Genomic DNA, 60,948 nt, shown 5'->3' on the forward strand with positions numbered 1-60,948 from the left:
CCTACCTGGTTAAATAAAGGTGTTCTCAACTAGCCTACCTGGTTAAATAAAGGTGTTCTCAACTAGCCTACCTGGTTAAATAAAGGTGTTCTCAACTAGCCTACCTGGTTAAATAAAGGTGTTCTCAACTAGCCTACCTGGTTAAATAAAGGTGTTCTCAACTAGCCTACCTGGTTAAATAAAGGTGTTCTCAACTAGCCTACCTGGTTAAATAAAGGTGTTCTCAACTAGCCTACCTGGTTAAATAAAGGTAAAATAAATAAAATAAATAAATAAAACTACATTTCCAAAAGACTGCAACTACATTACCAACAGACTGCAACTACAGTGCCCCCTTGAACTTTGCGACCTTTTGCCACATTTCAGGCTTCAAACATAAAGATATAAAACTGTATTTTTTTGTGAAGAATCAACAACAAGTGGGACACAATCATGAAGTGGAACGACATTTATTGGATATTTCAAACTTTTTTAACAAATCAAAAACTGAAAAATTTGGCGTGCAAAATTATTCAGCCCCCTTAAGTTAATACTTTGTTGCGCCACCTTTTGCTGCGATTACAGCTGTAAGTCGCTTGGGGTATGTCTCTATCAGTTTTGCACATCGAGAGACTAAATTTTTTTCCCATTCCTCCTTGCAAAACAGCTCGAGCTCAGTGAGGTTGGATGGAGAGCATTTGTGAACAGCAGTTTTCAGTTCTTTCCACAGATTCTCGATTGGATTCAGGTCTACTTGGCCATTCTAACACCTGGATATGTTTATTTTTGAACCATTCCATTGTAGATTTTGCTTTATGTTTTGGATCATTGTCTTGTTGGAAGACAAATCTCCGTCCCAGTCTCAGGTCTTTTGCAGACTCCATCAGGTTTTCTTCCAGAATGGTCCTGTATTTGGCTCCATCCATCTTCCCATCAATTTGAACCATCTTCCCTGTCCCTGCTGAAGAAAAGCAGGCCCAAACCATGATGCTGCCACCACCATGTTTGACAGTGGGGATGGTGTGTTCAGGGTGATGGGCTGTGTTGCTTCTACGCCAAACATAACGTTTTGCATTGTTGCCAAAAAGTTCAATTTTGGTTTCATCTGACCAGAGAACCATCTTCCACATGTTTAGTGTGTCTCCCAGGTGGCTTGTGGCAAACTTTAAATGAAACTTTTTATGGATATCTTTAAGAAATGGCTTTCTTCTTGCCACTCTTCCATAAAGGCCAGATTTGTGCAATATACGACTGATTGTTGTCCTATGGACAGAGTCTCCCACCTCAGCTGTAGATCTCTGCAGTTCATCCAGAGTGATCATGGGCCTCTTGGCTGCATCTCTGATCAGTCTTCTCCTTGTATGAGCTGAAAGTTTAGAGGGATGGCCAGGTCTTGGTAGATTTGCAGTGGTCTGATACTCCTTCCATTTCAATATTATCGCTTGCACAGTGCTCCTTGGGATGTTTAAAGCTTGGGAAATCTTTTTGTATCCAAATCCGGCTTTAAACTTCTTCACTTCTTCACACTCCTTCTTCAAACTCCTGCCCTGCCTATCTAAGGTCTTCGAAAGCCAAGTCAACAAACAGGTCACTGACCATCTCGAATCCCACCGCACCTTCTCCGCTGTGCAATCTGGTTTCCGAGCCGGTCATGGGTGCACCTCAGCCACACTCAAGGTACTCAACGATATCATAACCGCCATCGATAAAAGACAGTACTGTGCAGCCGTCTTCATCGACCTTGCCAAGGCTTTCGACTCTGTCAATCACCATATTCTTATCGGCAGACTCAGGAGCCTCGGTTTTTCGGATGACTGCCTTGCCTGGTTCACCAATTACTTTGCAGACAGAGTTCAGTGCGTAAAATCGGAGGGCATGCTGTCTGGTCCTCTGGGAGTCTCTATGGGGGTGCCACAGGGTTCAATTCTCGGGCCGACTCTTTTCTCTGTGTATATCAATGATGTTGCTCTTGCTGCGGGCGATTCCCTGATCCACCTCTACGCAGACGACACCATTCTATATACCTTCGGCCCGTCTTTGGACACTGTGCTATCTAACCTCCAAACAAGCTTCAATGCCATACAACACTCCTTCCGTGGCCTCCAACTGCTCTTAAACGCTAGTAAAACCAAATGCATGCTTTTCAACCGGTCGCTGCCTGCACCCGCATGCCCGACTAGCATCACCACCCTGGATGGTTCCGACCTAGAATATGTGGACGTCTATAAGTACCTAGGTGTCTGGCTAGACTGCAAACTCTCCTTCCAGACTCATATCAAACATCTCCAATCGAAAATCAAATCAAGAGTCGGCTTTCTATTCCGCAACAAAGCCTCCTTCACTCACGCCGCCAAGCTTACCCTAGTAAAACTGACTATCCTACCGATCCTCGACTTCGGCGATGTCATCTACAAAATGGCTTCCAACACTCTACTCAGCAAACTGGATGCAGTCTATCACAGTGCCATCCGTTTCGTCACTAAAGCACCTTATACCACCCACCACTGCGACTTGTATGCTCTAGTCGGCTGGCCCTCGCTACATATTCATCGCCAGACCCACTGGCTCCAGGTCATCTACAAGTCCATGCTAGGTAAAGCTCCGCCTTATCTCAGCTCACTGGTCACGATGGCAACACCCATCCGTAGCACGCGCTCCAGCAGGTGTATCTCACTGATCATCCCTAAAGCCAACACCTCATTTGGCCGCCTTTCGTTCCAGTACTCTGCTGCCTGTGACTGGAACGAATTGCAAAAATCGCTGAAGTTGGAGACTTTTATCTCCCTCACCAACTTCAAACATCAGCTATCTGAGCAGCTAACCGATCGCTGCAGCTGTACATAGTCTATTGGTAAATAGCCCACCCTTTTTCACCTACCTCATCCCCATACTGTTTTTATTTATTTACTTTTCTGCTCTTTTGCACACCAATATCTCTACCTGTACATGACCATCTGATCATTCATCACTCCAGTGTTAATCTGCAAAATTTTAATTATTTGCCTACCTCCTCATGCCTTTTGCACACATTGTATATAGACTCCCCCTTTGGTTTCTACTGTGTTATTGACTTGTTAATTGTTTACTCCATGTGTAACTCTTTGTTGTCTGCTCACACTGCTATGCTTTATCTTGGCCAGGTCGCAGTTGCAAATGAGAACTTGTTCTCAACTAGCCTACCTGGTTAAATAAAGGTGTTCTCAACTAGCCTACCTGGTTAAATAAAGGTGTTCTCAACTAGCCTACCTGGTTAAATAAAGGTGTTCTCAACTAGCCTACCTGGTTAAATAAAGGTGTTCTCAACTAGCCTACCTGGTTAAATAAAGGTGTTCTCAACTAGCCTACCTGGTTAAATAAAGGTGTTCTCAACTAGCCTACCTGGTTAAATAAAGGTGTTCTCAACTGGCCTACCTGGTTAAATAAAGGTGTTCTCAACTAGCCTACCTGGTTAAATAAAGGTGTTCTCAACTAGCCTACCTGGTTAAATAAAGGTGTTCTCAACTAGCCTACCTGGTTAAATAAAGGTGTTCTCAACTAGCCTACCTGGTTAAATAAAGGTGTTCTCAACTAGCCTACCTGGTTAAATAAAGGTGTTCTCAACTAGCCTACCTGGTTAAATAAAGGTGTTCTCAACTAGCCTACCTGGTTAAATAAAGGTGTTCTCAACTAGCCTACCTGGTTAAATAAAGGTGTTCTCAACTAGCCTACCTGGTTAAATAAAGGTGTTCTCAACTAGCCTACCTGGTTAAATAAAGGTGAAATAAAAAAAATAAAAAAATAAAACATCAGTATCTCAGACCTGCCTGTTCCTTGTTCTTCATGATGCTTTTAATGGACCTCTGAGACTATCACAGTGCAGGTGCATTTTATACGGAGACTTGATTACACACAGGTGGATTGTATTTATCATCATTAGTCATTTAGGTCAACATTGGATCATTCAGAGATCCTCAATGAACTTCTGGAGAGAGTTTGCTGCACTGAAAGTAAAGGGGCTGAATAATTTTGCACGCCCAATTTTTCAGTTTTTGATTTGTTAAAAAAGTTTGAAATATCCAATAAATGTCGTTCCACTTCATGATTGTGTCCCACTTGTTGTTGATTCTTCACAAAAAAATACGGTTTTATATCTTTATGTTTGAAGCCTGAAATGTGGCAAAAGGTCGCAAAGTTCAAGGGGGCCGAATACTTTCGCAAGGCACTGTACATTACCAACCAAAACATTAAGGTACAGTTACCAACAGACTACAACTACGTTACCAACAGACTAAACAACTACAGGTAGTGAGTGGAGTTACTAACAGACTATACAACTACAAGTAGTGAGTGGAGTTACTAACAGACTATACAACTACAAGTAGTGAGTGGAGTTACTAACAGACTATACAACTACAGGTAGTGAGTGGAGTTACAGACTATACAACTACAGGTAGTGAGTGGAGTTACAGACTATACAACTGTGTGTGCGATGTTCTGTACGCCTACCACCAGACGAAATGGATATCAGGTTCCTAACCTCTATAGACCAGCTCCCCAGAACATCGATCTATTCCTTCCGCTCACAAAAATAATTGAATATAATTGCCCAGCACAGGGCATGAACTCATGATGCTCTGAGCCATAGTGCACTGCTTAGATTACAGCAGTACTACAATTCACTACGCTGTAGGAAGGCTTTACTCAATGATAGTTGATGGAAATAGCACGTTGTTTTTAAATTATTTCATTTTAAGCCTTCACCAAAATCATAGCCTTGACCTTAACCAATCGGAATGGATGCCTAAACTGTCGACCCTGTGGGTTGTTTCTGTTGGAACAACGCAGAATTAATGCATCAAGAGATAGAGACAGAGAGACAGAGAGAGACAGAGAGACAGAGAGAGAGAGAGAGAGAGAGAGAGAGAGAGAGAGACAGAGAGACAGAGAGAGAGAGAGAGAGACAGAGAGAGAGAGAGAGAGAGAGAGAGAGAGATTGCAGAGTCGAAAACTGCAGGTCCGGGACAGGTAGCACATCCTGTGAACAGGTTTGGGTTCCATAGCCGCAGGCAGAACAGCAGAAACTGGATCAGCAGCACCACCAGGTGTCCTAGAACTCAGGTCCTAGAACTCGGTCCTAGAACTCAGGTCCTCCGGGAGGGAGGGAGGGAGGGAGGGAGGGAGGGAGGGAAGGAGGGAGGGAAGGAAGGAAGGAGGGAGGGGGAGAGAGAGAGAGATGGGAGAATTAGAGGAAACATACTTAAGATCACACAGGACACCAGATAAGACAGGATAATTACACCAGATAAGACAGACTGACCCTAGACTGACACATAGACTATTGCAGCATAGATTCTGGAGACTGAGACAGGGGTGGGTAGGGAGACAGTGTTGCCCCTCCAACGATACCCCTGGAAAAGTCCAACGAGGCAGGATATAACCCCACCCACTTTGCCGAAGCACAGCCCCCACACCACCAGAGGGATATCAACAGACCCCCAACTTAATACCCTGAGGCAAGGCGGAGTATAGCCCACAAAGATCTCCTCCACATGATTCTGAGGGGGTGCAAAACCGGACAGGAAGATCACGTCATTGACTCAACCCACTCAAGTCGAGTATAATGAAAAAAGCCTGGCAATACGTGATTCACCCTTCCTAGGAACAGCATCGGAGAGTATTAGTAAACCGGTGACTCAGCCCCCGTAATAGGGTCAGAGCCAGGGATTCCCAGGCAGAGAGAGAACTTTGGATTTGAAATTATACAATGAATATGAGGTTAACGTGTAGACTGTCCGATTTAATTTGAGGGTATTTTCGTTCATATCGGGTGAACCGTTTAGCAATTACAGAGCTTTTTGGACCGAAAGTATTGAGACACATTCACCTATGTGTATTAAAGTAGTCAAAAGTTGAGTATTTGTTCCCCTATTTACGCAATGATTACATCGAGCTTGTTGGATTCATTTGCTGATTGTTTTGGTTGTGTTTCAGATTATTTTGTTCCCAATGCATATTAATAGTAAATAATGTATTGTGTCATTTTGGAGTTATTTTTATTGTAAATAAGAATAGAATATGTTTCTAAACACTACATTAATGCCAAGAGTGTGCAAAGCTGTCATCAAGGTAAAGGGTGGCTACTTTGAAGAATCTCAAATATAAGATATATTTTTTATTTGTTGAACACTTTTGTTGCTACCAAATTTTGAGCCGACTGTTAATGTTGTTTAGGAACATTTTGGTTTTATGCAAAGTGTTTCTATTTTGTTATTGAAATTGTATTTATAAATTTTTTATTTAATTAGGTAAGTCAGGTAAGAACCAATTCTTATTTACAATGACAGCCTACTGGGGAACAGGGGGTTAACTGCTTTGTTCAGGGGCACAACGAATGATTTCTACCTTGTCAGTTCAGGGATTTGATCCAACAACCTTTTGGTTACTGGCCCAATGCTTTAACTACTAGGCTACCTGCCATAATTCCTCCATAAACTTCTTCCCTTTCGACCTATATATTTTCTATACCGTACATTCACTTTGTTCTAATTTCATACACATATTAGACTCGAAGGTGTCAGTCTCCCTCTGTTAGGCCGCAGCCAAAATGATCAGAGGAAAACAAACGCCATTTGACAATGGATTCATTTCGGTTCGTGGTTCTGTGTCCTCCCTTCTAATTGGCTACCGTTTCCCGTCAGCCCGTCAAAAATTCAACACATTTGCATTCTTTTTTTTTTTTTACATCTGTGAAAATAGATTTTCTGTGAGAGGACGTATCACCTCCACTGCCTGGCAACGTACGACTCCAATTGAGATCATTGGAAATCACAGACATGGATAAAATCAATGTGCCACTTTGGCCATGCAGTTCGACTCTGGGGTGGTGACAATATAGTCTCGCTTATCCCTCTGAAACCACTGTGTCCCGTCCAATCAGACACTGACTAGACTGTGTTCCATCCAATCAGACACTGACCAGACAGTGTCCGTCCAATCAGACACTGACCAGACTGTGTCCCGTCCAATCAGACACTGACCAGAAATTGTCCCGTCCAATCAGACACTGACCAGAAATTGTCCCGTCCAATCAGACACTGACTAGACTGTGTCCCGTCCAATCAGACACTGACCAGACTGTGTCCCGTCCAATCAGACACTGACCAGACAGTGTCCCGTCCAATCAGACACTGACCAGACAGTGTCCCGTCCAATCAGACACTGACCGAACTGTGTCCCGTCCAATCAGACACTGACCAGAAATGGTCCCGTCCAATCAGACACTGACTAGACTGTGTCCCGTCCAATCAGACACTGACCAGACTGTGTCCCGTCCAATCAGACACTGACCAGAAATTTTCCCGTCCAATCAGACACTGACTAGACTGTGTCCCGTCCAATCAGACACTGACCAGACTGTGTCCCGTCCAATCAGACACTGACTAGACTGTGTCCCGTCCAATCAGACACTGACCAGAAATTGTCCCGTCCAATCAGACAATGACCAGACAGTGTCCCGTCCAATCAGACACTGGCCAGACAGTGTCCCGTCCAATCAGACACTGACCAGACAGTGTCCCATCCAATCAGACACTGACCAGACAGTGTCCCGTCCAATCAGACACTGACCAGACAGTGTCCCATCCAATCAGACACGGACGAGACTGTGTCCCCTCCAATCAGACACACTAGGGACCCTGAACCACATGAGTGGAACAACAGAACAACAGAAGCAGCTGTGGAACAGAGAGCAGGGGTTCTGGAACACAAAGACAAGGGGATCTTCTCTTCAGTAGAGACCAGGGGTTCTAAAACACAAAGACCAGGGTATCTTCTGTTTACTAGAGACCAGGGGTTCTAGAACACAAAGACCAGGGTATCTTCTGTTTACTAGAGACCAGGGGTTCTAGAACACAAAGACCAGGGGATCTTCTGTTCACTAAAGACCAGGAGTTCTAGAACACAAAGACCAAGGGATCTTCTGTACACAAGAGACCAGGGGTTCTAGAACACAAAGACCAAGGTTTCTAGAACACAAAGACCATGGGTTCATCTGTCACCAAGGGACAGGGATTCTAGAACACAAATACCATGGATTCTGGAACATAAAGGGAAACCTGTTCTCTGAAGGAAATAACCTTCAATGCATAGGCAATCTCCAGACCAGGGAGACCAACGTATCTGCTGTTTTTTAAAGTTCTCTTTTAACCAGAGTCTAGTTGTTCTAACTATGGCCAATCAATGACATTAATCACTCAATTAAATAGTAGAACAGGGAATTGTAAACTGGCAGGATTGTAAACATCACGTAGGTACTGGCACTCTTACCTCATTGCTGTCATATTCAGAGTTGAACAATTTATATAAATATTTATATAAATCTAAATTATGAATCTTTGCATACTAGATATTTCTGGCATAATTGGTTGTTCGATTTCATTAACTTGAAACAGCCTTTCAAGTCAAGAATAGCATTCTGGGATTAAGTGTCACTCCAACCAGTTGTTGTCATGGCACCCAAGACAACCAAAGCAACAGAACATTCCAAATAAATGTGTTCTTTCTGGCACAGCCTGACAACACAATTACTAAGGCTGGGCATCGCTTCCTAGTTTTCCACACAAACTATGACACAAACTCTCCAATGATAAAATAATGAATATGCAATGTTTCAAAACCAACCATGATTTATGGAACAAATGTATTGTCTTTAAATGAATCAAAAACAACAATGTCCTCATTCACTTCACATGTATGTTCCAAATGTAGTGTCTGTGCTTATATGCAACACCCCATCTATCTACATGAAACCTATATTAGATCATTGCAATATGGGCATAGTTATACTCCCTTTACCATCATGTTACATTTCAGATGATGGCTGTCGTTCTCCACTAACGATCTGTGTGATTCATTAACCACAGTCTGATACACATACTGTTTATGTCATCCATCTGATTAAAAAAGAACAACAAAGTTTAGAGATTCAAACCGGGCCCCACTATTGTACATGTCGCTATACAGCAGAAGATGCAGAATCCCCCCCGCCCCCAATGTTTGCAGAGATAACATTTATGGTAACAGCTCAGCATTCAACACCATAGTGGCCCTCAAAGCTCATCACTAAGCTAAGGACCCTGGGACTAAACACCTCCCTTTGCAACTGGATCCTGGACTTCCTGACAGGCCGCCTCAAGGTTGTAAGGGTAGGTAACAACACATCTGCCACGCTGATCCTCAATATGGGTGAACCTCAGGGGTGCGTGCTCAGTCCCCTCCTGTATTCCCTGTTCACTCATGACTGCACGGCCAAGCATGACTCCAACACCATCATTAAGTTTGCTGATCACAAAACAGTTGTAGGCCTGATCACCGATAACGATGAGACAGCCTATAGGGAGGAGGTCAGAGACCTGACCGTGTGGTGACAGGACAACAACCTCTGCCTCAACGATGAGACAGCCTATAGGGAGGAGGTCAGAGAGCTGGCAGTGTGGTGCCAGGACAACAACCTCTCCCTCAACGATGAGACAGCCTATAGGGAGGAGGTCAGAGACCTGACCGTGTGGTGGCAGGACAACAACCTCTGCCTCAACGATGAGACAGCCTATAGGGAGGAGGTCAGAGAGCTGGCAGTGTGGTGCCAGGACAACAACCTCTCCCTCAACGATGAGACAGCCTATAGGGAGGAGGTCAGAGACCTGACCGTGTGGTGCCAGGACAACAACCTCTCCCTCAACGATGAGACAGCCTATAGGGAGGAGGTCAGAGACCTGACCGTGTGGTGCCAGGACAACAACCTCTGCCTCAACGATGAGACAGCCTATAGGGAGGAGGTCAGAGACCTGACCGTGTGGTGACAGGACAACAACCTCTGCCTCAACGATGAGACAGCCTATAGGGAGGAGGTCAGAGACCTGACCGTGTGGTGACAGGACAACAACCTCTGCCTCAACGTGACCAAGACAAAGGAGATGATTGTGGACTACAGGAAAAGGAGGACCGAGCATGCCCGCATTCACATAAACAGGGCTGTAGTGGAACAGATTGAGAGTTTCAAGTTCCTTGGTGTCCACATCACCAACAAACTATCATGGTCGAAGCACACCAAGACAGTCGTGAAGAGGGCACGACAAAACCTATTCCCCCTCAGAAGACTGAAGAGATTTGGCATGGGTCCTTGGATCCTCAAAAGGTTTTACAGCTGCACCATCGAGAGCATCCTGACGGGTTGAATCACTGCCTGGGTTGGCAACTGCTCGGCCTCCGACTGCAAGTATTGAGTATCCGGCCCAGTACACCACCGGGGCCAAGTTTCCTGCCATCCAGGACCTCTATACCAGGTGGTGTCAGAGGAAGGCCCTAGGAATTGTCAAGGACTCCAGCCTCCCTGGTCGTGGACTGTTCTCTCTGCTACCTCACGACAAGCGGTACCGGAGTGCCAAGTCTTGATCCAGGAGGCTTCTGGACAGCTTCCAACCCCCCCAAACCATAAAGCTAATCAAATGGCAACCCGGACTATTTGTATTGGCCCCCTTAACACAGCGTTTTCATAAAAGGCTGTGTTAGTGTTTAACCCCTCAGGGTAGAAAAGGTTCATATTTACAAAAGGGAATACAAAATTCATCATGTGATGATATGTATGTGACCCGACCCCTTAACCCTTGACCTTTTAATGTGAGTTTGACATCTCTGACTCCAATCCATTCCAGACACAACAGGAAACAGGAAACAGAGGGACGTGATAAAAAAAGATGGGCAGAGTTACAACTGTGGTGCTCATGAAATGGTTATTGTCATGCAAAAGACTGCCATTCTCACGGTAATTTACAATTCATTAAAATTAACAAGTTTAGCATCTCCAGTTCTCCACGAATAAAAACAGCATACAAACCGCTGATGCCTTTTGGAACATCTTCATTTAAAACGTCTAATAAATCAATTTAATATTATCTTTACTGTTACGTTCCTCGGTTTCTGTGTTGTTGTGGGTTTGTGTGTGTGTGTGTGTGTGTGTGTGTGTATTTAGGATGGCTTCCTGGATTTCATGCATCTGATTGGTCGGCCCCATTGCGGATTGGAGCTCTGACCCCGCCCTCTCGTCAGGGGAAACAGCTGGCTCATCAATTACCGACTCCTTCTGCAGCTTGAAAAGCCAGTGTTCCTTCGTTAGGAGAGAGCTTCTTTGTGTGTCCTGTGTTGGTCAGAAAGTGTTGTTGTAAAGTAGTGTGTAGCCGCTCCGGCAGGGTTATGTGTACACTGTAGGACTTAGTGTTTTTTGGTTTATTTAAATTGTTCACTAAGTTTGGTCAATTATTCTGTTTCATTTATTCTAAGGGACCTTGGGAGTGTTTAGGCAAGAGGCCTGTGGGTATACATAACCTGCAGTATTTACTGTCTATGCAGGCTAGGTAAGACCTGGGCGGACCACCCTCTGTATTTTGGTTAGCGCGCCAGGTGGTGCTGAGATTGGGTTAGGAGAGGGGGCTCTAACTCTTAGTGGGTAGGAGAGGGGGCTCTAACTCTTAGTGGGTAGGAGAGGGGGCAATAACTCTTAGTGGGTAGGAGAGGAGGCTCTAACTCTTAGTGGGTAGGAGAGGGGGCAATAACTCTTAGTGGGTAGGAGAGGGGGCTCTAACTCTTAGTGGGTAGGAGAGGGGGCTCTAACTCTTAGTGGGTAGGAGAGGGGGCTCTAACTCTTAGTGGGTAGGAGAGGGGGCTCTAACTCTTAGTGGGTAGGAGAGGGGGCTCTAACTCTTAGTGGGTAGGAGAGGGGGCTCTAACTCTTAGTGGGTAGGAGAGGGGGCTCTAAGAGTTACTCTGTATGCCATGGGCTCTCCAACCCTGTTCTTGTACTCTGTATGCCATGGGCTCTCCAACCCTGTTCCTGCAGCCACCCAGTACTCTGTATACCATGGGCTCTCATACCCTGTTCCTGCAGCCACCCAGTGCTCTGTATACCATGGGCTCTCATACCCTGTTCCTGCAGCTACCCAGTACTCTGTATACCATGGGCTCTCATACCCTGTTCCTGCAGCCACCCAGTGCTCTGTATACCATGGGCTCTCATACCCTGTTCCTGCAGCTACCCAGTACTCTGTATACCATGGGCTCTCATACCCTGTTCCTGCAGCGACCCAGTACTCTGTATACCATGGGCTCTCATACCCTGTTCCTGCAGCTACCCAGTACTCTGTATACCATGGGCTCTCATACCCTGTTCCTGCAGCCACCCAGTGCTCTGTATACCATGGGCTCTCATACCCTGTTCCTGCAGCTACCCAGTACTCTGTATACCATGGGCTCTCATACCCTGTTCCTGCAGCTACCCAGTACTCTGTATACCATGGGCTCTCATACCCTGTTCCTGCAGCTACCCAGTACTCTGTATACCATGGGCTCTCATACCCTGTTCCTGCAGCTACCCAGTGCTATATTTGAAAAATGTTTTTGGGCAAACAAAACATAATTCATTAAACTGTTGACAAGCCTCTCTGGGCACTCAAGAAAAGAATAAAGGAGAGTAATAAACGTCTTACCCAAGTCACTATGAAAATATAAACACAATCAGAATACTACGTCACTTCCTGACTCCCGGCGATTTACGTTACAGAATACTACCTCACTTCCTGACTCTTGATCCAAGATGGCGTAGCAGTAAGTCGTCCTGTCGTGTCGTGTCCCTGTATATTTTGTTTATATTTTGTTTATTTTTCGTTTTTTACATATTTTTCGTTTTTTACATAGCTATCCCTTTAAAAACATTTTGCTAAACCTAAGCTTCCAAATAAGCTGGATCTTCACAACTAGCTATCTAGCTAAACCGCAACCCCGGATGATTACCCCTGGCTAGCGTTTCCACCCACTTAGCTTGAAGCTAGCCCGGCCTGCGCTACCACCGTAGCATACTCCTGAGCTACAATACCCGGGCCCACGACCGGTCTATCGATGTCACCGCATGAAGAGGAATAAACAGACTCACCCCATCGCGACGTCCCCCAAAGGCTAACTCTCTAGCCCTCGCTATCTCCCTGCTTGCTAATTCGGCCTGCTAACTGCTAGCTTGTCCAGCTCCGGTCCGCTAACTGCTACCTTGTCTAGCCCGGGCCTACAAACTGTTAGCTTGTTAGCACAGGCCTGCTAACCGCCTGAATCGCCGCGTCCCAAACGCCCACCGGACCCATATTTACTTTCTATCTCTTTTGACTTTTAATTTGTTTATACCTTCCGGAAACCTGCCTCACCCAATGTGATACGGAATCGCTATTATTTTTTATTTATTTTTAGAACGCACTCAAGAACCTCCAGAAGCTAACCAGCTAACTAGCTACAAGCTATTTAGTCATTGTTCGTTTTTTTTAACCTGGATAACACTCGCCAGTCCAGCTTCCCTTCCCCATCCACCGCTGCCCCCTGGACACTGATCTCTTGGCTACATAGCTGATGCACGCTGGACTGTCCATAAATCACGGTACTCCATTCTGCTTGTTTGTTTTATCTGTTGGCCCCGTTGCCTAGTCTACGCCATTTTACCTGCTGTTGTGCTAGCTGATTAGCTGTTGTCTCACCTACTGTTTTAGCTAGCTTTCCCAATTCAACACCTGTGATTAGTGTATGCCTCGCTGTATGTCTCTCTCAAATGTCAATATGCCTTGTATACTGTTGTTCAGGTTAGTTATCATTGTTTTAGTTCACAATGGAGCCCCTAGTTCCACTCTTCATACCCCTGATAACTCCTTTGTCCCACCTCCCACACATGCGGTGACCTCACCCATTACTACCAGCATGTCCAGAGATACAACCTCTCTCATCATCACCCAGTGCCTGGGCTTACCTCCGCTGTACCCGCACCCCACCATACCCCTGTCTGCGCATTATGCCCTGAATATATTCTACCATGCCCAGAAACCTGCTCCTCTTATTCTCTGTCCCCAACGCTCTAGGCGACCAGTTTTGATAGCCTTTAGCCGCACCCTCATACTACTCCTTCTCTGTTCCGCGGGTGATGTGGAGGTAAACCCAGGCCCTGCATGTCCCCAGGCACCCTCATTTGTTGACTTCTGTGTTCGAAAAAGCCTTGGTTTCATGCATGTCAACATCAGAAGCCTCCTCCCTAAGTTTGTCTTACTCACTGCTTTAGCACACTCTGCTAACCCTGATGTCCTTGCTGTGTCTGAATCCTGGCTCAGGAAGGCCACCAAAAATTCAGAGATTTCCATACCCAACTATAACATCTTCCGTCAAGATAGAACTGCCAAAGGGGGAGGAGTTGCAGTTTACTGCAGAGATAGCCTGCAAAGTAATGTCATACTTTCCAGGTCCATACCCAAACAGTTCGAACTACTAATTTTGAAAATTACTCTCTCCAGAAACAAGTCTCTCACGGTTGCCGCCTGCTACCGACCCCCCTCAGCTCCCAGCTGTGCCCTGGACACCATTTGTGAATTGATCGCCCCCCATCTAGCTTCAGAGTTTGTTCTGTTAGGTGACCTAAACTGGGATATGCTTAACACCCCGCCAGTCCTACAATCTAAGCTAGATGCCCTCAATCTCACACAAATCATCAAGGAACCCACCAGGTACAACCCTAACTCTGTAAACAAGGGCACCCTCATAGACGTCATCCTGACCAACTGGCCCTCCAAATACACCTCCGCTGTCTTCAACCAGGATCTCAGCGATCACTGCCTCATTGCCTGTATCCGCTACGGAGCCGCAGTCAAACGACCACCCCTCATCACTGTCAAACGCTCCCTAAAACACTTCTGTGAGCAGGCCTTTCTAATCGACCTGGCCCGGGTATCCTGGAAGGACATTGACCTCATCCCGTCAGTTGAGGATGCCTGGTCATTCTTTAAAAGTAACTTCCTCACCATTTTAGATAAGCATGCTCCGTTCAAAAAATGCAGAACTAAGAACAGATACAGCCCTTGGTTCACCCCAGACCTGACTGCCCTCGACCAGCACAAAAATATCCTGTGGCGGACTGCAATAGCATCGAATAGTCCCCGTGATATGCAACTGTTCAGGGAAGTCCGGAACCAATACACGCAGTCAGTCAGGAAAGCTAAGGCCAGCTTCTTCAGGCAGAAGTTTGCATCCTGTAGCTCCAACTCCAAAAAGTTCTGGGACACTGTGAAGTCCATGGAGAACAAGAGCACCTCCTCCCAGCTGCCCACTGCACTGAGGCTAGGTAACACGGTCACCACTGATAAATCCATGATTATCGAAAACTTCAATAAGCATTTCTCAACGGCTGGCCATGCCTTCCGCCTGGCTACTTCAACCTCGGCCAACAGCTCCGCCCCCCCCGCAGCTCCTCGCCCAAGCCTCTCCAGGTTCTCCTTTACCCAAATCCAGATAGCAGATGTTCTGAAAGAGCTGCAAAACCTGGACCCGTACAAATCAGCTGGGCTTGACAATCTGGACCCTCTATTTCTGAAACTATCTGCCACCATTGTCGCAACCCCTATTACCAGCCTGTTCAACCTCTCTTTCATCTCGTCTGAGATCCCCAAGGATTGGAAAGCTGCCGCAGTCATCCCCCTCTTCAAAGGGGGAGACACCCTGGACCCAAACTGCTACAGACCTATATCCATCCTGCCCTGCCTATCTAAGGTCTTCGAAAGCCAAGTCAACAAACAGGTCACTGACCATCTCGAATCCCACCGTACCTTCTCCGCTGTGCAATCTGGTTTCCGAGCCGGTCATGGGTGCACCTCAGCCACACTCAAGGTACTAAACGACATCATAACCGCCATCGATAAAAGACAGTACTGTGCAGCCGTCTTCATCGACCTTGCCAAGGCTTTCGACTCTGTCAATCACCATATTCTTATCGGCAGACTCAGTAGCCTCGGTTTTTCGGATGACTGCCTTGCCTGGTTCACCAATTACTTTGCAGACAGAGTTCAGAGTGTCAAATCGGAGGGCATGCTGTCCGGTCCTCTGGCAGTCTCTATGGGGGTGCCACAGGGTTCAATTCTCGGGCCGACTCTTTTCTCTGTGTATATCAATGATGTTGCTCTTGCTGCGGGCGATTCCCTGATCCACCTCTACGCAGACGACACCATTCTATATACTTTCGGCCCGTCTTTGGACACTGTGCTATCTAACCTCCAAACAAGCTTCAATGCCATACAACACTCCTTCCGTGGCCTCCAACTGCTCTTAAACGCTAGTAAAACCAAATGCATGCTTTTCAACCGGTCGCTGCCTGCACCTGCATGCCCGACTAGCATCACCACCCTGGATGGTTCCGACCTAGAATATGTGGACGTCTATAAGTACCTAGGTGTCTGGCTAGACTGCAAACTCTCCTTCCAGACTCATATCAAACATCTCCAATCGAAAATCAAATCAAGAGTCGGCTTTCTATTCCGCAACAAAGCCTCCTTCACTCAAGCCGCCAAGCTTACCCTAGTAAAACTGACTATCCTACCGATCCTCGACTTCGGCGATGTCATCTACAAAATGGCTTCCAACACTCTACTCAGCAAACTGGATGCAGTCTATCACAGTGCCATCCGTTTTGTCACTAAAGCACCTTATACCACCCACCACTGCGACTTGTATGCTCTAGTCGGCTGGCCCTCGCTACATATTCGTCGCCAGACCCACTGGCTCCAGGTCATCTACAAGTCTATGCTAGGTAAAGCTCCGCCTTATCTCAGCTCACTGGTCACGATGGCAACACCCATCCGTAGCACGCGCTCCAGCAGGTGTATCTCACTGATCATCCCTAAAGCCAACACCTCATTTGGCCGCGTTTCGTTCCAGTACTCTGCTGCCTGTGACTGGAACGAATTGCAAAAATCGCTGAAGTTCGAGACTTTTATCTCCCTCACCAACTTCAAACATCAGCTATCTGAGCAGCTAACCGATCGCTGCAGCTGTACATAGTCTATTGGTAAATAGCCCACCCTTTTCACCTACCTCATCCCCATACTGTTTTTATTTATTTACTTTTCTGCTCTTCTGCACACCAATATCTCTACCTGTACATGACCATCTGTTCTTTTATCACTCCAGTGTTAATCTGCAAAATTGTAATTATTTGCCTACCTCCTCATGCCTTTTGCACACATTGTATATAGACCCCCCCCTTTGTTTTCTACTGTGTTATTGACTTGTTAATTGTTTACTCCATGTGTAACTCTTTGTTGTATGCTCACACTGCTATGCTTTATCTTGGCCAGGTCGCAGTTGCAAATGAGAACTTGTTCTCAACTAGCCTACCTGGTTAAATAAAGGTGTTCTCAACTAGCCTCCCTGGTTAAATAAAGGTGTTCTCAACTAGCCTACCTGGTTAAATAAAGGTGTTCTCAACTAGCCTACCTGGTTAAATAAAGGTGAAATAAAAAATTTAATTTAAAAAAAAAAAAAACTCCCGGCGAATTACGTTACAGAATACTACCTCACTTCCTGACTCCCGGCGAATTACGTTACAGAATACTACCTCACTTCCTGACTCCCGGCGAATTACGTTACAGTATACTACCTCACTTCCTGACTCCAGGAATATTACGTTACAGAATACTACCTCACTTCCTGACTCCCGGAATATTACGATACAGAATACTACCTCACTTCCTGACTCCCGGAATATTACGTTACAGTATACTACCTCACTTCCTGACTCCCGGCGTATTAAGTTACAGAATACTACCTCACTTCCTGACTCCCGGCGAATTACGTTACAGAATACTACCTCACTTCCTGACTCCTGGCGTATTACGTTACAGAATACTACGTCACTTCCTGACTCCCGGAATATTACGTTACAGAATACTACCTCACTTGCTGACTCCCGGGACATTACATTACAGAATACTACGTCACTTCCTGACTCCCGGCAAATTACGTTACAGAATACTACCTCACTTCCTGACTCCCGGCGAATTGCGTTACAGAATGCTACCTCACTTCCTGACTCCTGGAATATTACGTTCCAGTATACTACCTCACTTCCTGACTCCCGGAATATTACGTTACAGAATACTACCTCACTTCCTGACTCCCGGCGTATTACGTTACAGTATACTACCTCACTTCCTGACTCCCGGAATATTACGTTACAGAATACTACCTCACTTCCTGACTCCCGGCGAATTACGTTACAGTATACTACCTCACTTCCTGACTCCCGGAATATTACGTTACAGAATACTACCTCACTTCCTGACTCCCGGAATATTACGTTACAGAATACTACCTCACTTCCTGACTCCTGGCGAATTACGTTAGAGAATATATGGAAGCAGCCGAGGATAAAACCATCTTCCAGACGGTCTACTCCACCAACACCACAACCAGCTGACACATCTAGCTATGGCCATGGAGGAGCCCCTCCACGTTCTCCGCCAGCAAGGCTCTCCATATCCCTATCAGAGGGCCTCCTACCACGGGTCGTCACAGTGAGCCAGTCCCCCAGCCAACCCAGCCATCGATGCCCGACTGTCCCTTCCGGAGAAGTATGATGATTCTCCATCGAAATGACCCGTCTGCTGCAGTGGCGTCACCCAAGTTGTTGGAGCTACATGGCTAATGACTAATGGCTAATGACTAATGGCTAATGGCTAATGGCTCATGGCTAATGGCTAATGACTAATGGCTAATGGCTAATGGCTACATCTACTAAGTCAAGTGACGATTGGGAGAGGCAGGCAGGATGTCACGGATGGTGAGATGCATTGGTTGACGCTCCGGACCTGTCCGTGTTTGGCTGACAGATGTGCGGCTGACTGACCGGGAATTAGCCATCTGCAACAGCAATCCTCCCCCTTCGCTCAGAGACTAACTATGCTCCTTCCACTCCAGTCCCAAACTGCTTCCTTTCCTTTGTGTCTGTACACTGTAATTCAGCTTTCAGCTGAGAACGTATATAGCTGAGGTAAACACATAAAGGTTATGTTTCCTTCACTACAGTAACACTATGTTGTCATCCTGAGTTCCATGGTTGCCATGGCGATGTGAGGTTGCCTAGACAGAGAACTCTTGTAAAATTGTAAATATTTTATTGATCAAATTACCTTTTTTGTTGTTGTTAGCTTAGTAAGTACTGATTATTTCAATTGAACAAAAACTATAAACGCAACATGAAACAATATCAATGATTTTACTGAGTTACATTTCATATAAGGAAATCAGTCAATTGAAATAAATAAATTATGCCCTAATTTATGGACTTCACATGATTGGGAATACAGATGTGCATTTGTTGGTCACAGATACCTTCAAAAAACGGTAGGGGCGAGAAAACCAGTCAGTATCTGGTGTTGCCACCATTTGCCTCATGCAGCACGACACATCTCCTTCACATAGAGTTGATCAGACTGTTGATTGTAGTCTGTGGAATGTTGTCCCCCTCCTCTTCAATGGCTGTGTGAAGTTGCTGGATATTGGGAGGGAACTGGAACACGCTGTCGTACACGTCGCTCCAGAGCATCCCAAACATGCTCAATGGGTGACATGGCTGGTGAGTATACAGGCCATGGAAGAACTGGGACATTCTTTGGCCTCCAGGAATAGTGTTCAGATCCTTGCGACATGGGGCCGTGCATTATCATTCTGAAACATGAGGTGATGGCGGTGGATGAGGACACGACAATGGGCCTCAGAATCTCGTCACGATATCACGTTATTCAAATTGTCATTATGTTCATTGTCCGTAGCTTATGTCATATCCTATGTCTTATCGCATGCCATAACCCCACCACCACCATGGGGCACTCTGTTCACAACTTTGACATCAGCAAACTGTTCACCCACACTCACGCCATACACACTTTCTGCCATCTGCCCAGTAGTTAAAACCGCGATTCATCAATGAAGGGCTCACTTCTCCAGAGTGCCAGTGGGCCATCGAAGGTGTCCCACTGTCGGTTGCCGAACTGCAGTCAGGTCATGACCCTGGTGAAGACAACGAGCAAATTAGCTTCCCTGAGATGGTTTCTGACAATTTGTGCAGAAATTATTCGGTTGTTTAAACCCACAGTTTCATAAACTGTCAGGGAGGCTGGTCTCAGACGATCCCGCAGGTGAAGATGGTAGATTTAGAGGTCCTGGTCTGGCGTAGTTACACCTGGTCTGTGGTTGTGAAGCCGGTTGGTCGTACTGCCAAATTCTGTAAAACGACGTTGGATGTGGCTTATGGTAGAGAAATTAACATTGAATTCTCTGGCAACAGCTCCGGTGGACATTCCTGCAGTCAGCATGCCAATGGCACACTCAAAAATGGCATTGTGTTGTGTGACAAAAACGGCACATTTTAGAATAGCTTTTTATTGTCCCCAGCACAAGGTGCACCTGTGTAATGATCATGCTGTTTAATCAGCTTTTTGATATGCCACCTGTCGGGTGGATGGATTATCTTGGCAAAGGAGAAATACTCACGAACAGGGACGTAAACACATGTGTGAGAAATAACATTTGAGAGAAATACGCATTTTGTGCGTATGGAACATTTCTGATCTTTTATTTCAGCTCATGAAACATGGGACCAACACTTTGCATTTTGTGTTTATATTTTTTGTTCAGGATATACACTACACGACCAAAAGTATGTGGACACCTGCTCATCGAACATCTCATTCCAAAATCATGGGCATTAATATGGAGTTGTTCCCCCCTTTGCTGCTATAACAGCCTCCACTCTTCTGGGAAAGCTTTCCACTAGATGTTGGAACATTGCTGAGAGGACTTGCTTCCATTCAGCCATAAGAGCATTAGTGAGGTCGGGCACCAATGTTGAGCGAGTAGGCCTGGCTCGCAGTCAGTGTTCCAATGCATCCCAAAGGTGTGCGATGGGGTTGAGGTCAGGACTCTGTGCCATTCAAGTTCTTCCACAACGATAACAACAAACCATTTCTGTATAGCCCTCGCTTTGTGCACGGGGGCATTGTCATGCTGAAACAGGAAAGGGCCCTGCCCGAACTATTGCCACAAACATGGAAGCACAGAATCGTCTAGAATGTCATTGTATGCTGTAGCATTAAGATTTCCCTTCACTGGAACGAAGTGGCCTAGCCTGAACCATGAAAAACAGTCCCAGACAATTATTCCTCCTCCACCAAACTTCACAGTTGGCACTATGCATTGGGCTAGGTAGCGTTCTCCTGGCATCTGCCAAACCCAGATTCAGCCGTCGGACTGCCAGATAGTGAAGTGTGATTCATCACTCCAGAGAATACGTTTCCACTGCTCCAGAGTCCAATGGCAGCGAGCTTTACACCACTCCAGCCGATGCTTGGCATTGAGAATGGTGATCTTAGGCTGTTCCCTTTCCTGCACATTCACCTAGGGCAAGGGAGAGGCTCTTTTAATCTCCCCCCTTTAACTCCCTCCTGTCTCTCGCTCTCATCTTTTCTATGTGAGGTTTTACCAACATTGTTTTGCATCAGCTTCTGTAAAAACACATTTCGATGGGGGGGGGAAATCTGATGACTTTGTGCCAATATCAGTACAACCCTGAGAGTGTTTCCATCACAGTCGCTCGCTAGGAGAGAGAAAGCGATGGAAAGAGAGGGAATTATTTCTGAAGGAGAGACAGAGATAACATTATGCCTGAAGGAGAGACAGAGATAACATTACGCCTGAAGGAGAGACAGAGATAACATTACGCCTGAAGGAGAGACAGAGATAACATTACGCCTGAAGGAGAGACCGACATAACATTACGCCTGAAGGAGAGACAGAGATAACATTACGCCTGAAGGAGAGACAGAGATAACATTATGCCTGAAGGAGAGACAGAGATAACATTATGCCTGAAGGAGAGACAGAGATAACATTACGCCTGAAGGAGAGACCGAGATAACATTATGCCTGAAGGAGAGACAGAGATAACATTACGCCTGAAGGAGAGACAGAGATAACATTATGCCTGAAGGAGAGACAGAGATAACATTACGCCTGAAGGAGAGACAGAGATAACATTATGCCTGAAGGAGAGACAGAGATAACATTACGCCTGAAGGAGAGACCGACATAACATTACGCCTGAAGGAGAGACAGAGATAACATTACGCCTGAAGGAGAGACCGAGATAACATTATGCCTGAAGGAGAGACAGAGATAACATTACGCCTGAAGGAGAGACAGAGATAACATTATGCCTGAAGGAGAGACAGAGATAACATTATGCCTGAAGGAGAGACAGAGATAACATTATGCCTGAAGGAGAATTTAAAGAGCCTTGCACTAGGAAGAGGAAAGGGAGTATCCTTCCATTGTTTCTTTTATCCAACACATTATCTGCTCCTGAGTGTTTGTTTTTTCTTTCAACAGCCCTTTCATGTCAGCTGAAGGAGGGAGAGAGACAGGGGGGGGCCCTTTCATGTCAGCTGAAGGAGGGAGAGAGACAGGGGGGGGCCCTTTCATGTCAGCTGAAGGAGGGAGAGAGACAGGGGGGGGCCCTTTCATGTCAGCTGAAGGAGGGAGAGAGACAGGGGGGGGCCCTTTCATGTCAGCTGAAGGAGGGAGAGAGACAGGGGGGGGGCCCTTTCATGTCAGCTGAAGGAGGGAGAGAGACAGGGGGGGGGGGGGGGGGGTAGTAGTTGAGAACACTGTTGAATTTACATCCTGTACGAACCTGCTCACAGAAAGATACTGTCATCATACTGATCACACACACACACATAAAATGTGCAATGAGTAACGATAACTTGCCAATATACAAATGGTACCAGTACAGAGTCAATGGGTACGAGGCAGATATGTACAAATACACTATATATATATAAAAAAGTATGTGGACACCCCTTCAAGTGAGTGGATTCGGTAATTATTATTGTATTGAATCGAGCACACAGCCACACACACTCCATAGACAAACCATTTTTTGGGGCCTTCCATGGACACCGCCTAGTATAAACGTCCTGGATGGCAAGAAGCTTGGCCCCAGGTCGGATGCCGAGCAGTTGCCGTACCAGGCGGTGATGCAACCAGTCAGGATGCTCTCGATGGTGCAGCTGTAGAATCTTTTGAGGATCTGAGGACCCATGCCAAATCTTTTCAGTCTCCTTGGGGGGGTTTTGTCGTGCTTGGTGTTTTCAAATTATTTTTAGTTCACCTTTATTTAACCAGGTAGGCCAGTTGAGAACACCTTTATTTAACCAGGTAGGCTAGTTGAGAACACCTTTATTTAACCAGGGAGGCCAGTTAAGAACACCTTTATTTAACCAGGTAGGCTAGTTGAGAACACCTTTATTTAACCAGGGAGGCTAGTTGAGAACACCTTTATTTAACCAGGGAGGCCAGTTGAGAACAAGTTCTCATTTTCAACTGGAACCTGGCCAAGATAAAGCATAGCAGTGCGATGGAAACAACAACACATGGAATATAATATATATATAATAAACATTCAATAACACAATTGAAAAATCTATACAGTCATGGCCAAAAGTTTTGAGAATGACACAAACATAACATTTCCACAAAGTTTGCTGCTTCAGTGTCTTTAGATATTTTTGTCAGATGTTACTATGGAATACTGATGTATAATTACAAGCATTTCATAAGTGTCAAAGGCTTTTATTGACAATTACATGAAGTTGATGCAAAGGGTCAACATTTGCAGTGTTGACCCTTCTTTTTCAAGACCTCTGCAATCTGACCTGGCATGCTGTCAATTAACTTCTGGGCCACATGATGGCAGCCCATTCTTGCATAATCAATGCTGGAGTTTGTCAGAATTTGTGGGTCTGTTTGTCCACCCGCCTCTTGAGGATTGACCACAAGTTCTCAATGGGATTAAGGTCTCGGGAGTTTCCTGGCCATGGACCCAAAATATCAATGTTTTGGTCCCCGAGCCACTTAGTTATCACTTTGCCTTATGGCGAGGTGCTCCATCATGCTGGAAAAGGCATTGTTCGTCACCAAACTGTTCCTGGATGGTTGGGAGAAGTTGCTCTCGGAGGATGTGTTGGTACCATTCTTTATTCATGGCTGTGTTCTTAGGCAAAATTGTGAGTGAGCCCACTCCCTTGGCTGAGAAGCAACCCCACACATGAATGGTCTCAGGATGCTTTACTGTTGGCATGACACAGGACTGATGGTAGCGCTCACCTTGTCTTCTCCGGACAAGCTTTTTTCCAGATGCCCCAAACAATCGGAAAGGGGATTCATCAGATGGCCTGCTGCCATTTCTGAGCAAGCTCTGTACTGGTGGTGCCCCGATCCTGCAGCTCAATCAACTTTAGGAGACGATCCCGGCACTTGCTGGAATTTCTTGGGTGCCCTGAAGCCTTCTTCACAACAATTGAACCGCTCTCCTTGAAGTTGTTAATGATCCGATAAATGGTTGATTTAGGTGCAATCTTACTGTCAGCAATATCCTTGCCTGTGAAGCCTTTTTTTGTGCAAAGCAATGATAACTGCACGTGTTTCCTTGCAGGTAACCATGGATGACAGAGGAAGAACAATGATTCCAAGCATCCTCCTTTTGAAGCTTCCAGTTATTCTAACTTAATCAGCATGACAGAGTGATCTCCAGCCTTGTCCTTGTCAACACTCACACCTGTGTTAGCGAGGGAATCACTGACATATGATGTCAGCTGGTCCTTTTGTGGCAGGGCTGAAATGCAGTGGAAATGTTTTTTGGGGATTCAGTTAATTTGCATGGCAAATCACTCTTCATAGCATTCTGGACTATATGCACATGTCCATCATACAAACTGAGTCAGTAGACTTTGTGAAAATTAATATTTGTGTCATTCTCAAAACTTTTGTGCATGACTGTATAGTGTGTGAAAATGTAGTAAGATAAGGGAGGTAAGGCAATAAATAGGCTATAGTGGTGAAAAGAAATGACATTTTGGCAATTAAACACTGGAGTGATAGATGTGCAGAAGATGAATGTGCAAGTAGAGATACTGGGGTGTAAAGGAGCAAAATAATAAATAAATAACAATATGGGGAGGGATGAGGTAGTTGGGTGGGCTATTTACAGATCGGCTGTGTACAGGTGCAATGATCGGTAAGCTGCTCTGACAGCTGATACTTAAAGTTAGTGAGGGAGATATGTCTCCAGCTTCAGTGATTTTTGCAATTCGTTCCAGTCATCGGCAGCAGAGAACTGGAAGGAAAGGTGGCTAAAGGAGGAGTTGGCTTTGGGGATGGCCAGTGAAAAATTCCTGCTGGAGCGCGTGCTACGGGTGGGTGCTGCTATGGTGACCAGTGAGCTGAGATAAGGTGGGGCTTCACCTAGCAAAGACTTCTTGATGACCTGTAGCCAGTGGGTTTGGCGACCAAAATTAAACGAGGGCCAGCAAAAGAGAGCATACAGGTCGCAGTGGTGGGTAGTATATTGGCCTTGGTGACAAAAAGGATGGCGAGGGTTTAGCAGCATGAGTGAAGGATGCTTTGTTTAGAAATAGGAAGCAGATTCTAAAATTTATTTTGGATTAGAGTTGCTTAATGTGAGTCTGGAAGGAGAGTTTACAGTCTGATCAGACACCTAGGTATTTGTAGTTGTCCACATACTGAAAGTCAGAGCCGTCCAGAGTAGTGATTCTAGGCGGGCGGGCGGTGGGCGGGTGCTGGAACCGATCGGTTGAAGAGCATGCATTTAGTTTTATTTGCATTTAAGAGCAGTTGGAGGCCACGGAAGGAGAGTTGTATGGCATTGAAGCTCGTCTGGAGGTTAGTTAACACAGTGTCCAAAGAAGAGCCAGAAATATACAGAATGGTGTCGTCTGCGTAGAGGTGGATCAGAGAATCACCAGCAGCAAGAGCAACAGAATTGATGTATTCAGAGAAAAGAGTTGGCCCGGGAATTGAACCCTGTGGCACCCCCATAGAGACTGCCAGAGGTCCGGACAACAGGCCCTCCGATTTGACACACTGAACTCCTGAGAAATAGTTGGTAAACTAGGCGAGGCAATCATTTGAGAAACCAAGGCTGTTGAGTCTGCCAATAAGAATGTGGTGATTGACAGAGTAGAAAGCCTTGGCAAGAAGAGAGAAGGTACGGTAAGATTCGAAATGGTCGGTAATCTGTTTGTAAACTTGGCTTTTGAAGAACTTAGAAAGACAGGGTAGGATAGATATAGGTCTGTAGCAGTTTGGGTCAAGAGTGTCCCCCCCTTTGAAGAGGGGGATGTCCGCGGCAGCTTTCCAATCTTTGGGAGTCTCAGACGATACAAAAGAGAGGTTGAACAGGCTAGTTATAGGGGTTGCAACAATTTTGGCGGATAATTTTAGAAAGAGAGGGTCCAGATTGTCTAGCCCAGCTGATTTGTAGGTTTCCAGATTTTGCAGCTCTTTCAGAACATCATCTATCTGGATTTGGGTGAAGGAGAAATCGGGGAGGCTTTGGCGGATTGCGGGGTAGCCAGGAGGTGGTGACAGTGTTTCCTAGCCTCAGAGCAGTGGGCAGCTGCGAGGAGATGCTCTTATTCTCCATGGACTTTACAGTGTCCCAGAACGTTTTTGAGTTGGTTCTACAGGATGCACATTTCTGTTTGAAAAAGCTAGCCTTAGCTTTCCTAACTGCCTGTGTATATTTGTTCCTAACTTCCCTGAAAAATTGCATATCACGGGGGCTATTCGATGCTAATGCAGAACGCCACAGGATGTTTTTGTGCTGGTCAAGGGCAGACAGGTCTGGAGTGAACCAAGGACTATATATATATATTCCTGGTTCAATTTTTTTTTTATGGGGCATGCTTATTTAAGATGGTGAGGAAGGCACTTTTAAAGAATAGCCAGGCATCATCTACTGACGGGATGAGGTCAATGTCATTCTAGGATACCTCGGCCAGGTCAATTAGAAAGGCCTGCTCGCAGAAGTGTTTTAGGGTGCGTTTGACAGTGATGAGTGGAGGCCGTTTGAACGCTGACCCATTACGGATGCAGGCAATGAGGCAGTGATCGCTGAGATCTTGATTGAAAACAGCAGAGGTGTATTTGAAGGGCGGGTTAGTTAGGGTGATGACGGTGCCTGTGTTTACGGATTTGGAGTTGTACCTAGTAGGTTCATTGATAATTTCTGTGAGATTGAGTGCATCAAGCTTGGATTGTAGGATGGCCGGGGTGTTAAGCATGTCCCAGTTTAGGTCACCTAGTAGCACGAGCTCAGAAGATAGATGGGGGGGGGGGGGGGGCAATCAATTCACATATGGTATTGAGGGCACAGCTGGGGGCAGAGGGAGGTCTATAGCAAGCGGCAACAGTGAGAGACTTGTTTCTGGAAAGGTGCATTTTTAGAAGTAGAAGCTTGAATTGTTTGGGTACAGACTTGGATAGTAATACAGAACTCTGCAGGCTATCTTCGCAGTAGATTGCAACACAGCCCCCTTTGACAGTTCTATCTTGACGGAAAATGTTATAGTTAGCGATGGAGATTAAGGTTTTTGGTGGTTTTCCTAAGCCAGGATTCAGACATCTGGGTTGGCAGAGTGTGCTAAAGCAGTGAGTAAAACAAACTTAGGGAGTAGGCTTCTAATGTTAACATGCATGAAACCAAGGCTATTACGGTTACAGAAGTCAACAAATGAGAGCACCTGGGGAATGGGAGTGATGCTGTGGACTACAAGGCCTGGGTTACCCTCTACATCACCAGAGGAACAGAGGAAGAGTAGGATAAGGGTATGGCTAAATACTATACGAACTGGCCGTCTAGCACGTTCGGAACAGAGAGTAAAAGGAGCAGGTTTCTGGGCACGATAGCATAGATTCAAGGCATAGTGTACAGACAAAGGTAAGGTAGGATGTGAGGTAAACCTACGCATTGAGTAATGAAGAGAGAGATATAGTCTCTAGAGACTTTAAACCAGGTGATGTCATCGCATATGTAGGTGGTGGAACAACATGGTTGGTTAAGGCATATTGAGCAGGGCTAGAGGCTCTACAGTGAAATAAGACATTAATCACTAACTAGGACAGTAATGGACAAGGCATATTGATTGATATTAGAGAGAGGCATGCATAGCCAAGTGAACATATGGGTCCAGTGAGTGGTTGGGCTGACTGGGAACACGGCGATTCAGACAGTTAGCAGGCAGATGCTAACACGCTAACAGTTAGTAGGCCGGGGATAAACCAGCTAGCAGTTAGCAGACCAGGTTAGCAAGCAAGTAGTTAGCAGGGGCTAGCAGTTAGCAGACCGGGGCAGGCGAGCTAGCAGTTAGTAGACCCGGGGCTAGCAAGTTAGCCTTTGGGGGACGTCGCGATGGGGGTAAGTTTGTTTTTACCTCTTCGTGCGGTGACGTCGATAGACCAGTCGTGGAATTAGTAGAGTTCCAAGTAGCTCTAGGTAGCTAGCAGGCCTAGCAGGTTAGCAGAATGGGCCTTCAGCGGGCGTCGCGCCTGAGGGGCCTGTTGGAATCCTCGGGTAGATGTTGTAGGTATTCCAGTCGTAGAGGATCGGCAGGGGTGCCCCGAACCGGCAATAGAAGGGGTCCGGATATTGTAGCCCAGGAGTGAGCCGGGAGATGGTTCTAGCATGGGCTAGCCCCAGGCTAGTTGGTGCTAGCTCCGGGACAGAAACGTTAGCCAGGAGAAGTTAATCCGGGTTGCGGTTAGCTAGCTGTGATGATCCAGATGAAAAGGTTCAGAGTTTGTGGTAGGAATTCGGGGATATGGAGAGAAAAATAGGTCCGGTATGCTCTGGTTTGAAAGGCGTTGTACAAACTGGCGAGAGCTTTCCGAGCTAAAGGTTAGCTGATGACCGCTAGCAGTGGTTAGCTGACTGATAGCTAGTAAGCTAGCTAGCTTCGGTTTAGGTATTCCAGTTTGTAGTTAAACAGAAATATTTAGGGAAATAACAAAAACAAATCCAAAATAAAAATAAACTGAGCCACACCACATTGGGTGAGGCGGGTTGCAGGAGAGTATTTTGAAGTTGAGGTTTAGGACAAATATTAAAAAGAATGCAAAGAAAAGGGTATATACACATGGGACGAGACAAGACAAGGACAAATACGTCTGACTGCTACGCCATCTTGGATTCATCTCCATCCATCTCATACACCATCCAAAGTGTAATTAATAACTTCACCAAGCTCAAATTGATATTCAATGTCTTATTTATTTTTAACCATCTACCAATAGGTGCCCTTCTTTGCAAGGCATTGGAAAATCTCTCTGGTCTTTGTGGTTGAATCTGTGTTTGAAATTCACTGCTCGACTGAGGGACATAACAGATAATTGTATGTGTGGGGTACAGAGATAAGGTAGTCATAAAAAAATCATGTGAGTGAGTCCATTCAACTTATGTGACTTGGTTAAGCACGTTTTTACTCATTAACATATTTAGGCTTGCCATAACAAAGTGGTTGAAAAATTATTGACTAAAGACATGTCAGCTTACATTTTTTTTTAAATCAATTTTAAATTCAGGTTGTAACACATCAACATGTTGAACAAGTCAAGGGATATGAATACTTTCTGAAGGCACTGTGGGTGTAAGGAGAACTACATTAAGGAAAATGGTAGAACTGTCCCGTACGCAATATATCTAGCTTTAAGCAGGTCTGCCCTGAGAACAGTCTTGGTTTGCATTATGCGATTCTACAACTGGTGTCAGTGTTGTTTGGTTTTGTTCCTGTTCTTCCGGCAGGTTCTCCAGAGGATCCTGATCAGGAGTCCAGTAAAGAGCAAGACTCCTCCCCCAGCAGCCAGCAGCAGTAGCAGCACGTCCACAGAGTAGTAAGAGTACCAGGGCATCCTGTTGGCCGACGTACGGAGGTGAGACGCCCCCTTGTGTCGCATCACAAACTCCAACCAGAAGAGGGCCTTGTCCATGGGCTTGATGGGCTGGTCCATGTGCAGGCGGGACAGCCTCTGCATGTTCTCCCTGTAGGGGGCGTGGGTGAGCACCTGGTTCAGAGCCTGCTGGAAACTGGGTCCGTTGAACATGGCCAGCTCCAGGATCTTGGCAGCGCCTCTCTCCTGCAGACGCAGAAGATTGTCATACTGGTCAAAGAACAGGGGTATCCCCAGCACTGGGGTGCCGTGGTAGATGGCCTCCTGGACCCCGTTGGTTCCTCCGTGGGCCACAAAGGCTCTGGTCTGGGGGTGACCCAGGAGGTCTTTCTGGGGCATCCAGTCCACCAGAAGAGTGTTGTTGCCCAGAGTGGAGGGCCTCTTGCCCCGGTGCCTCCAGATCACCTTAGATAGAAGATGAAGAAGATATTAATTTCTCTTTAAATAACTTCTCGTTTACATCACTTGCATTGCAGAGAGCTTTACATATAAAAGCTAATAATGAAAAACAATCAGGATACCTTCTGAGGCAGCTTGGCGAACACGCTGGCGATCTGGTCTGTGATATCAACAGGAAGTGCATTGACAAGAGTCCCCAGAGACATGATGATCACCCCATGCTCCCCGGCACTCTGGACAAACTCCTCCAGGTCTTGAGGCAGGGGCTGGGCCGGCTTGCACTGGAATCCCCCCATGTAGACGACGTTGGGCATGGTGGGACGGGGGAAGTCAAACACAAAGTCAGACCTCATCAGCCAGATGTCAGCTTCCTGGATCAAGGAGATGATGTCACAGCCCCCTTCGAAGTACTTGGCGCAAATTGCGTCATAAATCGGCCCAACTACGAACCTCTGCTGATACACGATGATGCTGTAGTGCAGCATGTTTTGGACCCGTTGGACGAAGGTCATCTTGTCAGTGAATCCAGACCCTGTGATCGGGATGTAGGACAGGGGAGAGGGGGCGATGGCAGAATGGCCCTCCCCGCTGGTGATCCAACGGGCGTTGAGCACCACAGGCAGTTTGAGGTAGTGGGCCATCAGCAGCCCTCCAGCGAGGTTAGGGTCGGTGAGCATCATGTCATACTGAGCGTCCTGGAGACTCTTCATCAGCTCCTTGTCGTCGAATATGCGAGCCAGCATCTCGCAGCCCAGGATGTGGGCTTCTTCTATCATACTGAGGAACTCCTTGGTTAGTTGGAAGAACTTCAGCAAAGATATCCCCTCTCTCTGAGCCTGAATTAAGACATTAAACAGAGATTGAATGCCTGTTTGACAAAATAAATGGATGTCTAGCTGGATGGTTGATTGGCTGGTTTGCTGGCTGGATAGATGGATCAACCAATCAACCAGTCATAAAGACACATCAAACCTTCATGTGCTTCTGAAGGCACGTTATGAAGACATACCTTCAGGTTCTTCTGTAGGCACGTTATGAAGACATACCTTCAGGTTCTTCTGAAGGCACGTTATGAAGACATACCTTCAGGTTCTTCTGTAGGCACGTTATGAAGACATACCTTCAGGTTCTTCTGTAGGCACACTATGAAGACATACCTTCAGTTGATTCTGTAGGAAGGTTTCGATGTAGCTGTATAAGTTATCTTTCTCCTTGATGGTGATAGAGGTGTATAGAGGTGACTTCTCTGTGATGTACCAGCTGGTGGAGGGTCTGACCACTGTGATGGTGTGGCCTCTGGCATGGAGCTCCTCGATCAGTACCTACACATTGGTGACGTTAGTAAGATCACAAAGAGACATTGTCAACATTGCCGTTTTAAAAGGTATTAATCCTTTGGAGATATCATGAGCTGATCTCAATCCACTGCATCTGCCTAGGTCAGCATTCCACATCTGCAGTAGAAGTTGGCCGAGCTACAGCAGTGTTTGTCAGACCATGAGAGACATCCCGAAATCGGTCTTCTCACGAAAACGTCTCAACGGTTTAACCTAGAAATTAATATGAAAGACTGAACAGACTGTGGAAATCTGTGTTCTCTGTTTTGTTCTACAACCCCCACAAGTGTCACGGGACTCGTCTGAAGCTAACCAGCTAACAAGCGAATGGAAGTATGAAGGTAATTTCTATCAAAAATAAAAAGAATGGATTAAATATTTGTCAAAAAAACCTAAAATAAGATATAAGACTTCAAAACCTCTTATTTTTTGCTGTCATTTTGCCAAAGATATTCAATGCTATAGGCTATAGTAGTAAGTAGTAAAGTAGTAAGGCCAAATTCAATATTTTATCAAATCTTTTTTCAATATATATTTTTTAATACCTAAAGGGGTCCTATAATTCAACATCATTTAGCTAAATTATCCACAGTATGACCGTCTTAAAACAACTCCATATGTTAGCACAGTATACACAGTAGTCTCATTGAGATGCAGGGTTCTTCAATTCCAGTCCTGGAGGGCCATAACCCACTTTGGTGGTTGTGGTGAGGTGTGGCCTGATTAACATGGTTGAAATCATTCATTTGAAATCACAAAACTTGTGCAGAACACCATAACGGTAAATGACCAATGGCAGAGGTTTCTATAGTACTGAAAATCCGTATTTAAGTAAAAGTACTGCTACTTAGGTTGTAGTTTACTCAAGTAAAAGTAAAAAAGTATCCGGTCAGAAAACTACTTCAGTACTATTTACACATTTAGTTAGGATTTTTTTTTTACACCTTATGATATACTGTGTGCAAATAAAAATGGATTGATTTGACTCACAAAGTATTTTGACAGAAAAACATTAAACTATTCATAACTTGATATTTGTAGCAAGATGCAAGGTAACATAGTAACCAAAAAAGTGTTAAACAAATCCAAATATATTTCATATGCCAATAGCTTTTATGAGGGCAAAGTGTGGCTACTTTGAAAAATCTCAAATCTATTTTGATTTATTTAACACTTTTTTGGTTACTACATGATTCCATATGTGTTATTTCATAGTTTTGATGTTTTTTATTCTGTAATGTAGCAAATAGTAAAACAATGAAGAATGACCCTTGAATGGTGTGTCCAATCTTTTGACTGGTACTGTATGTGTGTGTATATATATATATAATTATTTTCATTTTTTCCAAGCAGGCCACTGACGTAGATGACTGACTGCCCATAGAGTTTCCATGAATAACCTCCCCCGGCCAGCGGGCAGTCCTGTATGTCGAGCCCTGCGACATGATAGATAATAATATAAACCTATGTAACTGGAGGGATTTGGTCAAATGTAACTAAGTTAACAGTAAGTTGCAGTTCTTGACACACTGAAACATGTGCACCTGGCACCTACTACCATACCCTGTTCAAGGGCACTTAAATATTTTGTATTACACTTTCACCCTCTGAATGGCACACAGACACAATCCATGTCTCAAGGCTTAAAATCCCATTTTTAACAGAACGCTAGACACATCATTGAGCACCTTCATGTTGATCCAGTGGCTTCCATCGACAGGAAAGACCAGGACTTTTCCTCCATGGCAGGACGGTGCAGGAAGGAGAAGGAGAAATGACACCAGACTTAGAAACGAGAGGTGTCCCCAAGGAGAGAGGGAATACATTGTGTCTACACAGAGGAAAAAGAAGACAAAAGTCACTTGTTTTTCCAACTCGTCACCTCTAGATGTAAAATGCTTTATTGACCTGAAAGCCTATCAAGTCTTGCACTCGTGCAACATATAGTTAAATAACAGTTCATTAAGCTTCACCATGATGGTATATACTTGTGTCAATAAGTTAGTATTGTCTGCACAGCTTTATTACACTATTACAAAACAACAAACTACTTGAGTGTAGGTGAATAAGAATATGCATTACGAGTTGGCTTACCGGTGCTATAGAGTCCATGCAACACTAACAACGCTCTGCAGGGGACTGCAAACTGCAACATATAGGCAATACTTTGAACGTTTCCGGGTTCAAAGTCCACCTGATAGTATAGACGTCCTGCTATAGCCCAGGTAGATGATTTACAAACAGATAGTGGTGCCTCCCAAATTGCACTAGTTTTGCCCAGGGTCCTCGGGGCTCTGGTCGACATAGTAGACTATTGTAGGGAATAGGATGCCATTTGGGATTCACCCACTACATGGGCAATAACACTAGTGAGTTCTGGTAAAACACACCTGTCACATAACTGACCTCTTACCCAATTTAAATGCCTACTTATCATTGATCCAATCCATATGTGATTGTGTCCATCTCTAGTCTGACTCCAGGTTGTAGTCAGACTGTATTCACCTGAACCGTTAAAACATTGTGTTGTGTTACAGTCTGAATTTAACATGGATTAAATTGAGATGTTTGTGTCTCTGGTTTAATACCCCATAATGTCAAAGTGGAATTCTGGTTTTTAGATGTTTTTTTTATTTTTATGAAAAGCTGAAATGTCCTGAGTCAAAAAGTATTCAACCCCTTTGTTATGACTAAGTCAACTAAACAAGTTCAGGACTACCAATGTGCTAAATATATTTTTTTTATTCGGGTCGGAAAAACACTCCAAGCTGTCAACCCGACCGCTCGGAGGTGTCTGCGTGGTCCTAAAGCACACCGTCTCCAAGATTTGTATTACATTCCAATGATAAAACATGAGAAAACGCACATATATACAATTATCTGGTCAACTATCTGTAAGGTCCCTCATTCAAACACAGATTCAACCACAAACACCAGGGAGATTTTCCAATAACTCGCAGAGAAGGGCACCTATTGGTAGATGAGTGAAAATCAAAAAAGCAGACATTGAATATCCCTTTGAGTATGATGAAGTTATTCATTACAAATTGGATGGTGTACCAATACACCCAGTCACGACAAAGATACAAGCGTCCTTCCTAACTCAGTTGCCAGAGAGGAAGGAAATCAATCAGGGATTTCACCATGAGGCCAATGATGACTCTAAAACAGTTGCAGAGTTCAATGGCTGTGATAGGAGAAAACTGAGGATGGATCAACAACATTGTAGTTACTGCAATTACTAACCTAAATGACAGAGTGAGAAGTGAAACTGCAAAAGAAATGTAACAAAATAAATGAATGTCCTGAATATAAAGTGTGGACCAAATCCAACACAAGCATGGTGACATTATATTTTGCAGGCCTAGGACTAGGATAAAAAGAAAAGGGATTGGAGCTAGGCAAAATGGTTCAGTCTGCTTTCCACCAGACACTGAGATGAATACAAGACTTGAGGATGGATCTAGCAATGATCAACAACCCATTTGATAGAGCTTGAAGGATTTTCAAAAGAATAATGTGCAAAGCTCTTAGAGACATACTGAGAAAGAATCCCAGCTGTAATCGTTGTGAGATGATTCTAACGTGTATTGACTCAGGGTGTTGAATACTTACTGTATCTAATCAAGATAAATTGGTGTTTTACTTTTCATTACTTTTTTTTATACAAATGTTAGAATTTTTCTTCCACTTTGAAATGACACAGCATTGTGTCGATCGTTGACAAAACTGACTAAACTAAACCCATTTTAATCCCACTTTGTAACACAACAAAATGTGGAAAATATAAAGGCATTTGAATACTTTCTGAATAACTTGTCTTCGTAATGTGCCAACAGAAGCAGATGAAGGTTTGTCTTCATAATGTGCCAACAGAAGCAGATGAAGGTTTGTCTTCATAATGTGCCAACAGAAGCAGATGAAGGTTTGTCTTCGTAATGTGCCAACAGAAGCAGATGAAGGTTTGTCTTCGTAATGTGCCAACAGAAGCAGATGAAGGTTTGTCTTCATAATGTGCCAACAGAAGCAGATGAAGGTTTGTCTTCATAATGTGCCAACAGAAGCAGATGAAGGTTTGTCTTCATAATGTGCCAACAGAAGCAGATGAAGGTTTGTCTTCATAATGTGCCAACAGAAGCAGATGAAGGTTTGTCTTCATAATGTGCCAACAGAAGCAGATGAAGGTTTGTCTTCATAACGTGCCAACAGAAGCAGATGAAGGTTTGTCTTCATAATGTGCCAACAGAAGCAGATGAAGGTTTGTCTTCATAATGTGCCAACAGAAGCAGATGAAGGTTTGTCTTCATAATGTGCCAACAGAAGCAGATGAAGGTTTGTCTTCATAATGTGCCAACAGAAGCAGATGAAGGTTTGTCTTCATAATGTGCCAACAGAAGCAGATGAAGGTTTGTCTTCATAATGTGCCAACAGAAGCAGATGAAGGTTTGTCTTCATAATGTGCCAACAGAAGCAGATGAAGGTTTGTCTTCATAATGTGCCAACAGAAGCAGATGAAGGTTTGTCTTCATAATGTGCCAACAGAAGCAGATGAAGGTTTGTCTTCATAATGTGCCAACAGAAGCAGATGAAGGTTTGTCTTCATAATGTGCCAACAGAAGCAGATGAAGGTTTGTCTTCATAATGTGCCAACAGAAGCAGATGAAGGTTTGTCTTCATAATGTGCCAACAGAAGCAGATGAAGGTTTGTCTTCATAATGTGCCAACAGAAGCAGATGAAGGTTTGTCTTCATAATGTGCCAACAGAAGCAGATGAAGGTTTGTCTTCATAATGTGCCAACAGAAGCAGATGAAGGTTTGTCTTCATAATGTGCCTACAGAAGGACATGCCCCAACCAGAATCTATGGATTACAGGGAACATTCACACTGAATTAAAGGGTAGAGCTGCCACTTTCAAAGAGCTCTAACCCAGAAGCTTATAAGAAATCCTGCTATGTCCTCCGGCGAACCAACAAACATGCAAAGTGTCAATACAGGTCTAAGATCAAATCGTACTGCTCCAGCTCCGACGCCTTGAAAACCATTACAGACTACAAAGGGAAGCTGCGAGCTGCCCAGTGACACAAGCCTACCAGACGAGCTAAATCACTTCTATGCTCGCTTCGAGGCAAGCAACACTGAGGCATGTATGAGAGCATCAGCTGTTCCGGACATCTGTGTGATCACGCTCTCCGCAGCCGATGTGAGTAAGACCTTTAAACAGGTCAACATTCACAAGGCCAGATTAGCAGGAAGTGTACTCCGAGCATGTGCTGACCAACTGGTAAGTGTCTTCAATTACATTTTCAACCTCTCCCTGTCCAAGTCTGTAAAACCAACATGTTTCAAGCAGACTACCATTTTGCCTGTGCCCAAAAACACTAAGGTAACCTGCCTTAATGCGTAACGACCCGTAGCACTCACGTCTGTAGCCATGAAATGCTTTGAAAGGCTAGTCATGGCTCACATCAACACCATTATCCTAGAAACCCTAGACCCAGTCTAATTGTCATACCGCCCTAACATATCTAACAAAAGGAACACCTATGAGCGGCCCAGTGCATCACCGGGGCCAAGCTTCCTGCCATCCAGGACCTCTATTCCAATTGACATGTTGTGGCAGGACCTTAAACGAGCCGTTCCTGCTCGAAAACCTACAAATGTTGCTGAGTTAAAAGGGATTTCACCCTGGCTCTGCCACAACATGTAGTCATTATCATATTAACAACGATACGTTTTGATCATAAACATCCAATCCACAAGCTAGAACGAGCACATTTTAATTTCCCTGGTAGAATCAGGACGTTTCGACTTGCTGGGTTTTCGTGTTCTCATAGTGAACCACGTCACTCATAGTGAATGCAGACACCGCCCCTAAGGGCGTGCCAACAAACTTAGATGATGCTATAAGGTGTTGTTTAGTTGTGCTCAGAACTTCTCTCGGTGAGAAAGATTTTTTTAAACGTCGTTTTTTTTCCACTAACATTTGTCTTTATGCTTCTGTTGTGTTCTGTGCCTGGCTTTGTTAAAGGAAAGGCTCACCCATAATGAATGTTATATCGTTTTTGTCCATCTCTTAAGTGATGTTCTATCGATTCCCTGGATCATTTCATGCTTTCATTGTGTATCTGAGTTATTGGCGTTCAAGCAGGCACACATCCGTCCAGTATGACGTAGCACTGTGAAAAAGTCTCTCACTACACGGGAAGTTCATGGGAATGCGACTTTTATATCATTAACCTATCGTACATGTCAGATTTCAACACTGGCTGATGTCATAACTCGGGAGAATGTCTTCTCTCAAATGAGCCATTCTTACCTTAAGAAATGTGTAATTTAACAGAGAGTCAAGCACATTTATCCTATTTGTCTGCTGTCTGTTTAGTCCAGGGTGCATTTCATGTTGTCGTTGGCAGAGATATTATAGAAAGGAGATCGGAATCCAACGTATGGCCACACCCAGCAGACTGTCAACCAATCGTGTTCACGTTGTCATGCTGCGTCAAGCGGTTGCTTAACTAAATGTCATGGAATCCCTTGTCAAAGTCAGTGTATATATTTCGAGAAAGGTGCCTATTTTCCTAAAAAGTATCTAATCTCACGATTCCAAAGCTATACGATATTACATTACACATAGCAAGTTAATTATATCACATCTCGGGAAAAGATATGTAATGTTGTACTTCTTGTCGACGAAATTCGTGCTAGTGTTGTGTTTTTCAGCTGGTACCCAATAGCCTCCCATTCACTCCTTGTCCCAGAATCACCCAGAATGCACCGTGCTGCAAGTTGACAAAACAATGGGCAACGTTTCCCATCTCCTCATAAAGTATCTCTGCCGTTGTGAATGTTAGAGTTCACTCTGTGATGCCTCACATCGATCTGCAGATTGAACAGGATGAGATTGTAGAATCCTAAATTGATCGTGCAGTTTATTTAGGCGATTTTACAGTTAAAATATATCTACGTTATATTCCGATTTTGTCTTTGGTATTATTGTGTGTAGCTATGTTTGCTAGCTAGCTAGCTACATAGCTAGCTAGGCCAGCCTATAGAGAGAGCATTGTATTGTGGATTTTGTAGTTGACTTGAGCTTCAACAGAATACACAATAAGCATTTCATAAACATGAATTTGGGTTGTGTTTGTATGGGTTTGCTTTTGTGTTATCAAATCAATGATAACTTGGCTATATACAAATGGTACCAGTATGGATTTCATGATAACTTGGCTATATACAAATGGTACCAGTACCGAGTCCATGGGTATGAGGCAGATATACATAAAACACTATATATACAGCAGTATGAGGACACCCCTTCATCCACTATATATACAGCAGTATGAGGACACCCCTTCATCCACTATATATACAGCAGTATGAGGACACCCCTTCATCCACTATATATACAGCAGTATGAGGACACCCCTTCATCCACTATATATACAGGACACCCCTTCATCCACTATATATATAGCAGTATGTGGACACCCCTTCATCCACTATATATACAGCAGTATGAGGACACCCCTTCATCCACTATATATACAGCAGTATGAGGACACCCCTTCATACACTATATATACAGCAGTATGAGGACACCCCTTCATCCACTATATATACAGGACACCCCTTCATCCACTATATATACAGGACACCCCTTCATCCACTATATATACAGGACACCCCTTCATCCACTATATATACAGGACACCCCTTCATCCACTATATATACAGGACACCCCTTCATCCACTACATATACAGCAGTATGAGGACACCCCTTCATACACTATATATACAGCAGTATGTGGACACCCCTTCATACACTATATATACAGCAGTATGAGGACACCCCTTCATACACTATATATACAGGACACCCCTTCATCCACTATATATACAGCAGAATGAGGACACCCCTTCAACATCCACTATATATACAGGACACCCCTTCATCCACTATATATATAGCAGTATGTGGACACCCCTTCATCCACTATATATACAGCAGTATGAGGACACCCCTTCATCCACTATATATACAGCAGTATGAGGACACCCCTTCATCCACTATATATACAGGACACCCCTTCATCCACTATATATATAGCAGTATGTGGACACCCCTTCATCCACTATATATACAGCAGTATGAGGACACCCCTTCATCCACTATATATACAGCAGTATGTGGACACCCCTTCATACACTATATATACAGCAGAATGAGGACACCCCTTCAACATCCACTATATATACAGCAGTATGTGGACACCCCTTCATACACTATATATACAGCAGAATGAGGACACCCCTTCAACATCCACTATATATACAGCAGTATGAGGACACCCCTTCATTCACTATATATACAGGACACCTCTTCATCCACTATATATACAGCAGTATGTGGACACCCCTTCATCCACTATATATACAGGACACCCCTTCATTCACTATATATACAGGACACCTCTTCATCCACTATATATACAGGACACCCCTTCATCCACTATATATACAGCAGTATGAGGACACCCCTTCATCCACTATATATACAGGACACCCCTTCATCCACTATATATACAGCAGTATGAGGACACCCCTTCATCCACTATATATACAGGACACCCCTTCATCCACTATATATACAGCAGTATGAGGACACCTCTTCATCCACTATATATACAGGACACCCCTTCATCCACTATATATACAGCAGTATGAGGACACCTCTTCATCCACTATATATACAGGACACCCCTTCATCCACTATATATACAGGACACCTCTTCATCCACTATATATACAGCAGTATGAGGACACCCCTTCATACACTATATATACAGGACACCCCTTCATCCACTATATATACAGCAGTATGTGGACACCTCTTCATCCACTAAATATACAGGACACCCCTTCATCCACTATATATACAGCAGTATGGACACCCCTTCATACACTATATAGACAGGACACCCCTTCATACACTATATATACAGGACACCCCTTCATCCACTATATATACAGCAGTATGAGGACACCCCTTCATCCACTATATATACAGCAGTATGAGGACACCCCTTCATCCACTATATATACAGCAGTATGAGGACACCCCTTCATCCACTATATATACAGCAGTATGTGGACACCCCTTCATCCACTATATAGACAGGACACCCCTTCATACACTATATATACAGGACACCCCTTCATACACTATATATACAGCAGTCTGAGGACACCCCTTCATCCACTATATATACAGCAGTATGAGGACACCCCTTCATACACTATATATACAGGACTCCCCTTCATCCACTATATATACAGCAGTCTGAGGACACCCCTTCATACACTATATATAAAGCAGTATGTGGACACCCCTTCATACACTATATATACAGCAGTCTGAGGACACCCCTTCATCCACTATAATTACAGCAGATGGAGGACACCCCTTCATACACTATTGTAATGCGGTCTGTGTGTAGCTGGTGTAGAGGAGTCAGGCGCAGGACAGCAGATATGAGTAAATAAACGTACTCGATACAATAAAGATCAATGGACTGTACTACATACAAACAATTACTCACAAACAGACATGGGGGAACAGAGTAATTGGGGAATTGAGACCAGGTGTGTAAGACAAAGACAAAACAAATGGAAAATTAAAAGTGGATTGGCGATGGCTAGAAGGCCGGTGACGTCGACTGCCGAACGCTGCTCGAACAAGGAGAGGGACCAACTTCGGCTGAAGTCGTGACAGTACCCCTGCAAGATTAGTGGAATCTGTGTGGGTAGCTGGACAGGTAGGATGACTGACAGTGAAGGTGAACAGGTGGTCACGTGTCAGGTGACACAGGAATGGATGAGACTGAATTCCTTTAACAATAAAGTGGTATATTTACTGAGTTATCTGTGGTAGTCTGTGGTGGATTCATGAATGCACAGAACTTCTAGATCAGATTGAGTTAAGGAAGAGAAAGCAGCGAGATCAGGCGAAGGCAATTTCCTCCTTTTATGGAGTTGAGATCTGTCGGACATTTCCACCTGACCTAATTAAAGTGCCCCTGGCTCTGCTGAGTAAATGGCAATGAATTAAATAATTATTCCACCAACTCCATGGGCCTTTTCTACAGCCATCCCAGCAATTTCTCTCCGCCATTTCCCTCTGTTATCCACATAGAAGGCATTTTCCACTGAATCCAATACTTCTGGGTCACTGTCTGGATGCTCCCGTGCGTGTCTCTGCAGAGCGTATATGGCACAGCAAGGACTGCAGGTGGTGCCAAATGGGAGTACCTGCCATTCATAGATTGTGGGCTCTGCATCTCGTTCCATATCTCGCCATATGAACCGGAGCAGTGTGGTGTGAGAAGGCAGTAAACTAATCTGATGAAACATGGCTTTGATGTCTCCACTGATGGCTGCAGAGTGCTTCCGGAACCGGAGAAGGACACCGAGCAAGGAAGGACCTAAGGTTGGTCCGGGGAGTAGACAGTCATTCAGGCTTTGACCAGCAGCTTGGAATGAACAGTTGAAGACAAGTCTATACTTCCCACCATGTTGCTGGATAACATGGTGAGGGAGATACCAGGATTCACGGAGTGCGTTTCCCACTTCATCAGCTGTCACTTCAGTGACGTAGCCTGCCTTCACAAGGTTATGAATCTCTCGGTTATGAACTTCTGCAAGCTCAGGATTCTTCAGCAGGCGTCGCTCCGTTCCACGCAGTAGTGGGAGTACAGCCTGTGTCGTGGTTGCCAGAGGAGGATGGTTGGGCACCCGTAGCAGTGGGGTTGCATACCTGCGAACGCCGTCCATTTCAGTGGTGGTGGTGCTCTTCTCCAGGAGGTCTAATGCATAGGAGTCATGTTTCGAGCGAGTGACCTCCTGTAGCTTCCGGTTGGAGAAGGTGTCCATCTTCCAGAGCATCTCATCATTCCGAAGAATGTGCACAGGGGAATGGATCTGGATTGCTTCTGGTGAAGAGGACTTGCTGTGACTGTAAAGCTTGGGTGGAGAGAAGTAGATGGGATGGACCTTGCACAGCCCAACCCAAGGGTGTATGGATAGCAATGGGCCCTCCTTCTGGTCCAGCTCGTATAGGCTCAGTCGGGGTGAAGAGATGTGGGTGGTCTGACTCAATCAGGATAAGTGGCGCTACTCTGGCCAGGTTAGAAAGAGGCAATCCTCGTAGATGAGGATATTGTTTCTGTAGAACACTTACTGGGCAGGAGTGCTCTGCGAGATTCAAGCCATCTGCCGTGAAGACATTGGTGACGTTATAGGCTGTGTCCCTTTTTCCTGAAGGTGAAATGCTAAAGGTCACAGCAGAGCCTTTCATTTGGAAACATCATGGCGCACCGTTCTGAGATTAAGGGTCTCGAGGGTCCCCTCCAGGTTAAGCTGACGGGTGGCCGCCGTTAGAATGATTGTTCTTTCTGACCCATCATCTAGAACGGCAAATGTATCGATGCTTCTCCATTCACTATGCAGAGTGACCTTGACCACCTTCAACATGACCCTTGGAGACCGGTTCTGCTGGTCGAGGTACAGCTCCTTTGCAGCTCCTACCATGAGCATACTCTGCTCGTTCTGTGCTTGGGGATTACATTATGCAACACGGTGAGATGGATTTCTTTACAGCGGTTTCAGGGTTTCCTGTGCAGGTCTCCGCCTTGTGGTTACGGGCACACTTGTAGCATCGCTCGCCTGAAGTGATCCAGGCCTTCAATTGAGTTTGAGTGAGCTTTTTTACCCTGGGGCATGAGCCAAGGAAGTGCCCCTTACTATTGCAATATGGGTAGTAAGGCTGGAATTTGATGTTCTTGCTCTTGAGAGGGGTCTTCTTCCCGGGTTCCTCCCCGGCTTCACTATTTAAGTAGTGGGATTTGGCCTTTTCTGTCCCTCCTGGCGTTCAAACTCCTTCCTTCCCCCAGTGGCTATGGCTGAGATTGTGGCCTGGTGAGCGATGCTCTTCGCCTTTGCCTTCACCTCCAACCATGCGGCCAGGTCTCCGAGAGCATAGGTGCTTCTCAAGCCCTCTTTCAGGATGCCCTTATTCAAACACTGTTCAATGAAATTGTCTCTGAGGTACACTGGAAGTTTGCTAAGAAGCCTGTCACGTGGGAGCCACATTTCAACTCGTTCCCGTCTTCTCCTTCAACGGATTGGAGCATCGAGGTCAGGGATTGGACAGCCAGGGACAATTCTTGGAAGACAGCCTTGTCTACCATTTTAATTGGAGACGTGTTCAGGATGTTGTTTAGTTCATTCTGGACTAGCTGACGTGGCTCACCATATCTCGCCTTCAGGGCCTGGAGAGCAGCAGTGTATGGTGTTGCGGAGTGCATAAAGGATTGGGCCAGCCTGTATGCACTGGGAAACCGCAAATGATCCATTAGTACTTGGTATTTGTAGCATTCTGACATATGACTGTGAATACCCAGTAGGCTCTCCAATGCCATTTCCAAAAGGACAAATTCATTCTCCTTTCCGTTTTCAAAGTATGGCAGTTTGGGTCTGGGAATTCCATAGGCTGAGGCTACTAGAAGTTTCATAATGTTGGCTCCCTTTCTGGTTGCGTGAAGGATAAACCCGGGACTTCTGATGAGCCCACTGTGGCCTCATTGGGCCGGTCGCCTACTGTCCCAGACCCTCCATTTGTGGCAACCGGAATTGGGGGAGAGCCCTCCGACCTGATGTTTGAGGACTGGCCTGGCCCTGGACGAAAGGAATGATTTGCCGTGGTTGGTAATTGGCGGAAAGGCGAAGGAGTGATGCTTTGTCCAGATGGAGGAATGCTAACTTGTGTCACTGGCATAGAGGGCGTTGGCGGAGCGGCCTGTCTCCCGTGCTCCGTGTTGGCTGTTGACCCCGGAGCCTCCGGGGACTGTGTGCCATGCTGTACCAGAGGGGCAGATTGGGAAAGAAAGGCAGACAGGTCAGGTCCATGTGGAGGGGTGGTCAGGTCAACTCCCTGTTCGTTCCTCTCCAGGAAGGATGAGACCATCCGTGCCTCCTCCAATTCCCTTCTGGCTTGACGGTGCCGTCGCTGCTGTGTCAGGTCCTTGGCAATGAATTCCTGTTCCTGTAGAGCTCTACGGGCCGGCACATCCAATTGGTGACATCGTTCGTCAGCCTGTCGTTCCTCCTCAATCTGACGCTCATTTTCCTCCAGTGCTAATAGTTTCATCCTCTCTTGTAGGACAGCGGTCTGTGAATCACTGAGGGCTAGTGAATGGCGGCTGCCATGGCCACTTCTAAAGGGGTATCCACTGGTCGAACTCCCACTCCGTCTAGAGTACTTCGACAATTTCCCTTTAGATAACTCACATAGACCAGGAAACTCCTTGACATCTCTGCCGAAGCAGTGACCGAACTGAAATTTGTGATGTTTTTAGTGAGCATTTTATTACTGCTGGTTTTCTTTTTGAAATAAAAAAATGTCCAACATGATCCTGACCGGTCTATTGTTTCAGTCCCTCGGCCTGATGTGGAAAACAGTAAGCCTGTTTTAAATTTTCAAAACGTCACAGAAGATGAGGTCTTATCTGCACTACATTCTAAGAAATCATTAGTCCCTGATAATCTGGATCCATATTTACTCAAGTGTGCGGCACCCATCATTGCTGGTGTAGTGATGCACATCTTTAATCAAACATTTGTCGTAGGAAAGATTCCTAAAGCTTGGGAAACATCTTTTGTTTTACCACTCCTCAAGGGAGGTGATGGTAGTGAATTGGATAATTATCGGCCCATCTCTAAGCTCTCCTGTTTGGCTAAACTTCTAGCGTCATTGGTGACTACAATCTTTTTTAACTGGTAACAATACTCTTTCTAGTAATCAATCTGGCTTCAGACCTAAACACAGTACTATTACGGCCACTGTACGTGTTGTAAATGATATTACTAATGCCCTAGATAATAGAACGTACTGTGCCACCTTGTTCATAGATTGATCTAAAGCTTTTGACACTGTAGACCATGCGATACTTTTGGGTAAGCTGTCGTCAATAGGACTGGGATTGGATGCCTGTCGTTGGTTTCATGACTGTCTAAAGCAGGGGTGTCAAACTCAAATACCCAGTGGGCCAAAATGTAAAACCTGAACAAAGTCACGGGCCAACATTGAACAAATTAACCTTTTAATATGGACCCAAACAAGTTTTGCTTTAACATTGAATATGGAACAAGCATCGCTTATTACCATACAATATATAATTTAATAGTGGAGACATGCAAAATCGAATTTCAAATGAAAAAACACATCAATGGCATTCATTTATTAAATAAATACAATTTAAATAAAAATTGTATGCCTCTTTTCTATTTGCAGCCTTCTGATTTAAATACCAAAATAAACTTTCTCCACTGGCTAATAATTTTACAAATAAAATGATAATAAATCAATCAACCATTCAAGCCCATGCCTTGTAGCAAGAAAAAGTGCATAAAGAAAACATTAATTATTGCACACTGGTCTAATCTGATGTGCCCAAGCCAGATACCTGGCATCTCTTCTTGGATGCTAGTTCATCAATGTCTGGGCTCAAGCTCTGAGCTGAAGAAATCCTCAGTATCGAGCGAAGATGTTCATCAGTCAGACGTCTCCTGTGAGTTGTTTTGGTCATCTTCATCGAGGAGAAAAGTTGCTCGCATAGATAAGTGCTGCCGAACTTGGAGAGCATCTGAGCAGCTTGGGTGCGGAGCTGAGGCATTGTGTCAGGGATGAACCGTGGAAACTGTGCGGCGCCCACAGCATTATACTTTGACTTCAGCGTGTCATTGCACTGGAGTTCAATCAGCTCCATTTGGATGTTGGTTGGTGCATTTTCCACATCAACTGCGAAGGGATTACTAAGCAGTTCAAACTTGCATTTCTGGGCATCGAAGTCGGCAAATCGTCGGCTAAACTCAGCGGCGAGAACACTGAGTTTTTCAGCAAACTGTGCGCATCGGAACACGGCGGTAGAGATCTGCGCTTTTATGGATTGGCAGCAGGGAAAATGGCAAGGGTTTCCTTGCAGCATCTGATTCTCCCACAGGCACAGTTTAGTTTTGAAGGCCCTCACTGCAGCGTACATGTCTGTGATGATGCGCCCCCGCCCCTGAAGCTGCAGGTTCAGCGCATCGAGATGGCTCGAGATGTCACAGAGAAAGGCCAGCTCACACAGGAACTTTTGCTCCCGGAGCTCTGCTGTATCCTTCCCTTTGGTTTCCAGTAATTGACATATTTCCTCACGCAGCTTGAAACATCTGTTCAGTACTTTTCCTCTGCTTTAGCCATCTCACCTCTGTGTGATACGGCACGTCTGCGTATTCCGAACCACACTCCTCCAGAAAAGATTTAAACTGGCGGTGATTTAGACCTTTGGCTCTTATAAAGTTAGGGCTTTGGCACACAGTGCTTCCTGATGTATGATGCAGTGGTAAACAGTTAGCTCACCTGCACAGTTCTCTTCCCGCATCTTCTCCCGAACCATGCCCACCAGTCCACTCTTTTTACCGCACATCGCTGGCGCACCATCTGTCGTTAATCCAACGAGTTTATCCCACGGCAGCTTTATTTCAGTTACACATTTGGAAACCTCCTCAAAGATTTCCTTTCCTGTGGTTGTGCCATGCATTGATTTGAATCCTAATAGCTCCTCCGTAACACACAGATTTGAGTCCACTCCACGGATGAAGACTGACAGCTGAGCAGTATCAGATGCGTCGCAGCTCTCATCCACAGCGAGGGAGAACGCAACAAAATCTTTTCCCTTTTCCATCAGCTGGTCATACAGATTGGTGGCAAGATCACATGTGCGATCAGCTACTGTGTTCCTGCTCAGGCTCACGTTTGAAAATGCTTGTTTTTTCTCTGGGCATACGAGGTCACAAACCTTCATCATGCACTTTTTCATGAACTCTCCCTCATTAAAGGGCCGGGCTGATTTTGCGATCTCTGCTGCCACTATATAACTAGCCTTTACAGCAGCCTCGCTTTGTGATGTGGCTTTTTTAAACATATTCTGTTGTGAAACCAAACTTCTTTTCATCTCCTCTACTTTCTGGCTCCTTTGAGTCATGTCCAGGTCCTTGTATTTGTCATGGTGTTTCGTTTCATAGTGTCGTCTAATGTTGTACTCCTTACTTACAGCCACGTTGACTCCACAAACAAGACAAACAGGTTTGTCTTTTACATATGTAAACAGATATTCTGCCTCCCACTTGTCCAGAAAGCTCCTGTTTTCTGCCTTTCTTTTCGCCATTTTTGGGAAGGGTTAGCTCGCTGACAGTTGTAGCGTCTATGTTGCTATGACTACTGTCACAGAGGAGAGAGCGTTTCTGGGTCCTGTCCTGATTGGCGCGCAAAAACAGCAGAGCATTATGGGATTCGTAGTATTAGTGGTGAATGCGCTGTATAATACCGGCGGGCCAGCTCTAGTAGTATTTTGGTATTGTCTCGCAGGCCAAATATAATTACCCCGCGGGCCAAATTTGGCCCACGGGCCAGAGTTTGACACCCATGGTCTAAAGGATAGAAGTCAGGCTGTTAGAGTTGACGGCATCCAGTCAGAGCCATTGGAGTTGGTTAAAGGGGTCCCACAAGGTTCTATACTTGGTCCATTACTGTTCACTCTCTACATAAACAATATCGGTGATGAGATAAGAAAGTGTCAAATTCATTTATATGCTGATGACACTGTCATGTACTGTATCGCTTCAACGGCTGACAAAGCATTATCACAATTGGTGACAGATTTTTTAAAGATATTAAGGGTCAAGGGTCTTTTATACAGCTGAGACTTGTTTTAAATGCAAAGAAAACACATTCTATGATTTTGAAATAGGTTCAAAAAGTTGGTTGAAAATACACTTGCACTTACGAGCTTAGATGTTTCTCGATTTAATCAGGTCTCTACAGATCAATTAGGCAATTAAACACTCAGATGGAGAAGGAGACAGACACCATGGGAGACCCATGTTTTAGATAGACAGGTATAATCTCTAGGATCACCATCACCTACTGATAAGGGTCTCTGCATATAAATACATAGGGATGATGAACTGTCTATTAAAATGCATGTTGATGAACTTTATAAACGGCTAAAAATCAAGCTAGAATTCCTCTTCAGAAACAGGACATGCTTGTCCTCTACAAATACAAGACAAATGATACAAGCTACTTTTATGTCTGTTACAGATTATTGGGATGTTATTTACATGAAGGTTACGGCATCAACACTTAAATCGCTGGATGCTATTTATCATTGCGCACTCAGGTTTTTTACGGGTGCTGGCTACAGAACTCACCACTCAGGTTTTTTACGGGTGCTGGCTACAGAACTCACCACTCAGGTTTTTTACGGGTGCTGGCTACAGAACTCACCACTCAGGTTTATTACGGGTGCTGGCTACAGAACTCACCACTCAGGTTTATTACGGGTGCTGGCTACAGAACTCACCACTCAGGTTTATTACGGGTGCTGGCTACAGAACTCACCACTCAGGTTTATTACGGGTGCTGGCTACAGAACTCACCACTCAGGTTTATTACGGGTGCTGGCTACAGAACTCACCACTCAGGTTTATTACGGGTGCTGGCTACAGAACTCACCACTCAGGTTTATTACGGGTGCTGGCTACAGAACTCACCACTCAGGTTTATTACGGGTGCTGGCTACAGAACTCACCACTCAGGTTTATTACGGGTGCTGGCTACAGAACTCAACACTCAGGTTTATTACGGGTGCTGGCTACAGAACTCACCACTCAGGTTTATTACGGGTGCTGGCTACAGAACTCACCACTCAGGTTTATTACGGGTGCTGGCTACAGAACTCACCACTCAGGTTTATTACGGGTGCTGGCTACAGAACTCACCACTCAGGTTTATTACGGGTGCTGGCTACAGAACTCACCACTCAGGTTTATTACGGGTGCTGGCTACAGAACTCACCACTCAGGTTTATTACGGGTGCTGGCTACAGAACTCACCACTCAGGTTTATTACGGGTGCTGGCTACAGAACTCACCACTCAGGTTTATTACGGGTGCTGGCTACAGAACTCACCACTCAGGTTTATTACGGGTGCTGGCTACAGAACTCACCACTCAGGTTTATTACGGGTGCTGGCTACAGAACTCACCACTCATGTTTATTACGGGTGCTGGCTACAGAACTCACCACTCAGGTTTATTACGGGTGCTGGCTACAGAACTCACCACTCAGGTTTATTACGGGTGCTGGCTACAGAACTCACCACTCAGGTTTATTACGGGTGCTGGCTACAGAACTCACCACTCAGGTTTATTACGGGTGCTGGCTACAGAACTCACCACTCAGGTTTATTACGGGTGCTGGCTACAGATCTCACCACTCAGGTTTATTACGGGTGCTGGCTACAGAACTCACCACTCAGGTTTATTACGGGTGCTGGCTACAGAACTCACCACTCAGGTTTATTACGGGTGCTGGCTACAGAACTCACCACTCAGGTTTATTACGGGTGCTGGCTACAGAACTCACCACTCAGGTTTATTACGGGTGCTGGCTACAGAACTCACCACTCAGGTTTATTACGGGTGCTGGCTACAGAACTCACCACTCAGGTTTATATCATAATGTGGGTTGGACCATGTTTTGGAATATTTGTATTCTGTACAGGCTTCCTTCTTTTCACTCTGTCATTTAGGTTTGTATTGTGGAGTAACTATAATGCTATTGATCCATCCTCAGCTGTCTCCTATCACAGCCATTAAACTCTGTGACTGTTTTAAAGTCACCATTGGCCTCTTGGTGAAATCCCTGTTAGGAGGTTTAGGAAGGACGCCTGTATCTTTGTAGTGACTGGGTGTATTGATACACCATCCAAAATGAAATGAATAACTTCACCATGCTCAAAGGGATAATCAATGTCTGTTTTTTTTATTTGAACCCATCTACCAATAGGAGCCCTTCTTTGCGAGGCATTGGAAAACCTCCCTGGTCTTTGTGGTTGAATCTGTGTTTGAAATTCACTGCTCGTTACATATGTGTGGGGTTCAGAGATAAGGTAGTCATAAAACATTATGTGAGTGAGTCCATTCAACTTATGTGACTTGGTGAAGCACATTTTTACTCATGAACATATTTAGGCTTGCCATAACAAAGTGGTTGAAAACTTATTGACTCAAGACATTTCAGCTTATTATTTTTTTCATTTTTTTAATCAATTTTAAATTGAGGCTTTAACACATCAAAATGTTGAACAAGTCAAGGGATGTAAATACTTTCTGAAGGCCCTGTGGCTGCACGGTTGTTGTAGGTTTTAATAAGTTGTTTGATGTTGTTCCTGATATAAGTACAGATTTAGAATTCATATAGATTAAAGAACATCTAATGGTCCTCCATTCCTATATCTAATTAGTGGATACTAACACTGCTCTCAGGGCATTTTTACTAACAGAAGTTACTTTTTGTAGCAGGTTAAGAGAACTTACCCAGTGGTTTAGGAGAACTACATTAAGTTTAGGGAAAAGGTTAGGGTTACCTAAAATGGTAGAATTAAAACTATTTAGCTATATCCAGGTCTGCCCTGAGAACAGTCTTGATTTCCTGTAATGTGATTCTGCTACTGGTGTCAGTGTTGTTTGGTTTTGTTCCTGTTCTTCCGGCAGGTTCTCCAGAGGATCCTGATCAGGAGCCCAGTAGAGAGCAAGACTCCTCCCCCGGCAGCCAGCAGCAGTAGCAGCACGTCCACAGAGTGGTAAGAGTACCAGGGCATCCTGTTGGCTGAGGTATGGAGGTGAGACGCCCCCTTGTGTCGCATCACAAACTCCAACCAGAAGAGGGCCTTGTCCATGGGCTTGATGGGCTGGTCCCTGTGCAGGCGGGACAGCCTCTGCATGTTCTCCCTGTAGGGGGCGTGGGTGAGCACCTGGTTCAGAGCCTGCTGGAAACTGGGTCCGTTGAACATGGCCAGCTCCAGGATCTTGGCAGCGCCTCTCTCCTGCAGACGCAGAAGATTGTCATACTGGTCAAAGAACAGGGGTATCCCCAGCACTGGGGTGCCGTGGTAGATGGCCTCCTGGACCCCGTTGGTTCCTCCGTGGGCCACAAAGGCTCTGGTCTGGGGGTGACCCAGGAGGTCTTTCTGGGGCATCCAGTCCACCAGAAGAGTGTTGTTGCCCAGAGTGGAGGGCCTCTTGCCCCGGTGCCTCCAGATCACCTTAGATAGAAGATGAAGATATTAATTTCTCTTTAAATAACTTCTCGTTTACATCACTTGCATTGCAGAGAGCTTTACATATAAATGCTAATAATCCAAAACAATCAGGATACCTTCTGAGGCAGCTTGGCGAACACGCTGGCGATCTGGTCTGTGATATCAACAGGAAGTGCATTGACAAGAGTCCCCAGAGACATGATGATCACCCCATGCTCCCCGGCACTCTGGACAAACTCCTCCAGGTCTTGAGGCAGGGGCTGGGCCGGCTTGCACTGGAACCCCCCCATGTAGACGACGTTGGGCATGGTGGGACGGGGGAAGTCAAACACAAAGTCAGACCTCATCAGCCAGATGTCAGCTTCCTGGATCAAGGAGATGATGTCACAGCCCCCTTCGAAGTACTTGGCGCAAATTGCGTCATAACTCGGCCCAACCATGAACCTCTGCTGATACACGATGATGCTGTAGTGCAGCATGTTTTGGACCCGTTGGACGAAGGTCATCTTGTCAGTGAATCCAGACCCTGGGACCGGGATGTAGGACAGGGGAGAGGGGGCGATGGCAAAATGGCCCTCCCCGCTGGTGATCCAACGGGCGTTGAGCACCACAGGCAGTTTGAGGTAGTGGGCCATCAGCAGCCCTCCAGCCATAGCAGGGTCGGTGAGCATCATGTCATACTGAGCGTCCTGGAGACTCTTCATCAGCTTCTTGTCATCGAACATGCGAGCCAGTGTGTCGCAAGCCAGGATGTGCGCTTCTTCTATCATACTGAGGAACTCCATGGTTAGTTGGAAGAACTTCAGTGTTGATACCACCTCTTGCTGAGCCTGAAGTAAGATATTAAACAGAGATTGAATGTTTCTTAGACAAAATAAATGGATGTCTTGCTGGATGGTTGATTGGCTGGTTTGCTGGCTGGATCGATTGATCAACCAATCAACCAATCAAGAAGACACATCAAACCTTCATGTGCTTCTGAAGGCACGTTATGAAGACATACCTTCAGGTTCTTCTGTACTGTAGATACATTATGAAGACATATACCTTAAAGTGCTTCTGTAGGAAGGCCTCGAAGAAGCTGTATAAGGATTCTTTCTCCTTGATGGTGATGGAGGTGTATAGAGGTGACTCCTCAGTGATGTACCAGCTAGTGGAGGGTCTGACCACCGTGATGGTGTGGCCTCTGGCATGAAGCTCCTCGATCAGTACCTACACATTGGTGACGTTAGTAAGCTCACAAAGGGGCATGTTGTGGAGAGCTGTCAACAATGTGCCGTTTTAAAAGGTATTAATCCTTTAACAGGTGTCAATCTTAGAAACATAAAACATTTGCTTCAAAATCTGTCAGTTTAAACTGGAGATATCATGAGCTGATCTCAATCCACTGCATCTGCCTAGGTCAGCCTTCCACATCTGCGGTGGAAGTTGGCCGAGCTACAGCAGCGTTTGTCAGACTTTGAGACATCCCGAATTCGGTCTTCTCACGAAAACGTCTCTAGGGTCCCAACGGTTTGACCTACAAAACTAATATGACCTATGACCTATCTATGGAAAGATGACTCTCACAAACATGATGGTGTTCTCTGTTTTGTTCTACGGCCCCCAGCAGTGTCACTGGACTCGTCCGAAGCTAACCCTTGCAAGCAAATGGAGGTATGAAGGTCATTTTGTGCCATCAAAAATAAGGGATTAAATATGTATCCAAAAAAACTACAATAAGATATAATACACTTCAAAACGATGTTATTCAGTGCATTTCTATGGGCTATAGTAGTAAAGGCCAAATTCAATATTTTATCAAATCTTTTTTCAATATATATTTTTTTAATACCTAAAGGGTCAATATAATTCAACATAATTTAGCTAAATGATCCACAGTATGACCATCTTAAAACAACTCCATATGTTAGCACAGTATACACAGTAGTCTCATTGAGATGCAGGGTTCTTCAATTCCAGTCCTGGAGGGCCATAACCCACTTTGGTGGTTGTGGTGAGGTGTGGCCTGATTAATATAGTTGAAATCATTCATTTGAAATAGCAAAACTTTGCAGAACACCATAACGGTAAATGACCAATGGCAGAGGTTTCTATAGTACTGAAAATCCGTATTTAAGTAAAAGTACTGCTACTTAGGTTGTAGTTTACTCAAGTAAAAGTAAAAAAGTATCCTGTCAGAAAACTACTTCAGTACTAGTTACACATTTGGCTTGGTCATTTTTAACACCTTACTGTAAACTGTGTGAAAACAAAAACAGATTTTTTTTCTTCTTGCGGACCTAGCTATTTAACAACGTTTAGCGTTGTGTTTGGCAGTCAAATGTCCAAAGTATGCAAAGCTGTCATCAAGGCAAAGGGTGGCTACTTTGAAGAATCTCAAATCTAAAATATATTTTGATTTGTTTAACACTTTTTTGGTTACTACATTATTCCCTATGTGTTATTTAATAGTGTTGATGTCTTCACTATTATTCTACAATGTCAAAAATAGTCACACAAAAAAAACTTAAATGAGTAGGTGTGTCCACACCTCCGACTTCAACTGTACTGTATATATATATAAACTCAGCAAAAATTAAACTTCCCTTTTCCAGTACCTTGTCTTTCAAAGATAATTCGTAATAAATGTTTATCTTGACAGATATTCAAGGGTTTAAACATTGTTTCCTATCCCTGTTCAATGAACCATGAACAACTAATGAACAATTAATGAACATGCACCTGTGGAACGGTCGTTAAGACATTAATAGCTTACAGACGGTCGGCAATTAAGGTCACAGTTATGAAAACTTAGGACACTAAAGAGGCCTTTCTACTGACTCTGAAAAACAACAAAATAAATATGCCCAGGGTCCCTGCTCATCTGCATGAACGTGCCTTAAGCATGCTGCAAGAAGGCATGAGGACTGCAAATGTGGCCAGGGCAATAAATTGCAATGTCCGTACTGTGAGAAGCCTAAGACAGCGCTACAGGGAGACAGGATTGACAGCTGATCATTCTCGCAGTGGCAGACCACGTGTAACAACACCTGCACAGGATTGGTCATTCCGAACATCACACCTGCGGGACAGGTACAGGATGGCAACAACAACTGCCCGAGTTACACCAAAAATTGCACAAATCCCTCCATCAGTGCTCAGACTGTCCGTAATAGGCTGAGAGAGGCTGGACTGAGGCCTGTTATAAGGCAAGTCCTCACCAGACATCACCGGCAACAACGTCGTCAATGGGCAAAAACCCACTGTAGATGGACCAGACAGGTCTGGCAAAATGTTCTCTTCACTGACGAGTAGCTGTTTTGTCTCACCAGGGGTGATGGTCGGATTTGCATTTATCGTTGAAGGAATAAGTGTTACACCGAGGCATGTACTCTGGAGCAGAAACGATTTGGAGGTGGAGGGTCCGTCATGGTCTGGGGTCGGTGTGTCACAGCATCATCAGACTGAGCTCGTTGTCATTGCAGGTAATCTCAACTCTGTGCGTTACAGGGAAGACATCCTCCTCCCTCATGTGGTACTCTTCATGTAGGCTCATCCTGACATGATCCTCCAGCATGACAATGCCACCAGCCATACTGCTCGTCCTGTGCGTGATTTCCTGAAAGACAGGAATGTCAGTGTTCTGCCATGGCCAGCGAAGAGCCCGGATCTCAATCCCATTGAGCACATCTGGGACCTGTTGGATCGGAGGGTGAGGGCTAGGGACATTCCCCCCAGAAATGTGCTGAGAACTTGCAGGTGCCTTGATGGATGAGTGTGGTAACATCTCACAGCAAGAACTGGCAAATCTGGTGCAGTCCAGGAGGAGGAGATGCACTGCAGTACTTCTTCGGGCTAGGGGGCAGTATTTTCACCTCCAGATGAAAAGCGTGCCCAAAGTAAACTGCCTGTTACTCAGGCCCAGAAGCTAGGATATGTATATACCTAGTAGATTTGGATAGAAAACACTCTGCAGTTTCTAAAACTGTTAGAATAATGTCTGTGTGTATAACAGAACTGATTTGGCAGGCGAAACCCCGATCACAATCCATCCAGGGAATTTGTTTTATAGGTCATTGTGTTTTCCAATGGCTTTCTAAGGCTAACCTGACTAATATGGGCCCCGGTTGCAGTTCCTATGGCTACCACTAGATGTCAATAGTCTTTAGACATGGTTTAATGTTTTTCTTTTGAGAAATGAAGAAGTAGTGCTATTCTTTCTTCGTGTCACTCTGAAGGGTTCTAGTCTTTTGTTGCGCGTGAACAGGAGTCAACAACAACTCCCTGTTGTTTTTCTTCGGTATTGGAAACAGATTATCCCGTCTTAAATCTTGCATCGATTATTTACGTTTTAGGATACCTGAAGTTGGATTAGGAACGTTGTTTGAAATGTTTGGACCAAGTTTACAGGTTACTTATTTGATACTTTGTAGTCATGTTGGGTGAGTTGGAACCGGTGTATTTCTGAATCAAACGTACCAAATAAACAGACATTTTGGGGATATAAAGAAGGAATTTATCGAACAAAACGACCATTCATTGTGTCACTGAGACATTTGAGAAAAGATGACGATCTTCAAAGGTAAGACATTTATTATATGGCTATTTCTGACTTTCGTGTCGCACCTGGTTGAAAGTGGTTTTCATGTTTTTGAATGCGGGGCACTGTCCTCAGATAATCGCATGGTGTGCTTTCGCCGTAAAGCCTTTTTGAAATCTGACACAGCGATTAACAAGAAGTTTTGCTTTATTTTGATGTATGACACTTGTATTTTCATGAATGTTAAATATTTATATTTCTGTAGTTTGAATTTGTCACTCTGCAATTTCACTGGATGTTGTCAAATCTATCCCGCTAACGGGATTGGAGAGTTAAGGGATCCCGAAGAGGTTTTAATGCAGCTGGTGGCCACACTAGATACTGACTGTTACTTTGATTTTGACCCTCCCCCTTTGTTCAGGGACACATTATTCCATTTCTGTTAGTTACATGTCTGTGGAACTTGTTCAGTTTATGTCTCAGTTGTTGAATCTTGTTAAGTTCATACAAATATCTACACATGTTAAGTTTGCTGAAAATAAACGCAGTGAGAGGATGTTTTATTTATTTTTTGCAGAGTTTATACATAAATATCTGTATTTTTTCCAAGCTCTTGCTGCTGGTGAGTCCCTGATCCACCTCTACGCAGACGACACCATTCTGTATACTTCCGGCCCTTCTTTGGACACTGTGTTAACAACCCTCCAGGCAAGCTTCAATGCCATACAACTCTCCTTCCGTGGCCTCCAATTGCTCTTAAATACAAGTAAAACTAAATGCATGCTCTTCAACCGATCGCTACCTGCACCTACCCGCCTGTCCAACATCACTACTCTGGACGGCTCTGACTTAGAATACGTGGACAACTACAAATACTTAGGTGTCTGGTTAGACTGTAAACTCTCCTTCCAGACCCATATCAAACATCTCCAATCCAAAGTTAAATCTAGAATTGGCTTCCTATTTCGCAACAAAGCATCCTTCACTCATGCTGCCAAACATACCCTTGTAAAACTGACCATCCTACCAATCCTCGACTTTGGCGATGTCATTTACAAAATAGCCTCCAATACCCTACTCAACAAATTGGATGCAGTCTATCACAGTGCAATCCGTTTTATCACCAAAGCCCCATATACTACCCACCATTGCGACCTGTACGCTCTCGTTGGCTGGCCCTCGCTTCATACTCGTCGCCAAACCCACTGGCTCCATGTCATCTACAAGACCCTGCTAGGTAAAGTCCCCCCTTATCTCAGCTCGCTGGTCACCATAGCATCTCCCACCTGTAGCACACGCTCCAGCAGGTATATCTCTCTAGTCACCCCCAAGACCAATTCTTTCTTTGGCCGCCTCTCCTTCCAGTTCTCTGCTGCCAATGACTGGAACGAACTACAAAAATCTCTGAAACTGGAAACACTTATCTCCCTCACTAGCTTTAAGCACCAACTGTCAGAGCAGCTCACAGATTACTGCACCTGTACATAGCCCACCTAAAATTTAGCCCAAACAACTACCTCTTTCCCAACTGTATTTAATTTTTATTTATTTATTTATTTTGCTCCTTTGCACCCCATTATTTTTTTATTTCTACTTTGCACATTCTTCCATTGCAAAACTACCATTCCAGTATTTTACTTGCTATATTGTATTTACTTTGCCATCATGGCCTTTTTTGCCTTTACCTCCCTTCTCACCTCATTTGCTCACATTGTATATAGACTTGTTTATACTGCATTATTGACTGTATGTTTGTTTTTACTCCATGTGTAACTCTGTGTCGTTTTATCTGTCGAACTGCTTTGCTTTATCTTGGCCAGGTCGCAATTGTAAATGAGAACTTGTTCTCAACTTGCCTACCTGGTTAAATAAAGGTAAAATAAAAAAAAAATAAATAAAAAATGATATACTGTGTGCAAATAAAAATGGATTGATTTGACTCACAAAGTATTTTGACAGAAAAACATTAAACTATTCATACCTTGATATTTGTAGCAAGATGCAAGGTAACATAGTAACCAAAAAAGTGTTAAACAAATCCAAATATATTTCATATGCCAATAGCTTTTATGAGGGCAAAGTGTGGCTACTTTGAAAAATCTCAAATCTATTTTGATTTATTTAACACTTTTTTGGTTACTACATGAATCCATATGTGTTATTTCATAGTTTTGATGTTTTCACTATTATTCTGTAATGTAGCAAATAGTAAAACAATGAAGAATGACCCTTGAACTGGTACTGTATGTGTGTGTATATATATATATATAATTATTTTCATTTTTTCCAAGCAGGCCGTAGATGACTGACTGCCCAGAAAGTTTCCATGAATAACCTCCCCCGGCCAGCGGGCAGTCCTGTATGTCGAGCCCTGCGACATGATAGATAATAATATAAACCTATGTAACTGGAGGGATTTGGTCAAATGTAACTAAGTTAACAGTAAGTTGCAGTTCTTGACACACTGAAACATGTGCACCTGGCACCTACTACCATACCCTGTTCACATACCCAATCCAAGTCTCAATTGTCTCAAGGCTTATAAATCCTTCTTTAACTTGTCTCCTCCCCTTCATCTACACTGATTGAAGTGGATTTAACAGGTGAGATCAATAAGGGATCATATATTTCACCTGGATTCACCTCATCAGTCTATATCGTGGAAAGGGCAGGTGTTCCTAATGTTTTGTACACCCAGTGTATAATATGTCAAGACACAACTATGGAACAAATTTCTATTTTCTTTTCAAAATTCCCTGATTTTTCAGAAATCCTTGTTGGATTGCTGACATCAGAAGGGAATAATCAGCATGAAATCTTCGTAAAGTAACAAAACGCTAGGCACAACATTGAGCACCTTCATGTTGACCCAGTGGCTTCCATCGACAGGAAAGACCAGGACTTTTCCTCCATGGCAGGACGGTGCAGGAAGGAGAAGGAGAAATGACACCAGACTTAGAAATGAGAGGTGTCCCCAAGGAGAGCGGGAATACATTGTGTCTACACAGAGGAAAAAGAAGACAAAAGTCACTTGTTTTTCCAACTCGTCACCTCTAGATGTAAAATGCTTTATTGACCTGAAAGCCTATCAAGTCTTACACTCATATACATATAGTTAAATAACAGTTCATTAAGCTTCACCATGATGGTATATACTTGTGTCAATAAGTTAGTATTGTCTGCACAGCTTTATTACACTATTACATAACAACAAACTACTTGAGTGTAGGTGAATAAGAATATGCATTACGAGTTGGCTTACCGGTGCTATAGAGTCCATGCAACAGTAACAACGAAAATGGTTACATATCGGCTGGCAATACTTTGAACTTCTGAAGGTTCATACTCCTGACAGTACAGAAGTCCTGCCATAGCCCAGGTAGATGATTTACAAACAGATAGTGGTGCCTCCCAAATTGCACTAGTTTTGCCCAGGGTCCTCAGGGCTCTGGTCGACATAGTAGACTATTGTAGGGAATAGGATGCCATTTGGGATTCAACCACTACATGGGCAATAACACTAGCGAGTTCTGGTAAAACACACCTGTCACATAACTGACCTCTTACCCAATTTAAATGCCTACTTATCATTGATACAATCCATATGTGATTGTGTCCATCTCTAGTCTGACTCCAGGTTGTAGTCAGAATGTATTCACCTGAACCGTTAAAACATTGTGTTGTGTTACAGTCTGAATTTAACATGGATTAAATTGAGATGTTTGTGTCTCTGGTTTAATACCCCATAATGTCAAAGTGGAATTCTGTTTTTAGATTTTTGTTACAAATGAATAAAAAATCAAAAGCTGAAATGTCCTGAGTCAAAAAGTATTCAACCCCTTTGTTATGGCAAGACTAAATCATTTCAGGAGTACAAATGTGTTAACCTGTTTGGGATAGGGGGCAGTATTTTCACGGATGACAAGCGTGCCCAGAGTAAACTGCCTGCTACTCAGGCCCAGAAGCTAATATATGCATATCAGTAGTAGGGTTGGATAGAAAACACTCTGATGTTTCTAAAACTGTTTGAATGATGTCTGCGAGTATAACAGAACTCATATGGCAGGCAAAAACCTGAGAAAAATCCAATCAGGAAGTGGGAAATCTGAGGTTTGTAGGTTTTCAAGTCTTTGCCAATCCAATATACATTGTAAATGGTGTCATATTGCACTTCCTAAGGCTTCAACTATAAAGGAAAAAGATGTATGATAAAAACATCCTAAAGATTGATTCTATACATTGTTTGACATGTTTCTGCGATCTGTAATATAACTTTTTTGACTTTTCGTCTGGACTTTCGTCTGGACTTGCTCGCGCCTTGTGAGTTTCGATGAGTCATTTGGACATAAAGATGAACTTTATCGAACAAAACAAAAATGTATTGTGGAACTGGGATTCCTGTGAGTGCATTCTGATGAAGATCATCAAAGGTAAGTGAATATTTATAACGCTATTTCTGACTTTTACTGACTCCACAACATGGCTTGTTTTCGTGGCTTAGCGCTGTACTCAGATAATTGCATGGTGTGCTTTTTCCGTAAAGCTTTTTTGAAATCTGACAAAGCGGTTGCATTAAGGAGAAGTATATCTTTAATTCTATGCATAATACTGTATCTTTTATCAAAGTTTATGATGAGTATTTCTGTAAATTGATGTGGCTCTCATCAAATTCGCCGGATGTTTTCAAGGCACAACATTACTAAACATAACTCACCGATGTGCATTTTTGGATATAAATATGAACTTTATCGAACAAAACATACATGTATTGTGTAACATGAAGTCCTATGTGTGCCATCTGATGAAGATCATCATAGGTTAGT

General features: G+C 44.4%; 2 protein-coding genes and 1 pseudogene across 4 annotated transcripts; all 3 read right to left on the reverse strand.

Moving 5' to 3' along the window:
- Positions 1–29,172: 29,172 nt before the first annotated feature.
- Positions 29,173–37,831, reverse strand: LOC109881055 (UDP-glucuronosyltransferase 2C1). 3 transcript variants are annotated; one of them, XM_031807631.1, is made up of 6 exons: positions 37,715–37,813; positions 33,492–33,543; positions 33,086–33,228; positions 31,218–31,382; positions 30,183–30,896; positions 29,173–30,066 (listed from the first exon to the last, which is right to left on the reverse strand). In XM_031807631.1, the coding sequence occupies exons 1-6, from the start codon at positions 37,790–37,792 to the stop codon at positions 29,479–29,481; spliced, it is 1,740 nt and encodes a 579-aa protein (XP_031663491.1). In that variant the 5' UTR covers positions 37,793–37,813; the 3' UTR covers positions 29,173–29,478. The 3 variants fall into 3 exon arrangements, with proteins under 3 accessions (XP_031663491.1, XP_031663492.1, XP_031663490.1); XM_031807632.1 differs by lacking the exon at positions 33,492–33,543 and having other exon boundaries at positions 37,715–37,831; XM_031807630.1 differs by lacking the exon at positions 37,715–37,813 and having other exon boundaries at positions 33,492–33,954.
- A 7,909-nt stretch (positions 37,832–45,740) lies between these two features.
- On the reverse strand, positions 45,741–48,780 carry LOC116358100 (general transcription factor II-I repeat domain-containing protein 2-like; annotated as a pseudogene).
- A 1,796-nt stretch (positions 48,781–50,576) lies between these two features.
- Positions 50,577–59,515, reverse strand: LOC109881058 (UDP-glucuronosyltransferase 2C1-like). The gene is made up of 5 exons (XM_031807633.1): positions 59,388–59,515; positions 58,983–59,125; positions 52,651–52,815; positions 51,720–52,433; positions 50,577–51,606 (listed from the first exon to the last, which is right to left on the reverse strand). The coding sequence occupies exons 2-5, from the start codon at positions 59,118–59,120 to the stop codon at positions 51,019–51,021; spliced, it is 1,605 nt and encodes a 534-aa protein (XP_031663493.1). The 5' UTR covers positions 59,121–59,125; positions 59,388–59,515; the 3' UTR covers positions 50,577–51,018.
- Between the last annotated feature and the right edge of the window lie 1,433 nt (positions 59,516–60,948).

Source organism: Oncorhynchus kisutch, linkage group LG28 (assembly GCF_002021735.2).
Source record: "Oncorhynchus kisutch isolate 150728-3 linkage group LG28, Okis_V2, whole genome shotgun sequence".
NCBI lineage: Eukaryota > Metazoa > Chordata > Actinopteri > Salmoniformes > Salmonidae > Oncorhynchus > Oncorhynchus kisutch.

Excerpts from the sequence above, each read along its gene's own strand:
- LOC109881055 (XM_031807630.1), bottom strand. The coding sequence starts at position 33,702 with ATGTCGACCAGAGCCCCGAGGACCCTGGGCAAAACTAGTGCAATTTGG. Across the intron at positions 33,229-33,491 it reads GCATGGACTCTATAGCACCG|ACACAATGTATTCCCTCTCT; the intron begins GTAAGCCAACTC and ends TCCTCTGTGTAG. Across the intron at positions 31,383-33,085 it reads GCCACTGGATCAACATGAAG|GTACTGATCGAGGAGCTCCA; the intron begins GTGCTCAATGAT and ends ACCAATGTGTAG.
- LOC109881058 (XM_031807633.1), bottom strand. The coding sequence starts at position 59,120 with ATGTATTCCCGCTCTCCTTGGGGACACCTCTCATTTCTAAGTCTGGTG. Across the intron at positions 52,434-52,650 it reads TCCTACAGAAGCACTTTAAG|GCTCAGCAAGAGGTGGTATC; the intron begins GTATATGTCTTC and ends ATCTTACTTCAG. Across the intron at positions 51,607-51,719 it reads TCGCCAAGCTGCCTCAGAAG|GTGATCTGGAGGCACCGGGG; the intron begins GTATCCTGATTG and ends CTTCTATCTAAG.